The sequence below is a fragment of the Pongo abelii genome, chromosome 6 (genome assembly GCF_028885655.2).
Source record: "Pongo abelii isolate AG06213 chromosome 6, NHGRI_mPonAbe1-v2.0_pri, whole genome shotgun sequence".
Lineage (NCBI taxonomy): Eukaryota > Metazoa > Chordata > Mammalia > Primates > Hominidae > Pongo > Pongo abelii.
The window spans coordinates 155,082,629-155,154,717 of record NC_071991.2 but is presented as its reverse complement, the minus strand read 5'-3'; the positions used below and the strand labels follow the sequence as shown (position 1 = coordinate 155,154,717).

General features: G+C 51.2%; 2 long non-coding RNA genes across 2 annotated transcripts; one reads left to right on the top strand and one right to left on the bottom strand.

Annotated features, from left to right (window-relative positions):
- The first annotated feature begins 33,991 nt into the window (after positions 1-33,991).
- On the top strand, positions 33,992-42,675 carry LOC129060543 (uncharacterized). The gene is made up of 3 exons (XR_008527360.2): positions 33,992-35,250; positions 39,500-39,618; positions 40,312-42,675. It is a non-coding gene; the product is annotated as an uncharacterized LOC129060543 (long non-coding RNA).
- On the bottom strand, positions 42,206-68,995 carry LOC129060542 (uncharacterized). Its single transcript, XR_008527359.2, has 5 exons — positions 65,756-68,995; positions 65,384-65,508; positions 64,959-65,148; positions 44,459-44,665; positions 42,206-42,357 (listed from the first exon to the last, which is right to left on the bottom strand). It is a non-coding gene; the product is annotated as an uncharacterized LOC129060542 (long non-coding RNA).
- Between the last annotated feature and the right edge of the window lie 3,094 nt (positions 68,996-72,089).

Below are 72,089 nucleotides of genomic sequence, written 5' to 3'. Positions count from 1 at the left end.
AAGATTGAAACTTGACCTCTTCTTTATACCACATACAAAAATTAACTCGAGATGGATCAAAGACCTAAATGTAAAACCTAAAATTATAAAAACCCTGGAAGATAACCTAGGAAATACCATTTTGAACATAGAAACTGGCAAAGATTTCATGACAAAAATGCTAAAAGCAATTGCAACAAAGGCAAAAATTGACAAATGGGACCTAATTAAACTAAAGAGCTTCTACACAGCAAAAGAAACCATCAACAGAGTAAACAGACAACCTACGGAAGGGGAGAAAATATTTACAAAATATGCATCTGACAAAGGTCTAATATCCAGAATCTACAAGGCTCTTAAACAAACATACAAGCAAAAAATAACTCCATTAAAAAGTGGGCAAAGGACATGAGCAGACACTTTTCAAAAGGAGACATACATGTGGCCAACAGGCATATGAAAAAATGCTCAATATCACTAATCAGAGAAATGCAAATCAAAACCACAATGAGACACCATCTCACACCAGTCAGAATGGTTATTATTAAAAACTCAAAAAACAACAGATGCTGGCGAGGCTGTGGAGAAAAGGGAACACTTACACATTGCTGGTAAGAGTGTAAATTAGGTTCAACAATTGTAGAAAGCAATATGGAGATTCCTCAAAGACCTAAAAACAGAACTACCATTTGACCCAGCAATCCCACTACTGTTAAATACCCAAAAGAATAAAAATTGTTCAACCATAAAGACACATGCACACATATGTTCATTACAGAACTATTCACAGTAGCAGAGCCATGGAATCAACCTAAATGCCCATCGACGGTAGACTGAATAAAGAAAGTGTGCACATATACACCACGGAATACGGTGCAGCCATAAAAAAGAATGAAGTCATGTCCTTTGCAGGAATATGGATAGAACTGGAGGCCATTATCTTTAGCAAACTAATACAGGAACAAAAAACCAAATACCACATGTTCTCACTTATAAGTGGGAGCTAAATAATGAGAACACGTGGACAGAAAGAGAGGAGCATCAGACACTGGGGCCTACTTGAGGGTAGAGGGTGGGAGGACAGACCCAGGGCAAAAAAAAAAAAAGAAAAAAAAACTGTTGGGTACTATGCTTAGTACCAGGAGACGAAATCATCCGTATACCAAACCCCCGAGTCAAGAGTTTACCTATACAACAAACCTGTACATATACCTCTGATCCTAAAATAAAAGTTAAAATATTCTTTAAAATAAAAATAAATAAAGTCGGGCCAAGCGAAGGGTCTTTGTCAGTGTCCACCAACATGCTGTTGTTCCTTTCTTAAGAAGCCCAATTCTCAATCTCAGTGGATTGACTCCCAGCTGCACTCCTGTGGGTGCAGTTTCTCAGGCTTTCCTTCCTGAGTGTGAGCCATGTCGGAACCCTGCCTGCACCTCCGGGAAGCTTCTGCTTTCCGTGTGTCGTGAGAGGTTGCTGAGACCCGGCCACCGAACATCTTATGTGAGCATGTATGACAATATGAAAGCTTCTCATGATGAATGCATTTCAGAATTTAGGTCCAAGGGCAATAGGGCAGGCTGAAATGCCATGTAAATATTCCACTCCTGATACAATTATTTAGAAATGCTGGACAGAGTGTACTAAAATAACTTTTAAAATATGTAGCCAAGCTCTAAAGAAAGAGAACTCCTCAAGGTCTTATTCCAAAGAGGGAGCTGGAGGTCAGTGTGGGAAGGATGGTCAGGACTGAGCCCTACAAGGGCAGGCGGCCGGGTGCCAAACACGTCCACTTGGCGTCTGCATAAATGGCTTCGGGGAATGTTTAACAACCAGCTCCCCCAAACAGCAGACTCACAGAGATCATGCGATCTACAGATAGAAGATATGTAGCACAAAGCTTACAAATAACAGCACACACGGTGCTCTATTTTCAATTTCATGTAGCCCACGGGTTCTCATAGTATGCTCGCTCCGATTTTCATGGAACTCTTGTATCCGTATCCAACGTATGATTGCAACTGGGGAATGAGTGTCGTTCTGACATGGTGTTGGTTAACATCATTTACCTGAACAGGCAAGAAGAGAAAATAGAATATGTCAGAACTTATTCCACGTCACTCACGAATGGCCCAAGCACTTTTTTTGCCAAATGGGATGATAGTTGCCAAATCCTGAGGGAAGATGGTCTCTATTTCCTCATGCTGTTCACAATGGAAGGGCTACAGACACCACACGCTTAAGTTTAATCAGCATTAGAAGTGTCTTCTTCATCACTTATTAAAGTCTAGACAATCAGCAAAGCAAAAGCAATGCCCCCGTCTGTCGTGGCTGCCGACTTCTGTGATGCCAACGCGCCCACTGTGAATGATTTCGGCGAGATGGGACAGGCAGCCGGCAGCCTGCCATTAGCATTTCCACCGCACAGGCTCAAGAGCTGGAAATAACCAGAGGCTATACAACCACTAGGGACGATGACAAGTGTAAACAAAAAAAATCATATTTATTATCTGTGTTTTAATATAATTTGTCGGTTAATATAATTAAATGTTTAATAATGGCTGTATTTAACAAGCTGCCTACAAGATTCCTATAAACTTAACAATCTGCCCTGCAAGTCGGTCCGAGCCGGCTGCCACACACTCTGTCTCAGGACCCCGTGATAAAGAGCAGACTTTGGAGGACAGCCCCGTCCCGCCATACAGGAAAAAATAAGTCCTACATACCACAGGAGGGTGTGGCGTCTAGCTTACCCTCCCCACGTGGCACAGGAAAGCCAAGACGAACTATCAAGGTTGAAACTGATCCAAGCCCCGTGAAACCCTTGGGTCCCCAAGATAAGTAAAGGCAAAATCGCTCAGTGCCCTTCTGCAACCCCCAGAAAAGACACCCCCTGAAGATGAGCTCCTAATAAACAATCACAAAGCCCACGGAGGATGGACTCTGTCAGGGACAGTCGTCCAATGTGAAAAAGGTGAGAAAACCGGTTTTACCATTTTAAATGGTATATAAAAAGAATAGCTGCATTTAAAAAGAGAACTAGACTTGAAAAAGAACCAAACAAAACTTCTAGAAATGAAACCAAAAAGGAACAATTATTTTAAAATTAGAGGATACGTGTTCACATGATACAAGCTGACCATAAAAATTCAATGTCTGGGTAAAATAGAAGATTGGCTAGGGCTGGAAACTCAGTGAAATGGAAGACAGGGCTGAGAAACCCACTCATAAAACGAAAATATGCAAGAGAGGTTGGGGAAATACAAAGGGCAGGAGCGGGCGCCAAAAGAGGAGGGCCGTCGGTGCCGAGGCCCTTTAGGAGTCCCTCTCACAGCACAGGCGGGCTCTGTGGACCTCCTGTGCCTCTCTCCACAGTGGGTCCTAGCCAGGGACAGCTCTTATTTCAGCATCAGTCCGCATGTCCAGCTCCAGTTCCAAGTGGGCGGAGGAGACTTGCCGGAAATTTCTATTACCCAGACAAGGCTTCCTTCCTGGCTGGTGCGTGTGGCCTGGGACGTGCACCCTGTCCCGGGTCGAGAGGGCATTGAGACAGCATCGAGACCCCAGCCACAAGGGGGGCTTTCTTCCACCGACACAGCTCTACACTTGGATTTCTAGCATGGCCTTGACCGGGAGGCCACAGACGCAGAGGTGCCTCGAGGGGCTTCGGGATTAGAAAATGCAGACACCCAGGAGGCAATGGGCTAACCAAGGAGTGGGGAGGGCGCAACCTTGTCACCCCACTTTACAGTGTGCAGGCCCTGAGCTGCAAACTTTGGCCATGCAGCTTGTGTGGACGCATCACAGGCAGGGCAGGCTGGCGCCCTGAGTTCACAGCGGGACACTCCGCAAGGTGCCAAGATGATGGTCTCGTCCCTCCCATGTGTCACCAGGGCCTGGGGCTTGTGTTAGGGGCTCATAACCATTCACTGTTTCAACATAATGGGGCTGCTCAGCAAGCGATTCAGTGATGATTTTTACAAAGTTGTTGCTTAAGATATTTTTTTTAATGTGGTGAGACGTGATCTTACAAAAAGAAAACGAAAGATCTGTGTATTGTAATTCCGTGCATAAGAAATGCACCAGGCCAGACACAGTGGCTCACACTTTGCGAGGCTGAGGAGGGAGGATCACTTGAGCCCAGGAGTTCAAAATCAGCTTGGGCAACATGGTGAAACCCTGTCTCTACAAAAAAATAATAATAATAATACAAAAGTTAGCCAGGCATGGTGGCACACACCTGTAGTCCCAGCTACTGGGTGGCAGGTGGTGCTGAGATGGGAAGATTGCTAGAGCCTGGGAGGGAGTTTGAGGCTGCGGTGAGCTAAAAGATGGTGCCACTGCCCTCCAGGCTGGGGAACAAGGCCCTGTCTCAAAACAAAAACGCAAAAAAAGAAATGCACCAACTTAATAATGAGACCATAAATCTGTTTTCCTCGGGGTCTTGGAATGGGGTTTGTTGGAATTTCTTGGAAATGCACATACATGCACAGAGGCCCACACGCCTTGTGGGTAGATGAAGTCTCATTAAAGATGCCCACCTCTCCTGGGTATTCTGAGCCCTCATGTGTGAGGTTCCGGGCCTAACTCTGAATCTGGCCCCTTTGGGGCCATACTCGCCTCTGCTGTCACTCTTTCAACCCCACTGCCGGCACCACCAGCTGCAAACTACCTTGGGAAGGAATCACTTCCCGACACCGCACACCTGCTCTCTGCTGGAATCGGTGCGAGTAAGGAATTTTCCATCCTCCTCTGAAAGCCCACGGTCACACTCCTGACCTGGGAGCTGCCGCAGCCCTGCTGGTGGGTGAGTGGACTGTCCGGAGCCTGTCTGCCTCTGTGGCCAGGGTCCTGCACACATTGCTTCGGGGCAGCTGGGTGTGGTGGCCCTGAGCACCCTGCTGCTGGGTGGCTGGAAAGCATCTAAAGTGAATGCGGCAGGTCAGAGCATTGGTCCTCAGACTCCGCAGAGACCAACATGTCCACCATTGCGTAGGTGTGGGGTTTTTCCTGCTGAGACCTGGGACTGAAATGGATGCTGTGAATATATGTTACTGGGCTGTGTAAACTAATAGGACAGCTCCCGGAAGTTTTATTCTTTTTCTACAAAATTAACTGAATACTTCTTAACAGCAGACCTGCACGCCCACTGTTTCTCTCCACTCCCCTCCCCACTATCTCCGTCTCTGCTGGGTTCCTCCCGCTCTGGCTGCTCAGCGCACGCAGGAAGCCAGCCCAGGGCGCTCCCTGGGGAAGCACCAGCCACGTTAGACGGAGCCTGTGTCTTGTGCGTTAGTAATCAAGGAGAGCACTAATAAAAAAGACCCTCATAATGAGCGGAATAGACATTGATTCAAAGAGTTTATTGGAATAGAAAATGAGGATTTGATTATACCTTTGTTCCTAAACAATGGCTGGGTTTCATTTTGTAAAGGCATTTGTTTAGAAACTGGTCTTAGCCATTTACGTCGCTCCATTTATTAGGCACACTTGACGGTTTAGGGAATTTGCTTTTTTTTAATTGAGTGCAGTTGGTAAATATCACGGTGGGTTTTCTGGCCATCAGGTCATTTCTCTGTGGTCACCTCCACAGGCCAGTGCTCAGGGGAGCCGGGAGCGTTTGGCCTGCACCACACAGCCCAGCCCTGGGGGCGTCTGTCCTGCAGCCCAAGACGTGCGCTCTTCAGTCTGAAGGGGACGTGTTCCACACGTGAGGGGCCAGGCGAGGTGGAGAAGCTCCCGTGCTCTCTGCGGCTCTCCTGCTGCCACCTCTCTGGGTGCAGAAAGCCTGCGGCTGTGCGCACCCCACTAGCGGCCGAGTGGTCTGCAGAGGCAACGCTGGCTGGTGGCCTGGTCGGCGCAGAAGTGTGAAGCGGTCCTGGGAGGCCTCCAGCAACCAGAGGTGCCCGGGATGTGGCCATCGCCAACCCCACCACGCAGCTCCTGAGGGCACGCAGGGGCTCTGAAGGAAGGCTGAGACTGGCACGGGAGTGACGTCAGGCCTCAGCATCAAAGGAGACAGGAGGAAAGGCCGGCCGCATCAGCTCCGAGTCGGATTCCACTTCCACAGCCCAGCTCGCCCTCCCTCTCTTCTCGCTCTCTGTTTTTTAATTGGCACACAATAATTGCACCTGTTTCTGGAATACAGGGTGGTGTTTCGACGCCCGTGTATGATGTGGGATAGTCAGATCAGGGCGGTTCACGTGCCTGTCACCTCAAACCTTTGTCAGTTCTTTGTGCTGGGAACATTCCAAAGCCTCTCTTCCAGCTCTCTGAAAACATACAATAAATTGTTGTCGACCACAGTTGTGTGGAGCGCCAGGAACACTAGAGCTTATTCTCCTGTCTGGCTCTAACTCTTAGCCCCTCCTCAGACTCTGGCAACCACCAGTCCATCACCACCGCCTCGAGGTCAGCTTTTTTAGCTCCCACATATGAGTGAGATCCTGGAGTGTTTGTCTTCCTGCACCTGGCTGATTTCCCCAATTCCTCCAGGCTCATCCATGCGGCTGAAATGACACGATTCCTTTCTTCTCTGGCTGAATAGTATCCACTGTGCCTGCACACCACATTCTTCTTATCCGTTCGTCTGTTGATGGGCACTGAGGTTGATTCCAAATCTTGGCCATTATGAATAGTGCTGCAATGAATAGGGATGTGCAGATACGTCTTTGATATACGGATTTCCTTTCTTTGGGGCGTATGCTCAGCAGTGGGACTGCTGGATCCCAAGGTGGCTCTATTTTTAGTGTTTTCAGGAAACTCCAGCTGCTCTCCGTAGCAGGCATCCCCACTTAACATTCCCTCCGACAGTGCACAAGGCCCTCTTTTCCCTCCGACAGTGCGCACAGCCCTCTTTTCCCCGCGACAGTGCACACGGCCCTCTTTTCCCTCCGACAGTGCACACGGCCCTCTTTTCCCTGCGACAGTGCACACGGCCCTCTTTTCCCTCCGATAGTGCACACGACCCTCTTTTCCCTGCGACAGTGCACACGGCCCTCTTTTCTCCACCTCCCGGCCTTTGTGATCTTCTGCCTTTTTGATAAAAACCATTCTAGCAGATGTGGGGTGGTATCTCATTATGGTTTTAAATTAGCATTTCCCTGAGTGATGCTGGGTCTTTTCTCGTATACTTTCTGGCCACTGGTAGGTCTTCTTTTGAGAAACATCTACTCGGATCGTTTGCCCATTTTTCTTATTTTTTATTTTTTTAGTCCATGACCTGCTGAAATTTGCCCATTTTTAAATCAGATTATTTTTGTTGCTGTTGAGTTGGGTGAGTTCCTTGTAGATTCTGGGTATTAGTCCCTTGTTGGATGAAGAGTTTGCAAATATTTTTTCCGATTCCTTTTGCTTCTCTTTCAAGGGAGAGTGTGTTACACACACAGTCTCTGCCTCCTCTCTGTCTCCATCTATCTCTTCTTCTCTCTCTGTCTCTCTCTGCCTCCCTGTCTCTTCTTCTCTCTCTCTCTGCGTTCATCTCTCTCTCTCTGCGTTCCTCTCTCTCTGTGCCTCTCTGCCTCCCTCTTTGTCTCTTCTTCTCTCCCTGTCTCTTTCTGCATTCCTCTCTCTCTCTTCTCTCTGTCCCTCTCTACCTCCCCCTCTGTCTGTCTCTTCTCTGTCTCTGCCTCCCTCTCTGTCTCCATCTGTCTTTTCTTCTCTCTCTGTCTCTCTCTGCCTCCCTCTCTGTCTCTGTCTCTTTTTCTGTCTCTCTCTGCCTCCTTCTCTGTCTCCATCTATCTCTTCTTCTCTGTCTCTCGCTGCCTCCCTCTCTGTTTCTTCCCTCTCTGTCTGTCTCTGGCTTCCTCTCTGTCTCTGTCTCTTCTTCTGTCTCTGTCTGCCTCCCTTTCTGTCTCCATCTATCTCTTCTTCTCTCTCCATCTCTCTCTGCCTCCCTCTCTGTCTCTGTCTCCTCTTCTCTCTCTGTCTCTCTCTGCCTCCTTCTCTGTGTCTGTCTTCTCCCGGCAGCCCTGAGCCTCTCTCTCTATTCTCTGGGGTATCTACTTTGAAGGAAGCCATTGATACATAACTATTGTGGTCTCGATTTTCTTAAAAAAAAAAAGTAATCTCACTACTTTGCAGTCATCCTTCTGTTTTTTAGGATTAGACGTTCTCTGTGAAAAGGTGGCTGTGAACGAAGGGAAGTCGGGGAAATCATAGACTCTGCAGCCTTGGGCCACGCATCAGAGGCCAGGAGCCCCACAGGGACATTGGGGCTCCCAATGGCTGGCAGCTAGGCTGCTGAGGGTTCACAGCCAGGCCCCTCTCCATGAACGGCGCTCAGCCAGATGCCCCCTGGCCCATGTCAATGCCCTTCCCAGGGACATGGCCCACCCCATGACTGGTCTAAGAGGAGCACGAGGCCCTCCCACTGGACCCTTTTGGGACCACCCTGTGGAGCCCTCCAGTCCCAGAGCTGCCTCGGGGTTCCACGGAGGCATTGCTTGCAACTGTGTGGCATCTGGACACACGACATCTGGACTTTGCCACCCTGGCATCGTGCTCCCTCCCTCACCCCCTGCCCCGAACCCCCGCGGCTGTCACAGCCAGATGGCAGGAGTCGGGGCTCCTCAGGCCAGGCCTGGGGACCCTCCCACTCACTCTCAGAAGAGGGCCCCTGAGCCAGAGCTGCTCCCATGGGGCGGAGCAGAGGAAGGTGTAGCTGCACACACTGAAGGGTGAAGAGAGAGGAGCGTCTGGCTGGCCAGTCCTGGAGACGCCAGGGTGGAGGCCAGGGCAGAGCCCGGAGGGACTGCAAGGGGACCCTTCCCAGTCTCTCCGCACCAAGGTGGCATCCAGCCTTCTCACCCTGAGCTCCTGAGCCCTCTAGGAGGCGGCTCTGCACACTCCAGGCTCACTCTCTGACCCCTGTAGCCAGGTGCTGGCCCATTATCCAGAACAGGAGCCAGAGACAGAGGCAAAGTCCAGGCAAGGCTGCTGTCCCCAGGCCCAGGCTCGGCACCCACACAAGTCCCCAGGGCCCCTCACTCCCCTGCAGGGTCCTGACCAGACCCTGGCGTGATGCATGTCCTTCAGGCTCTAGGCATAGACTTTGGGTACAAACCCAGCCCAGCCTAGGCACAGACTTGGGGTGCAAACCCAGCCCAGGCATCTGTCTGGGAGCCCCGACAGCCTCCTCAGCTCTGTGTAGCCCCCAGCACCTGCACATCCCAGCACAGGCTGGGGCGGGCCGAAGTCGGTTCAAATGGTCCGTCCAGCCATGTGGCCACAGGGACCTTCCTTCCCCTCTTGGAGCCCGAGTTTCCTCTGCTGGAAAGTGGGACGGTGGCCGCATGAGGAGCAGCACCTCGCGGTGCACCGGGGCTGGAACCACTCCACGCCCTCACCTTCACTCCTGTGCAGCCTGAGAGGCAGCCGGAATTCTCAGGGCAGCAGTGAGGCTCCACCAGGAAGTGCACTGTTGTCTCTACTCTTTTTAAGCAGCCAGTGTTTGCAGAATGCTGGTGCCGGGCAGGGGGCCAGTAAGGGGATGCCAAGCCTCCTGCTTCGGCACAGCTTCCAGCTCTGGGACCCCACGTCCCTCCCCTCCCCAGCCCCCCACCGTCCCTGCTGCCCATCTCACAGCCTCCCACACCTGCAGCCTTAAGCCCTCGCCCTCATAGAGGAGGCCAGGCCCTGTGCTTCTGTGGACAGACAGCAGCCTCGAGGCCTCTCTCCTCCCCTGTGTGTCCATCAGGCCTGACCTGGACTTTTCCAGCAGAGCAGGAGCTGCCGGAGGCTGTGGGTTTCTGAGTGTGCCTCAGGGCAGTGTTTCCTGGAGCAATGCAGCTCTCAGCAACCTGCTGACATTTTTCTTACCTCTGGTCTTTTACCTGTTTTGCAAACTTTGTCTCCAAAGTTTTTGTCAAAAGAAGAGAAAGAAGAGAGTGAGATGTTCAGCAGACATCTGAACACCTTGGAGTGGCAAGAGGGAGGGAGGATGAAATCAACAGATTCTCTTTTGGCCGGATCTTGATGGTGCTGAGCTATTGCTTTCCTTGGAAGAACCTAAGTCCTTGGGAGTCTCTTTGAGACTCTTCTGGGGCCATATGGGGTTGTATTTAATTGACACTTTCAAATCCTGGATAGATCTACACATGTGTCTGTAGACGTTGTGGTACATGCATGCACACACAGTGCACACGCCCACACACGCATCTCCATTCACGTCATATGTCTGTGTAGACACATGAATGCATGCACACACATGCACGTGCAGAATGACCAGTCTCTTGCACGCCACTGTGCACGGTTCCCAGTTCCACGTGTCTGGATCTAGTGGTCACGTGATTTTCAACATCCTCAGCCTAAAGCCAGTTCAAACTCTGGGCTCCCAACCACATCCAAGGTCGGCTGCACCAGTGAGGCCACGCTCAGCCCCTCCATGGCTGCTCCCTGGGACCCAGTTCCAAAAGCCCCATGGGTGGGTGCAGGGCATCCTCTGGGCTGGGACTGAGGGCGTCTTTCCAAGCCCCAGCCCCACCCCGTAGGTGCTAAGGGGCACCAAGCTGGCCCTCGCATCTGAGACCCTGTGAAGAGCTGAGTCGCTGGTGGAGATTTCTGCTTATTTCTCTCTCATGGGTTATGAGACTTAAATGAGGTGAAGGATTTGATGTTCATTTTTATTTACAAAAGGCCAGGGAATAAAGAAGAAAAGGGGGGGTGAGGACATTCAGGTGCCCAGGGACCACTCTGCCCGTCACGCCAAGTCCCTCCCATCTCAGGAAGGTTCTGCAGGCGCCCGGGGCCTCCTCTCACTCCTGAGCAGGAATCGCGTCTGAAGAGGTCGGCGCTGTGGCTCCATTCACCGCGAACTGTGGCGTTCGAAACGCCCAACCCCTCATTCAAAACCGTCTTTTTTGTACGTGCACTCTCATCTCTATTTTATTTCCCGACATAATTACAATTGTGATATAGGAATAACTTGTTTAATTCATCAAGCCTCTGGAAACAGCTTCTTCCGGATACAGGCACTGCCTTTGCCCCCAACCCCCTGCTTCCCTATTAATAAATCCAGCTGCATGATCATTGGAGCTCTTTTTCTTTCCACTCCTGCTGTATTACCCTGGGAGATGAATCGCCGTCTCTGAAGGCGTGGGAATGGCTCGTGGGGAGGCAGGCACCACCTTCCGGCCCGCGGCTCCCACCAGCCCTCACCACACTCAGCCGGGAGAGAAGTGCCACTGTGCAGACCCAGACCGTGGCCTGTGGCCCGGCCCACACCTCAGGGCCCTCCTCCCACTCACTGCCTCTTCGACTCCCGCGCGCCACTCCACATCGTCCTTCTGCCCTGTGGAGTGGGGGCGGTATGGGACCAGGTGCTCAGGGTCGCTGGGAAGGTCGGAGCAAGCTGTTCTGTTTGGGGTGAGAACCAGGCCTGCCCTCGGTGTGGTGTTGACGCACTAGTGACGTCCCCCCTGCCATCAAGCCATGTCTGCCTGAGCATGTCTTGGCTGACAACGCTGAGCCCTCCAGCTCCACAGAGATGGGGTCACTGTGTTGCACCTCCTGGGTCCAAGGCTGCCGCACAACGTCACAGACACGGGGGCTGACCCAGCAGGTGGACCCAACACTGGCTCCACCGAACCCTCGCCAGGCGCCCACTCACCTGTACCTCTCACATCTGCACGGCCAGGCCCGCCTCCATCCCAAGAAGGAAGGGGCAGCAGGTCCAGCCACGTGCATGTGGGAGAAACTGTAACTCATTGTTGTCTCAGCAGTGCAGACCCTTCAGAAATTCCACCCGCTCCCCCTCCTCCTCGCCCCTTCACCTTCCCCTCATCAGCCCCTCCCTCTTTCCACCCTCCTCCTCCCCAGTCTCCTTCCCTCTCCTTCTCTTCCTCCCCCTCATGGCTGTTGGGGTATCTGAGGAAGCCCCCAGTAGATAACACTCCTTTTGTCCACCCAGGTTGACCAAGTTAAGACGTAAATCAAGGCCAGTTGTGGTGGCTCACACCTGTAGCCCCAGCACTTTGGGAGGTGGACGTGGGAAGATTGCTTCAGCCCAGGAGTTCAAGAACAGCCTGAACAATATAGGGAGGCCCCTTCTCTACAAAAAAAAAAAAAAAAAAAATTAAAAATTAGCCAGGCATGGCAGCATGTGCCTGTGGTCCCAGCTACTCAGGAGGCTGAGGTGGGACGATCACCCTAGCCCCGCGGTTGAGGCTGCAGCGAGCCAGGATCTCACCACTGCACTCCAGCCTGAGCAACAGAGCGAGACATTGTCTCAAAACAAACAAAAAGGAACAGAAAAAAGAAACCAAGAGCAAATACTGCAGCCAGGATATCTCCCCAGGTGCTGATTCAGCTCAGGGGGCTCGGGGCCTCAGTGCAGCCCCAGCACAGGGAGGGGGACAGCGAGCTCCAGACGGTGGGAGCTGTCTGCCCTGCGGCAGCCACCAGCCTGGAGCAGGTGCACCCACCTTTTGACCTTTGTTGCCCCAGGGGTGACTTGGAGTCAGCTCTTGAGCTGCTTCCTCCTAGAGGCGCCTGGGGCCCTCTCCCCCAGGAGAAAACTCCCATTTCCTCACCTATGGCACAGGTGATTTCTTCCCCACCACCCCTCCCCCACCAACAACCTGCCTCATGTGCACTCATTTTCTTTTCCTTTTCATGGAAATCCAAAAAATTAATCTGGGAGCAATAAGACCAGCCAGTTCCTGCAGATTCAAGGCCCAGCCCGCAGTCCAGCCCGTCATCTCCCTGGGGACCAGGTGCCGACACCTAGCTCTGGAGGCAGAAGGCCCCAGGGTAATGGGATCTGATACAAGAGCTGGGTTCGGGCTCCTGATACGACCCCCAAAAAAAGATGGCTGGAAAGCAGCTCGCTGCCTTAGGTGACAGGGGATGGGGGCAGAACTGTAAACCGTGAGCTCAGCCTGCGGCCTCTGCAGCAGTCACCACCAACCCCTGGCCCCCTGCCCCACACAGGAGGCAGGGATCTCTCACTGTCCCCCACCTCAGGATCCTGAAGCAGGAGCCCTCTCAGGGCCGCTGATCATTTTCAGGAGGAACCTAAACAGAGCTGTCTTTAGTCCAAAGGAAGGGGGTGCTGACAGTGGGAATTCAGGCTTCATGGAGGGTGAGGCTGGAGCAGATAACTATTATCTTCTTCTAATTCTCAGAAAATAAACAGAATACAGAAAGCAACAGAGCAGTCGGCCAGAGATCATGTCGGGTTTGAAGATGGTGGCGGCCATTGCCACTTGAATGGGCCAAGGCCAGGGAGACCCAGGCCCCAGCACTCACAGTGTCCTCATGCCACACCCCACCCAGGGGAGGGCCCAGGCCCCAGCACTCACAGTGTCCTCACGCCACACCCCACCCAGGGGAGGGCCCAGGCCCCAGCACTCAGTGTCCTCACGCCACGCCCCACCCAGGGGAGGGCCCAGGCCCCAGCACTCACAGTGTCCTCATGCCACGCCCCACCCAGGGGAGGGCCCAGGCCCCAGCACTCAGTGTCCTCACGCCACGCCCCACCCAGGGGAGGGCCCAGGCCCCAGCACTCACAGTGTCCTCATGCCACGCCCCACCCAGGGAAGGGCCCAGGCCCCAGCACTCACAGTGTCCTCATGCCACGCCCCACCCAGGGGAGGGCCCAGGCCCCAGCACTCACAGTGTCCTCATGCCACGCCCCACCCAGGGGAGGGCCCAGGCCTGCACTGGGCTCGTCCAGCCACCCCGGTGTCCCTCGCTGCAGAGCATCACATCATCCCAGTTTTCCCACAGAGGAGCCTGGACATCAGGGAGGCCCAGGGGCTATGGGGTCCCAGCCAGTAACGTCGCGACCCTCACACCTTGGGAAAGACGGCTGGGGTGGGAGGTTGTGGAATAGTATTCGTGTAAACTTATTTTTATAAGTTCAGGTGTATACTGTTTATTATTTTAAAACAAAATAGAAATTTTGGAAATACTGAGAAATAAGTCCATGTTGGTAAACTCCAAAGTTCTGAAATCAAGATTTAATTTAGGGATGATACTGTCTCATGTCAAATGGGTCCCAATCAAACGTGTCTGGGTCCTGACCCACCTCCCCAGCTCCGCAGGCTCCCCAGAACCAGATCTGCACACTGCAGGGCTGAGGGCTGCTGGTCCTGAATGCTCTGCCGGAGAGGGGACAGTCCTGGAACAAGGCTTCCAGAGGGGCTGAGAGACCCCCACTCCTTCAAGGAGTGGCTGACTTCACAGGACCCCTTTCTGTGTCCAGGCAGGGCAGTTGGGAGACCTGGGGAGGGTGGTGTCAGGGGCTAAGAGAAGCAGGCACAGCAGGGACAGCAGACGAGGCTTGGGGTGTGCAGGGTGTGTGTGTCTGTGTGCACATGCTGTAGCATGTGTGTGTGCATGTCTGTGTGTATATGTGTGCATCTCTGTGCATGTATATGCATGTGTGTGTGTGCGTCTGTGCACGTGCATGTGTGTGTGTGTGCATGTCTTTGTGTGCATGTGTGTGTGCGTGTGTGTGTGCATATGTGTGTGTGCATGTGTGTGTGTGCATGTGTGTCTGTGTCTGTGTGCATGCATGTGTGCATCTGTGCACACATTTGTGTCAATGTGAGGGGTGGCAGGGTAGAGAAGTCCCAGAGATGAGGCCCTGGGGGACAGCAACGGGACGGTGGAGGGAGGTACCAGCAGTCTCTGACCATCTGGAAGGCTGAGACTGCACAGAAGAAAGTGATGAAGCCACCTTGCACTCTGAGCGGCGAGGGCCCGACAGGGCAAACCAGCCCACAGCAGTGTCCGAGGGACCAGCTGACAGCAGCTTCTGGGTGTTGGGCTCGGCTGCACAGTGCATGGCGCTGGGAGCTTGCAGGGCCCTCCTCTGTTCAAATTCCTTAGCAACTCCCAAGGAGGTGTCCTCTTTGTGTCAAGAGAGAATTCAGACCCAGAGACGCCACATGGGGCTCCAGGATCTCTTTCAGGCTGAGTAGCTGCTGACCAGTGCAGCCTCCATATGCTGTATGCAGCCCACATATGCTGTGTGCAGCCCACAGGACCATGCCACAGCTGGATTTCAGCTCCAACTTGGCCCTCTGCCAGGGCCCTTGTGCAGTGCACAACATGTACAACTGGACTGGGGTAGGAGGAAGTGAGGACGTCTGGCCTGCATGAAGAAGCACAGGGAGACACCAGTATAGACTCCTTGCTCCCCCTGGCTTGGGGATGCTGAAGCCCTGCTAGCTGTAAGGGGGTGGGGAGGCCTCCACCCTTTCCAGGGGATGTGGAAGGAACACACTCCCCAGCTCCACGCCTCAGATGCTGTTCCCTGGAGCCAGCCCTGTCCTGATCGTCCGAGAGGCCTCATCCTGCTCTCTTCCTGCCCCAAAGCTTCTGGGCAACCCCTGCCCAGACCCCGAGGCAGTACCAGGCTCCACTCAGAGGCAGTGCCAGGGCTCAGGGGCTGACACTCGGTTCCTTGTTAGGGTGGGTATGGTAAGCAGGACCACACCCCAGGGAGGAAGCCTGGGTCCTCTGGGACGTCAGGTGCTGGCACCCAACAGGGCTGGGCTCAGAGTTGCTGGAGGAGTGAGAGAGTGGCTGGGGCCAACCACAAGCCCTGCCCCAGGCACTGGCTGACCATCACCTTTTCCCAGGGAGGCCCCTAGCAGCCACCCTGCCTTTGCACCACCTGCCTGGGGCAAAACACCAGCCAGGCCCTGCAGAGGGCACGACCCAAACAGCCTGGACCACCCGGTCTCCTGGGCCTGCCTTCTCCATGTCGGCAGCTCCCCCGACCCAGTCACCTTCCAGGAAAGCCCCAGGAGGCAGGCAAAGCCCCTGAGCAGGTGAGGAAGTTCAGACACCTGAGGTTGTCGTGGGAGACCCAGGTCCTTGTAAAGAGCCCCCACCCTCCCCAGCTTGGAGGTCCTCGCCTCTGCCTGCCAGCTCTCCGATACCCAGGCCCACAGCAGGAGCCCAGGCGTCCCAGACTGGCAGCACCCTGGGTGTCAGAGACACCCGCCCTGCCTGCAGCCTCAGGACACGTGGCTGGCATCGTTCCCGCAACTCCCATCACAGGACCCGCCTGGGGCACTTGCTGGAAACCCAGGTTCCGGGGCCCAGCCCAAGCCCACTGCATCCAGGTCTCTGTGAGCAGAGCTGAAAATCAGGGTTTTTAACGGGTGCTGTGAGGCTCGGGGCCAGCAGTTTCGGGAGATGGACTCACCCTCCGCCCCACCGCGGCCACAGCAGCACAGCCAGCACAATCGGAAACGACCATGCGGCCGCTGACCTTGCCACATGCTCCACTCTGTCCTATGGGTTTTTTCTTAATTTTCCCTTCCCTGACTCCCTGGACTTTGTTAACCTTTGTAAACTACTCCAAATCCTATTGTGAACAAGACAAAAACCAGAAGTAACACCACCGATGGGATCACATCACACCAAGAGCTCGGCTCAGGAAGTCATCGGACTTCCCAGTGACTGCTGGGATTTTCTAGGAAGTTACTCTTTGCCCAGGACAGACCACATATTCAAGCCTGTTCCCAAGCCAGGTGGGGTGGGCGTTAGCCAGCAATGCTGTCCAGATGTGGACACAGGCGTCTGCTGCAACCCTCAGGCCTCACACCCCTGCACAGCTTCATCCCCCAAACCCAAACGCCACAGAAACCCACCCTCCCCGTCAGCACCCTGCCCAGACACACATCTGCGACGGCTTCATGGACGTCCCGTGCACACCCCAGATCTCACGAGGCTGATGTCGCCTCGTGTCCTCAGACAGCCCTCTCAGGTGGCTGCTGCACCCGCCCAGGCAGCCAAGGAAAGCGTGTGGGGCCATCCTGGCTCCTCTCCCTCGCATCCCACACCGACAGGGGCTGTAGCCTGTGGGGCCGTTCCAGCTGCTCTCTGTATGAGTTAAAGAAAGAGGAAAGAAACACGAAAGCAGCTCCACAGTCAAGGACAGGTTTATTTCAGAGAATAAACCTGAGAGGGCCTTCTGGCCGATTTTTGGTCAAGAGTGTTCTTTCTTACAGATAAGGACATTTAAGGGTTTGGAAGCAGGGAGCTTATCATAGGTTTGGAATGTTTCTATGTCCCAGCTGCTCTCCCCTCCCATCCCACACCAATAGCTGCCGCTGCCGCTGCCTCTAGTCTGGAAATACAGAGAACCCAGCCTCCTGCGCCCACCTCCGCAGCTGTCTCCAAATCCCAGCCACCGCGCCTCCTCCCTGGGTGGCTGGAAAGCCTCTGGGTGTGTCTTTCCACTCCAGGGCCCCCGAGGGCCCCTCCCAACACTGCTCCAGGAGCTTGCAAGTCGCTTCTTCTACCCCTTCACTTCCTAAAAATCTCAGAGCTGTTGGGTATGGCAGAGCAAGGCAGATACTTGTGCCAGGTGTGGCAGAGCTGCAGACACCCAGAGCAGGGCAACCAGAGACCACAGGGCAGGGCGGGCGGAACACAGGAGGGGAGGGGAGACACCAGAGATGCAGCCCTGTGGGAGGGATATGTCAGGGGCCTCAGATCTCCAGTGGTTTAGGAAGCCCGTCCCGTTACCCCCTTGGGTGGGTGTCCACTCCCTCGTCCTCCCCCACACTGAGGGTGGCGCACCTGCTCAGGAGCCAGGGTCCCAGGCCCTGGAGCCACCCCCAGTGCCGCAGCCCCCAGTCTCCATGCCATTGTCGGCAAGCGAGGAGGTGCCTCGAGCTGACGCTGGCCGAGAGGGTCTTGTGTCCCCAGCAGTATCAGCGTCTGTCACGGTCAGGAATTCCTCAGATTCTTCTAAACAGTGCCAGTCACCACCAGAGGGAAACAAACAGATCCTACTCTGTAAATAAAACTAATCCAACTGTCTAAATTTCCAATTTCTACTTCTGTTCTTACTAAATCGCATAAAAATTATTTGATTTGTTTGCCTTGTATTGAAATAAAAGCTTATTAAACATACTGAAGCTTGTGACCATTTTAGGTGGTTGCCTAAGATGTGCTGTGGTAGTAAACACCCCATTACCACTCAGCAGGCTCCCGTCCTTCCAAAGTGGTGAACGCCAGCGTATGCTGGGACCTACCCTGCTTCCACCCCCTGCCCTGCTCTCTGGGCAGGGAGAGGCCATAGCCTCCACCCTCCTTTAACCTGAGGGTCTCTGTGTGGCTCCATTCCCTGATTTCTGTAGGAATGACGTTTTCTCCTGCTTGTCTGCATGTCTCCAGGCCCGAATGTTGGTGTTCCCCTGAGTCCATCTGCGGCAGCCCTGATCCCCAGGGCAGACTCCAAGGTCACAGATGCGGCCTCTAAGGGACTCACTAAGGTTAGATGAGGTCGCGAGGGTGAGACCCATGGTGGGATCAGTGTCCTTATCAAAGGAGACACCAGAACTCTCTCCCGCACATGAGGGCGCAGCAAGAAGACGGCTGTGCAGAAGGGCCCCCACTAGAAACTGAATCAGCCACACCATGACTTTGGGCCTCCCACCCCCACAGCTGGGAGATAAAAGTCTGCTGTGGTGTCCGCCCAAGCAGACTAAGACAGTGTCTGCTTTGGGGAAGCTTGGTCAGGTCCATCTCGGGATTAGGATGTTACAAGCCTGCCCACGCACCTGCCCCTTTTCCCTCACTGGAGGGGCTGCCCGCCGGGCTACCCCAGGGAGGCCGCAGTGCTCCCGTCTGCGGCATTCATAGTGAAAGCCACCCCTGTCGAGGCTGCCACAGAGCCCAGGGGCTGCACGACTCAGATGGTTACAGATCAAAATCATCTGAAACAGAAAGTCAGGAAGGCAGAGCCCCAAAGAACAGGGCGGCTGTGGGAGGAGACCCCGCCTGGCCGAGCCCACTGGCCTGGGAGCTGGCCCAGCTGGGAGCTGAAAATCAAAAATTGCCTCTTGTAATCTCAACACTTTGGGAGGCAGAGGTGGGTGGATCACCTGAGGTCAGGAGTTTGAGACCAGCCTGGCCAACATGGTGAAACCCTGTCTCAACTAAAAATACAATAATTTACGGGGTTAAATCTCAGCTACTCAGGAGGCTGAGGCAGGAGAATCGCTTGAACCCGGGAGGCAGAGGTTGAAGTGAGCCGAGATCGCGCCACTGCACTCCAGACTCCAGCCTGGACCAGAGGGCGAGACTCGATCTCAAAAAAAGAAAAGAAAAGAAAATTGCCTCTTGTGCTGTTGGTTTCCAGGCTCCCAGCTCCCACGAAAGTTGGAAAGAGGTCCTCAGGGCATCCGAATCCTTCAGAAACAGCACGAAGGGAAGTGAGGTGCGATCCACAATAACGAAACCGTTCTTCCCAGAGTGCGCGTCAGGCGGAAGCCAAAACGACGGAGGCCTTTGGTGCAACCGCATCAACTTTGATTTCAGCACAAAACCGAAATGGGCAAAAAGCGTTTGAGCGGGAGACAAAAGTCGCTTTAAAGGTCACACCGTCAAATGTCGTTGTAACAAAAACATGAAATCGAAATCATTTTCTCTGATCTGGAAATAAAGGTCGAATCCACAAGCCTTTGAGTGAGTTTGGAAAACAGTGATCTTTTCATTGTTTGCCAGCCCTGGCCTCCCAACAGGTATTGGGCCCCACCTCCATGAGGCACAGGTCTTTATTCTCCGACAAAAGGAAGGAAAGGTCGAGAGAGAGCGGAGCGGGAGGAGAGGGGCGTTCACAGGAATGAGAGGGGCGTTCACCGGCAGGAGAGGGACGTTCACGGGCAGGAGGCGACGTTCACAGGCAGGAGGAGAGTCTGGGACGTTCACAGGCAGGAGGAGAGGGACGTTCACAGGCAGGAGAGGGACGTTCACAGGCAGGAGGAGAGTCTGGGATGTTCACAGGCAGGATGAGAGGGACGTTCACAGGAAGGAGGAGAGGGACGTTCACAGGAAGGAGGAGAGTCTGGGATGTTCACAGGCAGGAGGAGAGGGACGTTCACAGGAAGGAGGAGAGTCTGGGACGTTCACAGGCAGGAGGAGAGTCTGGGATGTTCACAGGCAGGAGGAGAGGGACGTTCACAGGAAGGAGGACAGTCTGGGACGTTCACAGGCAGGAGGAGAGGGACGTTCACAGGCAGGAGGAGAGTCTGGGACGTTCACAGGAAGGAGGAGAGGGATGTTCAAAGGCAGGAGAGGGGCGTTCACAGGAAGGAGGAGAGTCTGGGGCGTTCACAGGAAGGAGGAGAGGGACGTTCACAGGAAGGGGAGGGGCGTTCACAGGAAGGAGAGGGACGTTCACAGGCAGGAGGAGAGGGACGTTCACAGGAAGGAGAGGGATGTTCGTTCACAGGAAGGAGGAGAGCAGCGTTCACAGGCCAGAGAGGGGCGTTCACAGGAACAAGAAGGACGCTCACAGGAAGAAGAGGGATGTTCACAGGAAGGAGCGGGACATTCACAGGAAGGAGAGGAACGTTCACAGGAAGGAGAGGAGCGTTCACAGGAAGGAGGAGAGGGACGTTCACAGGAAGGAGGAGAGGGACATTCACAGGAAGGAGGAGAGCAGCATTCACAGGCCAGAGACGGGCGTTCACAGGAACGAGAAGGACATTCACAGGAAGAAGGGGGATGTTCCCAGGAAGGAGAGGGACGTTCACAGGAAGGAGAGGGACGTTCACAGGAAGGAGGAGAGCAGCGTTCACAGGCCAGAGAGGGGCGTTCACAGGAACGAGAAGGACATTCACAGGAAGAAGAGGCATGTTCACAGGAAGGAGAGGGACATTCACAGGAAGGAGGAGAGCAGCATTCACAGGCCAGAGACGGGCGTTCACAGGAACGAGAAGGACATTCACAGGAAGAAGAGGGATGTTCACAGGAAGGAGAGGGACGTTCACAGGAAGGAGAGGGACGTTCACAGGAAGGAGGAGAGCAGCGTTCACAGGCCAGAGAGGGGCGTTCACAGGAACGAGAAGGACATTCACAGGAAGAAGAGGCATGTTCACAGGAAGGAGCGGGACATTCACAGGAAGGAGAGGAACGTTCACAGGAAGGAGAGGAGCATTCACAGGAGGAGAGGGGCGTTCACAGGCAGGAGGCACCAAGGCTGCCAAGCCCAAGGGCAAGCTCACAGGCAGGAGAGCAGCGGGGATCCCTCTGCAAGCTCAGATGAAGCTTAAGAGTTGAGCCAAAGTCTGCTCTGGGACTTCCTCCTAAGAAGGCCAGACTCCTCCCCAACCAGCATCTCCAACAGCCCCAGGCACATGTGTGGCCACCGTGATGTCATCTGCAGGTCAACATCCCCTCCTCGGCCTGATGACACAGATGAGACAGGCCTTTGTTGTGACACTGCGGACATCGGATCATTCACTTTCCAACGATGAATGTGACGAATACCAAATCCTTTTGTAGTCAACATTTATAAAAATATGAATTTATTTTATTTTTTTTAAATTATACTTTAAGTTCTAGGGTACATGTGCACAACCAGCAGGTTTGTTACATATGTATACATATGCCATGTTGGTGTGCTGCACCCATCAACTCGTCATTTACCTTAGGCATATTTCCTAATGCTATCCCTCCCCCTCCTCCCACCCCACAACAGGCCCTGGTGTGTGATGTTCCCCTTCCTGTGTCCATGTGTTCTCATTGTTCAATTCCCACCTATGAGTGAGAACATGTGTTTGCTTTTCTGTCCTTGCGATCATTTGCTCAGAACGATGGTTTCCAGCTTCATCCATGTCCCTACAAAGGACATGAACTCATCATTTTTTATGGCTGCATAGTATTCCATGGTGTATATGTGCCACATTTTCTTAATCCAATCTATCATTGAAGGACATTCGGGTTGGTTCCAAGTCTTTGCTATTGTGAATAGTGCTGCAATAAACGTGTGCATGTGTCTTTATAGCAGCATGATTTATAATCGTTTGGGTATATACTCAGTAATGGGATGGCTGGGTCAAATGGTATTTCTAGTTCTAGATCCTTGAGGAATTGCCACACTGTCTTCCACAATGGTTGAACTAGTTTACAGTCCTACCAACCGTGTAAAAGTGTTCCTATTTCTCCACATCCTTTCCAACACCTGTTGTTTCCTGACTTTTTAAATGATCACCATTCTAACTGGTGTGAGATGGTATCTCATTGTGGTTTTGATTTGCATTTCTCTGATGGCCAGTGATGATGAGCATTTTTTCATGTGTCTGTTGGCTGCATAAATGTCTTCTTTTGAGAAGTGTCTGTTCATATCCTTCGCCCACTTTTTGATGGGGTTGTTTATTTTTTTCTTGTAAATTTGTTTGAGTTCATTGTAGATTCTGGATATTAGCCCTTTGTCAGATGAGTAGATTGCAAAAATTTTCTCCCATTCTGTAGGTTGCCTGTTCACTCTAATGGTAGTTTCTTTTGCTGTGCAGAAGCGCTTTAGTTTAATTAGATCCCATTTGTCAATTTTGGCTTTTGTTGCCATTGCTTTTGGTGTTTTAGACATGAAGTCCTTGCCCATGCTTATGTCCTGAATGGTATTGCCTAGGTTTTCTTCTAGGGTTTTTATGGCTTTAGGTCTAACATTTAAGTCTTTAATCCATCTTGAATTAATTTTTATATAAGGTGTAAGGAAGGGATCCAGTTTCAGCTTTCTACATATAGCTAGCCAGTTTTCCCAGCACCATTTATTAAATAGGGAATCTTTTCCCCACTTCTTGTTTTTGTCAGGTTTGTCAAAGATCAGATGGTTGTAGATGTGTGGTATTATTTCTGAGGGCTCTGTTCTGTTCCACTGGTCTATATCTCTGTTTTGGTACCAGTACCATGCTGTTTTGGTTACTGTAGCCTTGTAGTATAGTTTGAAGTCAGGTAGCATGATGCCTCCAGCTTTGTTCTTTTGGCTTAGGATTGACTTGGCAATGCGGGCCCTTTTTTGGTTCCATATGAACTTTAAAGTAGTTTTTTCCAATTCTGTGAAGAAAGTCATTGGTCTTGATGGGGATGGCATTGAATCTATAAATTACCTCGGGCAGTATGGCCATTTTCATGATATTGATTCTTCCTATCCATGAGCATGGAATGTTTTTCCATTTGTTTGTATCCTCTTTTATTTCGTTGAGCAATGGTTTGTAGTTCTCCTTGAAGAGGTCCTTCACTTCCCTTGTAAGTTGGATTCCTAGGTATTTTATTTTCTTTGAAGCAATTGTGAATGGGAGTTCACTCATGATTTGGCTCTGTTTGTCTGTTACTGGTGTACAGGAATGCTTGTGATTTTTGCACATTGATTTTGTATCCTGAGACTTTGCTAAAGTTGCTTATCAGCTTAAGGAGATTTTGGGCTGAGACAATGGGGTTTTCTAGATATACAATCATGTCATCTGCAAACAGGGACAATTTGACTTCCTCTTTTCCTAATTGAATGCCCTTTATTTCTTTCTCCTGCCTGATTGCCCTGGCCAGAACTTCCAACACTATGTTGAATAGGAGTGGTGAGAGAGGGCATCCCTGTCTTGTGCTAGTTTTCAAAGGGAATGCTTCCAGTTTTTGCCCATTCAGTATGATTTTGGCTGTGGGTTTGTCATAAATAGCTCTTATTATTTTGAGATACATCCCATCAATACCTAATTTATTGAGAGGTTTTAGCATGAAGGGCTGTTGAATTTTGTCAAAGGCCTTTTCTGCATCTATTGAGATAATCATGTGGTTTTTGTCGTTGGTTCTGTTTATATGCTGGATTACGTTTATTGATTTGTGTATGTTGAACCAGCCTTGCATCCCAGGGATGAAGCCCACTTGATCATGGTGGATAAGCTTTTTGATGTGTTGCTGGATTTGGTTTTCCAGTATTTTATTGAGGATTTTTGCATGTATGTTCATCAGGGATATTGGTCTAAAATTCTCTTTTTTTGTTGTGTCTCTGCCAGGCTTTGTATCAGGATGATGCTGGCCTCATAAAATGAGTTAGGGAGGATTCCCTCTTTTTCTATTGATTGGAATAGTTTCAGAAGGAATGGTACCAGCTCCTCCTTGTACCTCTGGTAGAATTTGGCTGTGAATCCATCTGGTCCTGGACTTTTTTTGATTGGTAGGCTCTTAATTATTGCCTCAATTTCAGAGCCTGTTATTGGTCTATTCAGGGATTTAACCTCTTCCTGGTTTAGTCTTGGGTGGGTGTATGTGTCCAGGAATTTATCCATTTCTTCTAGATTTTCTAGTTTATTTGCGTAGCGATGTTTATAGTATTCTCTGATGGTAGTTTGTATTTCTGTGGGATCGGTGGTGATATCCCCTTTATCATTTTTTATTGCGTCTATTTGATTCTTCTCTCTTTTCTTCTTTATTAGTCTTGCTAGCGGTCTATCAATCTTGTTGATCTTTTCAAAAAACCAGCTCCTGGATTCATTGATTTTTGAAGGGTTTTTTGTGTCTCTATTTCCTTCAGTTCTGCTCTGATCTTAGTTATTTCTTGCCTTCTGCTAGCTTTTGAATGTGTTTGCTCTTGCTTCTCTAGTTCTTTTCATTGTGATGTTAGGTCATCAATGTTAGATCTTTCCTGCTTTCTCTTGTGGACATTCAGTGCTATAAATTTCCATCTACACACTGCTTAAAAATATGAATTTAATACTGAAAGGCAGAAAAATAGAGACTCTATTGTATCACAATTATAATCTCTGTAGAATCATCTGATGTAAAGCGTATTCAAACAAAATAACTTTTAAGAATTGTACATCATTTTCCTGTATTTAGACCATTGTCTTTACCAATCCTGCTTTGGGAGCACTTTTCAACATGGGGTCAAGTTAAAAGTTGATTGCTAACTTTGCTGTTTCACAATTTCCCAGATAGGAAAAAGACCAGGTTAACGTCCACTTATATCCAAGAAAACATCTTTGATTCAAATGTAAAAAATAGTGAAGAGAAACATGAGGAACCCAAAACTATCTTGCTTTTCCACCAACCTCGATTAGAAGAAAACATCTTGCTATCACCATGAGCAGTCCCTCCGCATCTCCATCGCTCTCCCCACTGTCCGTCTCCATCACTCTCCCCACTCTCTGTCTCCATCACTCTCCCCACCCACTCTCCCTCTTCCCCTCTCTCTCCCTCTCCCCTCTCTCTCCCTCCCCTCTCTCTCCCTCTCCCCTCTCTCTCCCTCTCCCCTCTCTCTCCCTCTCTCCTCTCTCTCCCTCTCCCCTCTCTCTCTCTCTCTCTCCTCTCTCTCCCTCTCCCCTCTCTCTCCCTCTCCCCTCTCTCTCCCTCCCCCCTCTCTCTCCCTCCCCCCTCTCCCTCCCCCCTCTCTCTCCCTCTCCCTTCTCTCTCCCTCTCCCCTTTCTCTCCCTCTCCCTGTCTCTCTCCTTCTCCCCATCTCTTTCCCTCTCCCCATCTCTCTCCCTCTCCCCCCTCTCTCCTCTCCCACCTCTCTCCCTGTCCCCCTCTCTCCCTCTCCCCGTCTCTCTCCCTCTCTCCCTCCTCTCCTTCTCCCCATCTCTCTCCCTCTCTCCCCCTCTCTCCCTCTTCCCCTCTCTCCTTCTCTCCCCCTCTGTCCCTCTCCCCCTCTCTCTCCCTCTCTCTCCCTCTCCCCTTTGCTCTCCCACTCTCCTCTCTCTCTTTCTCTCCCTCCCACTGTGTGTCCCCAGCCTGAGCTTGCATCCTCTGCACCATACACCTGGCTCTACCCATGGCCATTCCCAACAGAAGGAAGCAAAGCTGCCAGTGCCCTCAGCTCTGGGCTTGGAAGTCTCAAGATGTCCCTCCTGCCGCACTCTACTGGTCGAAGCTGCAGCCTGTGGGCAGGCTGCGCCTTGGAGGGGGTGCCAGGGGGTTGCCCCTGTGACCAGCCAACTCCAGCTTTAACAGAGTAGCACCCAGGAGCCCCTGCAGGCAGCACGCAGCTCAGGCCAGGCTCTAGCTCGCTCCACCTCTGTGCCAGAATGGGCGGGCAGGCACCACCACGTTGGGTTTCCCACCTTCCCAGGAGGACAGAGCAGTGTGCACATGGGGCACAGGAGGTGTGGGCCTGGGTAGGAGCCCGAGGACACTGGTCCTAGAAGGTGGTGATCAGGGCCTCCCAGGGCAGACCCCTGAGGTCCACACTGGCCCCGAGCAGGACTCACAAAGCTGCCTGTGAAACAGCCATTCTAGAAACAGCAGCAAGGGCTCTGCTGGGCTACACAGCAGCTCTCACTTGGCCATGCCTTTCTGTGGCATTTAATGGTTCCCCCTCTCTGCCTCTCTCTGTAGCCATGTCTCTCTCTCTCTCTGTCTCATACACACACACACTCACAAATCTCATAATTTAAAACCAGCCCATGCACCATCGGGACCCCTGGGGCTCCTTAATAGCGTCCTGGTCTCTGCACCTGCCTTGCCCCCCGCCCAGGCAGTCCCTGCGGTGCTCACGGGCCCTGATGATGAAAGGCCCCAGAACCTCCTCCCAGCCCACCAGGGCCAGCCTCATCCCCAGGAAACAAGCAGCGGGTGTCTGTAATGACTTTCCACACCAGTAAGTGGTCAGCTCCAGAAATAATTACCCACATAAGCAATTTCCCTTTTTATCTAAAGGAGGGAGGGTGTCTTTTGGGTTTGGGGAACAAAAAAATTGCTTTTCGTAAGTACTCAATTTAGAATTGTTTGCTAAAATTAAGCACTTGTTCACCAGACATTTTTAGACTGAGTAATTTTTAACCCATGCCATCTGATAAGTAATCTGTTTGATTAGTTAAAAAAAAATACTTGCCATATTTCTGCATGGAATAAATTAAACTTTCTCTGGTCACTGCTCTTGTAGGGAAAGTCAGTGTGCACAGCTTCTAGTGCTGTGTTAGACAATGAACAGGGCTGGTCCTTGGATAGACAAAGCCACCACACCCTGCAGGATCAGCAGGCATGAGGACTGCAGCTCTGCTCTCAGGATTACAACCCAATTGTGGAGGTGAGACCTGTGCACTTACACAAAACCATTAGGAATGGAGGGTGTCAAGAAGAGGGAAACTTTAGAACTGTTAGTGGGAATGTAAATTGGTACAGCCATTATGGAAAACAGTATGGAGATGCCTCAAAAAATTAAAAACACAGCCACCATATGATCCAGCAATCCCACTTCTGTGGATATACCCAAAGAAAATGAAATCCAAATCTCAAAGAGATGCCTCCACTCCCGTGTTCACTGGCGTATTATTCACAATAGCCAGGATATGGAAACAGCCTAATATCCATGGACAGATAAACGGGTAAAGAGGATGTGGTATATACCTATCCCCAATGGAATTTTACTCAGTCTTTCAAAAGAAGGAAATCCTGCCATTTGCAACAACATGGATGAACCTGAAGGACATCATGCTAAGTGAAACAAGCTGATCACAGAGGACAAATACTGCAATATCTCACTTATCTGTGGAATCTAAAATAGTGCCACTCATAGGAGCAGAGAGTAGGATGGTGGCAGCCAGGAGCTGAGAGTGGGAAAGCTGAGGAGGTGTTGGTCAAAGGGTGCAAAGTTCCAGTTATGCAGGGGGAATAAATTCTGGAGACCTCATGTCCACCATGGTGAGTATAGTTCATAATACTGTATTTTATACTTGAAATTTGCTAAAGCGTAGCTCTTAGGTGGTAACACAGAACAAGTTTCTCATTTCTATGGATTTATCCTAAGGGTGTATTGTAGTTGGTGCTGTAGGGGCAGCTAAAACCATAATAGAAGTTGTCCTTGCCTGAAGACCGATGCCAGAGTTCAGGGAAAACACAGCCTCTGGAAAGGAGGAGGAGAATTTTGAGAGAGAGAAAGGGAGAGAGAGCCATGAACTCTGCCCAGATCTCTGGCTAGCTCCTGAAACGTGCATGTGCAAGGAAGACACAAAGCACACCAGGGGAGAATTTACAAAGTGTTCTGAGATTTGAGCTGCCACCCAATAAACAGTTTGCAGTTTGAGATCGATCAGGTTAAACAAACAAATGAACAAACAGGGATAGAGCAAAATTCAGAGTCTCCAGTTAGGCAGACTCTGGGCGAACTCTAGCTGGGCAGACCCCTGAAACTTTCCCAACCAAAAGGAGATGGGGAAGTGACACTGGGGTACTCCCAGGCCAGGTCATCACAGGCAACATGACTTCTGCCTCCAACCCCCATGCTTGCCCTTCAAACCCAGCCACTATGTTGTGAGGCAGTCCTGGCTGCACGGAGAGCCCACACATGGGTGTTTGGCCAGCAGCCACACTGGGCCCTCAGCCTCCCACTTGCCAGATGTGTGGGTGAGAGCGTCCTCAGATGACTCCAACCTTCAGGCTTCAGTCTTCCAGCTGAAATGCCAGGCATCCCGGGAGAGACAATCTGTCCTCACAGTGCCCTGTGTGGATTCTGGCCCACAGAAACCGCAGACAGGTAATAAATTATGATTGTTGTTTAACCCCCAACTGTTTGGGGGGTAATTTGTTATGCAGCAATAGGTAACCAACAAGAACCTCAGGAACTTGAAAGACTTCATCAAATGTTAAACATCCATGGAACTGGAGTCCCATAAAGAGGAAAGAAGGGGGCAAAAAATATTTGAAGATATAATTGTCCGAAAAGGCCCAAATTTGCTGAAAGACATAATTTTACAACTTTAAGAAGCTCCATAAGCCTCAAGCTCAATAAATACAAAGAAAAACAAGCCAAAAAAAAATCTGGAACACAGCAAATGAAAAATGACACATTATATAGACAGAAGTAGCAACTCAAGGTACTACTGACATCTCATCAGAAACTATGGAAGCCAGAATATGGTGGAACAACCACCCAAACAAGCTAAAAGAAAAAAAAAAGTCACACAAACTTCTACAACCAGTAAAAAATGTCTTTTCAAGATAAATGTAAAATTAAAACATTTTCAGATAAAAGAAGGCTATAATAATTCATTGCCAACAGATCTGGACTACAAGAAATGCTAAAGGAGATTTTTGAGGCTAAAGAGAAATAATACCAGATGGAAACTTGCACCTTTGGGAAAGAATGAAGAAATCTGCTGGATAAATTCAAAAGACTAATTTTCCTCTTAATTTCTTTAAGATACATGTGACTGTTCAAAGCAAAAAGTAAAACATTTCCTTGTGAGTCTTATAAAGTATGTGGATGTAATACCTATGGCAACTATAGCATTAAAAAACGGAGGAAGGGGAAGCAGATGGACTTATTTTGCTGCAAGGTTTACAAATGTACATAAAATGTTACAATATTAACCCTAAGAAAACTCTAAGGATGTACATTGGAATTCCATGAGCAGCCACTTAAAAATGCAAAGAGTATGTATAGCAAAAAAGTCAATAAGTCCATTACAATGGAATTCTAAAAAATATTAACATAATTCAAACGAAGGCAGAATAGGAGGAACAGAGAACCAAAACAGAGGAAACAAACAGAAAACAAATAATAAAAGATGCTTAGCTGAGTGTGGTGGCATGTGCCAGTAATCCAGCTACTTGGGAGGCTGAGATGGGAGGATTGCTTGACCCTGGGAGAGTGAGCCTGCAGTGAGCCATGATCATGCCCCTGTACTCAGCCTGGGTGGCAGAGTGAGACTCTGTCCCCTACCTCCCAAAAAAATAGGCCTAAATCCAACCATATGCACAACTACATTGAATATGAATAGAATAAACACTCCAATTAGAAGACAGATTGTCAGTTTTTGAAAGCAAGATTCAACTATATACTATCTCTAAGAGATTTGCTGTATTTTTTGTCATTAGATTCTAGTGTTCTTAGAGATTCACTTTAAATATGAAGACATATTGATTGAAAGTAAATGAAAGGAAAAGAAAATATCATGCAAACAGTAAGCATATGAATACTAGAGAAGCTCTGTTAATATCAGATAAAATAGACATTTAGACAAAGAGTATTATTAGAAATAAAGAGGGACGCTTCATAATGCTAAAGGGATGGTTCTTCAGAAAGACATGACAGTCGTAGAGTTGACACAGTTTCTAAACAACATGATGCAAATATCCACAGAGTTAAAGGGAGAAATAAATGATTCCACGATCATAATTAGGGACTTCAACATCCCTTAACAAAAATATCAGTAAAGACAAATATCTGAACAACACTATCCATCACCTTGACCCAAATGATGAACACTGCACCCACCGCCTGGAGAATACACATTCTTCTCCATTGCACGTGGCACATTCAACAAGAGAGAGCAGATGCTGGGCCAAAAACGAAATCCAGTGACATTAACAGCATTAAAATAAGGGTGTTGGGACTGGGCACAGTGGCTCATGCCTGTAATCCCAGCACTTTGGGAGGCCAAGCGGGGGCGGATGACCTGAGGTTGGGAGTTCAAGACCAGCCTGACCAACATCGAGAAAACCCATCTCTACTAAAAATACAAAATTAGGCGGGCATGGTGGCACATGCCTGTAATCCCAGCTACTCGGGAGGCTGAGGCAAAAAAATCGTTTGAACCTGGGAGGCGGAGGCTGCAGTGAGCTGAGATCGTGCCATTGCATTCCAGCCTGGGCAACAAGAGCAAAACTCCATCTCAGAAAAAAAAATAAAATAAGGGTGTTGGACTTGGATGGTCTCTAAGATTTACCATGTTAAACTTCAAATGAAGTGGCGTAACTCTAAGTACTAAAAGAGCTTGAGAGAGAGAGAGCAAGAGAACAAGAGCGGGAGAACCCATTTCTTTACAGGTGCCATTGAGGAGAAGTTGCACAATTGAAGCATCTCATGGGAGGAGCAAATCAGATAAAACTTCAAGGCCTCCTCTGGCCCCATGATTCTGTGATTGTGTGTGATTTCCAGGCATGATGCTGGGCACCTCATGCACGTGGGCTGTTTCATGCCCACAGCAGCTTTGGGAGGTAGAAAGCATGATTTCTGTCTTGCAAGCTGTTTGGAAAGATTAATTTTTCCTTCACCAGCAGTAAGTGGCAGAACCAAGGCAGGATTACAGTCTCACAGGATCTCAAAGCTCAGATGATTAACCACAGTCTGTATTTTTTGTATTAGACCGATTGAGGCTCACAGGCAAAACTTTGATGCCCTGAAGATCCTAGAATGACTTAAAAATGATCGAAGGATGCTTTCACTTTAGCACGATTCCCCCCAGCACGCCATTGCCTCATTGTCTCGCTGTCCTTGCAGCCTCTGCTCCTGGAGATGGGGGGCTGGGTTTACCTGGTTCAGCAGCACCCTGGAACAAACTATGTCTGGCCCACAGAAAAGGCAGTTAATCCATGTGAGTTAAATAAGTAAATAGAATTAACAAATAAATTGCATTTTAATGTAAGGCAAATCCTGAAATGCAAACCACCAACTGCTACATGCCCTCCAAAAACAGCCTTCTGCAGACCCTGGTTTTCCCATGTAGACGCTTCCGGGTTTCCTCTCCTTTTTCCCATTCTGATTTTTAATGCTGGACTCACCCAAGCTGTCCTAAAACAGCAACGGGAAGTACACGACGCACCACCTCTTCCTCACCGCTTCCTCTGGCAGGCAGAGGCTCCGTGTGCTGTCGGCATTAGTCAGGATACGTCACACTAGCCATGGTACTAAAAAAAAAAACCCTGAACCTCAGGGGCTCACAGAAGAGGTTTCCTGCTTGCTCGTGCAATGTCCACTGGGAACTGGAGTCCTCTTGAGGCTTGTCTCCACGTGGTGACTCAGGGCCATGCTGCCTGCATGTTGTGATGTATCATCTCCCCCACGTGGCCTTTGCTTCTGCTGCAGAGGGAAGAGAGGGCTGAGAGGCTGGTGGGATATTTTAGGGCCGCGTCTGGACACAGGTCACACAGGAGGCCCCAGTGGACTCCAGAGAAGGTGGGACAGTTCAGTCTTCCTGTGCTCAGGAGAGGACCCAGCATGGTGAACTAAGGTGCCCCTGACACACCAGCTGGCTCAATGCTCAGCTGAGAAAACTCTTCCTTCTTATAGGGGTTTCCTGAGCAAGTCCTCAGCAACCACTCCACACCCTCCCTCTTCTGCCGCTGGCCTCTGCTCTCCAGGGAAGTCTCCGCAGACACCTGTCTCTCTCCCTTCCTCTGTTTTCCTGTTTCCCCTCCTTGTAAAGTAAAAACTTCTCTGATTGCTTCTGAAAATCATAAGAATAAAGCTAATATTCAATTTTTACAAAACAAAATTAAGCCATAAATCTCCAAGTACAACTAGACATACTAATGAAACAGCACCTTTTATCTCGAAAGCCCTTGGACGGATCCTGGCTTCCCTTCGGAATATTGACGGCTCACCTTCCATGGCCTCCCATGATCATGTTTTTCATTTGACCACCAGGGATCAAAATAACTTTTAAAAAAGCAATTGTATTCTGTTCTGTCGAATTACTGGTGTTTCCTCCTATTGTTTTCTACTATTAAGGGTTTCTAGGAGCCGGCCTGGGAATCTCAACAGCATTTATGACGTTGTCATTGTGGAAAACACGTTCTGAACTTGAAACAACCAGTGCACCCACACACTTCATATTTGGAAGTAAGCCCCCTTCTGTATTTTAACTCTTTGGAAACTTGTAAAGTATGTATGGTAAATGGAGTAACTTGTAACTATCTAAAATGTTAACTAGAGCGATGGTTTTCTGACCATTTCGCTCAATAGAAGCTGCTGGCATAAAGAAACTCACACCCCTCACGTGTTCAGAAATCACGTCCCTTCCAGCAAGAGCTGGAACGTTTTCAGACCTGTCTTCAATGCCCCGCCAACTGCGAAACGATCTGGCTGGGTGTCTCAGACGCCACGGCTCACCCTGAAGCCACAAAAGCTAATAAGCGACTGAAACACGTGGAAATCCCCATACAACACTGGAAACTGGAAACGCTGGAAACGTGCGGGCTGTTAGTGATCAGAGAAACAAACGTGCACAATGGCCCTGAGCGAACGGCAATGCACTCGGTAATTCTCCAAACGACGACAAAGGCTGTGCCAGCTTCCACCGGTAAATTTGGAGGTTTAGCAGTTGCAAGGTGTCTTCCCATCACCTCGCAAACCTGCCTTCCTTAACCTTAAAAGCCATTTTTTCCTTGGCTTCCAAGACCTGTATCTCTAAATATTTTCATGTGGAAAATGAAATCGAAATAATGACTGAAAGTGCAGCCTCCCGCAAGCAGAGCGCCTGCGCAGGGCCACCATCTGCTCCTCATGCCCCGAGCCCCGGAGGGTGGAGTTCGCGCCAGCCGAGGTGCCCGTCATGCCCCGAGCCCCGGAGGGTGGAGTACGTGCCAGCCGAGGTGCCCGTCATGCCCCGAGCCCCGGAGGGTGGAGTTCGTGCCAGCCGAGGTGCCTGAGCTCAAGTCGCCTCTGGTCACCCTCATGTGAGGATTGGCTGCGTGGGCGTGGGGCCTTGAGCCGGTGCTGGCCACTGGCCGGTGGCTGGAGGCGGGCGGTTCCCGACAATCCAAGTGCTTCAAGTCCCTGGGGCTGGCGGGGAGAACAAGGGGAGGGAGGAGGCAATGGTGGAGTTAAGAGAAGGAGAAAGTGTGGGAGCGGGTGGAGAAGGGGGCAGCTCCTGGCTCCTAGAACAGCGCCTGGTACAGAGGCACTCAAGTATTTGCTTATTTTAAATTAACATAATAATAGGCCGGGCGCAGTGGCTCAAGCCTGTAATCCCAACACTTTGGGAGGCTAGGTGGGTGGATCACTTGAGCCCAGGAGTTAAAGACCAGCCTGGACAACATGGTGAAAAGCCATCTCTACAAAAAATACAAAAATTACCCAGGTGTGGTGGCCTGCGCCTGTAATTCCAGCTACTCAGGAGGCTGAGGCTGGAGAATCGCTTGAGCCCAGTAGGCAGAGGTTGCAGTGAGCCGAGCGCGTGCCACCGCACTCCAGTCTGGGTGACGTGAGTAAAACCCTGTCTCAAAATAAATAAATAAAAATAAATGTTACATAATAAAAAAGAATTTTAAGTCTGGGAGATCTTTTAAAGATTATCAATTTCCAGCCCCACACACATTCCCCCCTCCACTGTATGCACACACACACACGTGCACATTTGCACTCTCACAGATGCACACATGAGGCACACACACGTGCACAGGCACACACATACACACACACAGATGCGTGCACAGACAGGGATGAGGAAGCCGTGGCCCAAAAAGCCCACCTAATTCTCCTAAGCGGAAGCGCAGGCGGTATCCAGGAGAAGAGGGGAACGCCCACCCAGAACCGGTCAGAGCCCCACACACCATGGATGTGTGAGGAGACTCCGCTGGCCAGCGGGCATCTTTCCCAGAACAGCAGTTCCCCTGGTAGAGTTCTGGTCAGCCAGTGACATGCTCAGAAGAGAGAATTCAGCCATAAATCTGGAGGCCACGCAAACCACATTAAGGAGCCAGTGCGAGGTCCTTGCAGAACTGCCAGCTGCACCAGCCCAGGGGAGCCCTCCTCTGCTCACCTGTGCTTCTCCCAGGGACCCAACAGTGCCCAGGGATAAGAGAAGCCCCCCCAACCCAGAAGGAAGTTGCTTCCCACACGTGACAGTGCTTAACAAACGAGAGTCTGTCACTCGTGTGACAGGAAGCTATTGCCACCCCACTTTACAGACGAGGACGCTGGGGCTCAGAGAGGTGGGTGGCTGTTCGGGTCACAGGGTCAGCAAAGCACAAAGCTTCCAGTGAGCCCTGTGTGGCTGGCTCGGAAGCCCCGCTCGACCCCGCCGCCTTGCTGGCTGAGGCCTCAACCTCAGAGGAGCAGGATGACAGCCCTCGTCCTCTGCAAACAGCAGATCAGGGCGGAAGTGTTCCTTCTGCGAGGTCACCTCCTGTGCGGCGAGCAGGCCATACCTCTGTGCTCACAGATAAACCAGAGTCAGCCCCCCACACGCGCTCTGTCGTGGGAAAAGCATTTTTATCCATGCCCCTCCAGCTCATGGACCCTGTGGACAGAGCCAGCCACGAGGCTATGAGACACCTGGACTGACCAGGGCTCCCCGCTCCTCTAGACAGAGCACAGACGTGCTCGGCTCACTCATGTCCTCAGAACAGGACTTATTTTTGTGCAGGAGCAAAACTCCACTATTTCCAAGGGACTCCCGCCATACCCCCACTCTCCTATGAAATGTAAAACTCACTTCCAACCTGATACACTCTTTTGTTGGCAGGAAGACTGGGCACGATGGCACCACAAATTCTGCCTCATTTCCAGAGGCACACAGGGCACTGCCCGGCGCGGAGGCCTCTTGAGAGCCTCCCTCCCTGCCCGGCGCGGGTCACGCATGCATTGCCGCCTCCTGATCGTCCTTTGTGCAGCGTTAAAGCTCGCACAATGACGCCCCATCCTTCTTTGTCTCCCGAAGGGCCTCCTCCATTGAATTCTGCAGGTCATTTCCAGCTGAGGCCCCAGGACTGAGTGGTGACTAATTCTATTCACTTTGTGTTTAACCGCTGCTGTTTTGTGCCCGTCTTCACCAGGCCCAGAGCTGGAGGCCGAGCGCCGGGAAGAAGGTACTTTTCATCTTCCTGTCCAGGGTTATGTGGCTGGAGAATCCGAAGTGATGGGTTTTCAATGGCCGCTTAGCTTTCCTAATTTTACAGGCTGTTCCCAGATGTAGATGCCAAGCGCTTGTTGACATAGTCAATGAGATGCAAGTCAATACCATAAACGTTGCTGATGAGGGATTCTCCCTGCCTCCCGCCTCCTGGCGTTTCGATTTTTCCAACAGCATAAAGAGGGTGTCGGTGCAAGATTAATGGAGAGTGGGAGGGGACAGGCCGCGCGGGGAGCTGCAGCCAATGTCTCCAGCCCGAGAGTGTTTCCAAGCGTGGGCCGGGGCCTCAGGTGCTTCCGAGTGTGGGCCGGGGCCTCGGCTCCTCTGGCTTTTACACCCCCCAGAAGCCAGGACTCTGAGGGTGGGAGGACAGACGTGGTCCACTCTCGGGCCACCAAAAACCAGGTCAGGTTCAAGGGGAGATGCAGCAGTTTGTTGAGTGGATGAGGGTCGTGCGGGGTCAGGGGGCAAGGGTCGTGTGGGGTCAGGGGTGAGGGGGAAACTGCCTCCCAGCCTGTGGCCAGCAAGCCAACACTCATTAACACTCCATTTCTCACCTGAGAACCTGGATGTGGGAAAGAATGAGGTTTAGTGAGTTGAGTGAGGGAGAGGGAGTTTGGAAATGGCACCACAGATGATTGATGCTCCTAATAAGCCCTGAGCCAGGAGGCCCCGTGTGGACCCAGCACCCCCATCGTTGGCACACCTGCCCCAACCAAGCCCTGCTTTCATTCACAAAATGCCAGGCTGGAGGGGTGGGTGGCAAGGCCCAGAGACAGACAGTGTCGCCTCTTATGGGTGCCACCCCCAGCCCTGGCACAGCCTGGGTGATGGGCACCAGGCTGCATGCGGTGAGCCGGTGCTCAAATAGGGGTACCAATGGGAGGGTTTCAGGCCTGGCCAGGAGTGGGTCCACCTCAGTCCTCCCTCCCCAGCCCCCAAAATACACACATACCCCCTACATCAAAGCAAAAAGAATATGGCTGGCGCCCCTCATCCGTCAGGAAGGTCTAGATGTGGCAGCAGGACCCGGCCTCTGTCTGCAGGGGGTTTCTCCATGTTTCCTTTAATCTCCTTCAAACCACAGAACGCACATCCTTTAGGGTGTGGGCCTGGCGGCTTCGGGACAGCCCCAGCTAGAGGTGATCCGAGGTGCCAAACATGCCTCTGCACTGTGGTGACAGTTGGACACAGCCTCCCTGTCACCCTCCTCCTGTGAGCATCTGTAAAATAAATCCACTTTCAGACCTGTTCCCATTAAAACAGAGCTCCTTCTGGGAGAAAAAAATTTCAAACAGCTGAGGGGTTTTTCTTTTAATAAATAATTATGTAAATACCTTCATGGAACAAAATTCTCTATTCCACATTCAGAAATGCAAAATAAACAGCTCCCTGCCCTTCAGAAACAGAGGTCAGACAGCAAATCACCCCAAAGCGTCTTAGAAATGAAGGCAGCAAACGCATTGCTGAAGCTACAGGAATCCAGACAAGGGGACGTCCACGCTGGTGGGAAGGTGCGGGGAGAGCAGAGGGAGGGTTGGGTCTCGGGCAGTGCCTGTGAGCGAGGAGGAGGAGAGAACTCGGGGCTCTCCGGAGTGGACAGGGAGGGGCAGGAGCTTGGCCTCACAAACCTGCCCCCAGACGGGGCAGGGACCACGAGCTCTGAAGTGGAGCTTGAACCCAGGTGTAGACGGGTTTGGATGTCGGGCCAAGGATTTGGAGTTTTTCCTGGAGGCCACTGGGAGCTGTTAAATGGATTTAAACAGAGACTGGGACAGAAATAAATCAAACGTGGTGGGACTGAAACGTCTTGGCAAACAAGAGCCTGAGCCAGTGCCCAGCAGGCTGGACGGCCGGGGGTGCTCCTCTTGGCAGCCTCCGGCCCACCCCAAGCATCGCGGTATTGCCCCAACTGCCCTGCTACGGACCAATATGCCCCAGGCCTTAAACCTTTTCACCACAATTGGGGCTGCCCTGAACCTGTGGTAATGGGCCTGGAGACTTCTATTCCTCAACTTTCATACAGTTAAAGGCGACAAGGGCTGAATTCTTCCAGTGCCAACAAGCACTGCCGTCACTCATACAGCGGGGAGGGTTGTTGAGCGCGTGCGTTGTCTATTTCACCCATCCTGTAAGTTCACAGTTCTGCCTCAGTGCACATGCTTGGCTTTGGGAAGGACAAACAAGTTCCTGGTGACAGTGGCTGAGTCCTAGGAAGATGTATGAGCGCCTGGGCTGGGAAGGAGACGCCCCCTTCCCCCTTCCCCTGTTGGAAGCCCTCTGGTGTGCACGTGCCATACCTTAATACAAGAAGAAGAGTTCATTAAAACGTAGTGAACTACACTGTGAGAAGGACAAACACATCTGTCTATTGCATTAGAAATAACATGCAAGGAAGCCCCTAGGAAAAGTGTGATATAAATGTAAAGGGTTGGCCAGGCACAGTGGCTCATGCCTGTAATCCCAGCACTTCGGGAGGCCGAGGTGGGTGGATCACTTGAGGTCAGGAGTTGGAGACCAGCCTGACCAACATAGTGAAACCCTGTCTCTAATAAAAACACAGAATTAGCTGGGCATGGTGGTGCACCTGTAATCCCAGCTACTTGGGAAGCTGAGGCAGGAGAATCGCTTGAACCTGGGAGGCGGAGGTTGCAGTGAACTGAGATCACGCCACCGCAGTGAACTGAGATCACGCCACCGCACTCCAGCCTGGGCAACAGAGCAAGACTCCATCTCAAATAAATACATAAATACATAAATACATAAATATAAGAGGCTATGCTCATGTGGCCGGAGATTCTTGGACTTACCCAAGGGGTTTCTTACCTGCCACATTTTTTCCCTTTTTCAATCTACCGCACTAAAAACCCAGTCACAGCACAGCGTCCTGACAGTATGTTCACACCCTCTCTCCTCCACTCAGCTGGGAATGATTTTACGGCAGGGATTCACTCCTCGTCCCCCTTGGCCTCCCGCAGCTATGTCCGTAGCAGGTAGTGGCCGGGCGCCTGCTGAATGTGGGAAACGGCACTTCCCTTCCTTACCCGGCACTGGTGGCCCACCTTTAAAATTATTATTATTTCTATCCATCCTTGTTCCAGAGGGATCTAAGGCCTCTTTGATCAAAACTTCACAGAGACTGATTTCCCCAGATTCCTGGATTAGCTAAGAGAGCCAGAGGCTTAAAATTATAAATTTATCCACTCAATCAACAAATATTTATTCAGCTCTAAGTGCTGAGAATGGATTCAGTTCCATGAAGGTCGTGAGTTTCTACATCCAACTTCACCCTTGACTTTCTGAGGAAGCCCAAATTTTGATCATCGATCACAGGTGGTTTTGATATGAGCAAAAGCCACCCACTGGTTTCTGTATGATCAGAGGAGGAGGGTGATCAAGAAACCTTTTACTCATTCTTTGGAAAAGAGCTGCTGAAAATGCAAGTTGTATTTATCTCATCTTATCATCTCCCCAGTGCTAACCCCAATAACATTTTTCAAAGGAGATATTCCATCCTAGACTTTCAGCTTCTCCATAGTATTTAAGAAAATCCATCCAACCCACCAGGGAATGCTGAAGGGGCATGCTCTACCTCCCACCGGCGGTGTGTCCTGGCAGGTCAGTTTCCAGCCCCGGGACTCAGATTGGTCAGCATTAAAATGAAGAGGTGGATGTGGCCAAAGCCCCTCCCAGCTCTGGAGCTCTGGAGCTCTGATTGTCTGTTTCACAGGAGAGGGCAGAGTGAAGCCATTTGGCCTAGGCAAATGCCCTTCTCAGTGATGCCTCTTAAAGAAACTCCCCAAGAGTGATGGGTTAGGGATTCAGTGCCACGGCCCCCAGGCCTCATCGGGCCGCTCTTCAGAGGTGGGAGGTAGACAGGACCACCTAGGCAAGGCCACGCCCCAACATGCCAGCCATGCGGGAGCTGCATGAGTGGACAGGCTCAGGTGGCTGCTGTGGTCTGGGTATTTGGCCCTCCAAGCCTCGTGTTGAAATTGACTCCCAGGGCTGGAGGTGGGGCCCGGTGGGAGGTGTTTGGGTCATGGCAGCAGATCCCTCATGCATGGCTCGGTGCTGGCCTGGCCCTCATGGTAATGAGTCAGTGAGTCTCACTCTAGTCGTCCCTGTGAAACCTGTTTATTAAAGAAACCTGGTGCCTCCCTGACTGTTGCTTCCCTCTCACCATGAGAACTCTGCACACGCAGGCTCCCCTTCACCTTCCGCCAAGAGCGAAGCTTCCCAAGGCCTTCATCAGAAGCCAGTGCTGGCACCATGCTTCCTGTACAGTCTGCAGTACCGTGAGCCACATAAACCTCTTTTCTGTGTAAGTTACCCAGCCTCAGGTGTTCCTTCATAGCAACACAAATGGACTAAGACAATGCCCTTGTCAACAGTTTTTCCTTCTAGTATTATTAATCTATTCATTCAGCAATTGCCTATTGGAATATGCAAGACTCTTTTATAAATTATGGGGATACACCAGTTATGATCAGGATGAACAAAATTCCTACCCACATCCATCATAGTATAGAGAGAGAAAACAGGTCATGTATAAGGTCACATTGTGAAAAGGCAATGGAGAAAAATGAAGCAGGATGAGGATATGCGGGTGCAGGGGGCAGAGAAGGCCTCTCTGAGATGGAAGGATTTGGGGAGGACTGGCCATGGAGACAGGAACACCTTCCCAGTCAAGGAGCCCGCGAGCATGAGGTCTGAGACATGGATGAGAGACAGTTCCTGGAGCGCAAGGGGCCTGGGCTGGGGAGGAAGTAGTCAAGATGCTGAAAAGAGATCATGCTCTGAGCAGCTTTGGGCATGAAGCAGACCGCAGCTACTGCTGATTTGGCAAGCAAAAGTGTGGTTTGGATGTGGGAGAGGGAAGAAAGGAGAGGAGTCAAGGATGATTCTTAATATTTGGGCTCAAGCAGCTCCATGAATGGCAATGTCACTGAGATGGAATTCTAGCATATATGCCTTGTTCTAGAACAGTCTATAATTCTATTTTTTTTTTTTTCAGAGCCAGAAAGCTTCCTTGGGCTCTTTCCCACTAAGTGGCTGTCGTTGGCACCCCCAGCTTTGACTGCTTCCCACAGGATTGGCCCTCGAGAAGGAAATGGAGGCCACTTCTGTCTGTGGTGTCTGCCTCCTCCCTCCCTCTAGGAGATGTTCTCCTCCCTGGTTTACAGACGGCACAAACGGAAGAAGAAGAAGATAAAAAGCCCAAAGGTGGGAACAAGGTGAGTGTGGCCTGACCCCACTTGCCTTTCTCTTGTCCTCAGCTTGCACTGTGGCTCCTGAATGTTTGCTTCTTTCCTTCATCGTCAGTAGCTTTGAGGCTTCAGGCTCCAATTTGTCCCTGGAGATGTTCAGCATCTTCCTAGAAGGGATATGGTAATGTCTAGAAGCGTGTCTTGGACTGGCCCTCACAGGAAAGACACAGCAGAAACGTGAATTTCAGCACCAGCAAGAAGACAGCACCTCACACTGTGTGCCCAAGACAAGCCTTTAGGAACTCTCAGTGCCAGGCAGAATCCAAGCTCCCACACCGGATGTCTGCCTGTCTGACTGGTTCTACCCGAGATGCCAATGCTGACATCAGTGCTGAGGGCAGCTGATCGTTGTCTTAACACACTTAAAGGGCACCTCCCAGCTATCTGCTGCCCCTGTTCCTCTGGACTGGAGATTTTAGTAACTTCAAGAGTATCAAATTTTATGTTGATCCCTGGAAAAATGTATTAAATGACAGCTTGGGGGTTTGTTTTTTGTAAAGAATGTGCAGCATTTAATAAGACCAGTATTATACAATTCCAAAACAAGACAAAGATGTCACAAGAAAACAAAACTACAAAGCAATATCTCTTATTAATATGGATGCAAAAATCCTCAACAAAATACTAGCAGATTGAATTTAGCAGCTATAATAAGAATTACATTCTATGACCAAGAGGGATTTATCTTAGGAATACAAGATTGGTTGAGCATTTGAAAACCAATTAAGGTAATACCTCATATCCACAGAACAAAAATCACATGATCATCTCAATACATGCAGAAAAAAAAGCATCTGACAAAATCCTAACCTCATTCCATGATAGAAATGCTCAACAAACTACTAATAGGAAGTTCTCAACTAGAGAAAGGGCATCTATGGAAAACCCACAGCTAAAATTATACTTCATGGTGAAATACTGGATACTTCCCCACAAAGGTCACAAAAAAAGACAGAGATGTCCACTCTCACCTTGCTGTTCACCAATGGATTGGAGTTTCCAGGGCAATTAGGCAAGAAAAAGAAATAAAAGGCATTCGGTTTGAAAAGGAAGACATAAAACTATCTCTGTTTGCAAATAACATGATCATATACACAGAAAATCCTAAGGAATTCACTTAAAAACTATTAGAACTAGCAAATGAGTTTGGAAATATAGCATAATACAAGATGGATATTGTAAAAACCAATTTTATTGCTATATACTTGCAATGAGTGATCCAAAAACTAAATTAAGAAAATAATTCCATTTGCAATGGCATCAAAATGAATAAAATACTTGGGAATACACATAACAAAAGAAATGTAAAACTTATACTCGGAACCCTACAAAACATTGTTGAAAAACATTAAAGAAGTTTTAAATAAATTGAAAGACATCTCATGTTCATGGATTGAAAGACTTGACATTGTTACAATGGCAGTGCTCCCCAAAATGATCTACCAATTCAACACAATTCCTTTCCGAATCCCAACTGATGTCTTTGTAGAAATCGAGAAGCTGATTCTGAAAGTCATATGGAATTGCAGGAAACCCAGAATAGCCAAAACAATCTTGGAAAAGGAGAACAGAGTTGAAAGACCCACACTTCCTGATTTCAAAACTTACCAAAAAGCAACAGTAATCAAAATAGTGTGGTACTGGCTTCATTATGGATTAGAACTGAAAGTCTAGAAATAAACCGCCACATCTATGGTCAACTTATTTCCAACAAGGGTGTCAAGACTTCTCAGTGGGGAAACAATAGTCTTTCAACAAATTATGTGGGGACAGCTGGATCCCAGTGGAGCCGCCTATAAAACAAGAGAAAAAAATAAAACTGAACCCTTACCTCACACCATATAAAAAAATTAACTCAAAATAGATGAAAGACATAAATGTAAAAGTTAAAGCTATAACATCTTAGAAGAAAACAGGGGGAATCTTCATGACCTTAGATTTGACAAAGAATTCTTTGATATGACACCAATTGCAAAAGCAACAAAAGAAAATACTGAAACACAATATTTCAAAAAAATTAAAAACTTTTATGCTTCAAGGGATATCATTAAGAAAGTGAAAAGACAGCCCAAAGAATGAAATAAAATATTTTCAAATCTTGTATCTGAAAAGGGACTCATTTCTGGAATATATAAGAATTCTTACAACTCAATAATAAAAGAGATAAATAATCCAACTTTTTAAATGACCAATGAATCTGAATAGACATTTCTCCAAGAAAGATATTCATATGGCCAATAAGCACATACAAAGATGCTCCACATCACTAGTCATCAGGGAAATGCAAATCAAAACCACAATGAGATACCACTTCCCACTTCCTACCCACTAGGATGGCTAGAGTCAAAAAAGTCAGATAACAGAAAGTATTGGTGAGGATGTGAGGAAATCAGAACCCTCACGCCTTGCTGATGGGAATGTAAACTGGTGTTGCTGCTTTGGAGAACAGTTTGACAGTTCCTCAAATGATTAAACATAGAGATACCATGACTCAGCATGTCAGCTCCTAAGCACACACCCAGAGAAACGCAAAACCTATGTCCACACAAAAATTTAAACATGGCTGGGCGCAGTGACTCATGCCTGTAATCCCAGCACTTTGGGAGGGCAAGGCGGGTGGATCACGAGGGCAGGAGTTCAAGACCAGCCTGACCAACATGGTGAAACCCCCTCTCTACTAAAAATACAAAAATTAGCCAGGCACAGCGGCAGGCGCCTATAATCCCAGCTACTCAGGAGGCTGAGGCAAGAAAATCGCTTGAACCTGGGAGGCGGAGTTTGTATTGAGCCGAGATCACACCACTGCACTTTAGCCTGGGCAACAGAGCGAAGCTCTGTCTCAAAAAACAATTAAATAAAATGTAAACATGAATGTTAACAGCAGCATTACTCATAATAGTCAAAATGTGGAAACAACCCATATGTCCATTGACAGATCAATAAAATGTGGTAGCTTCATACACTGGAATAGTATCAAACCATGAAAAGGAATGACACACGCTATAATGTGGATGAAGCTTGGAAACATGGTGCTACCTGAAGGATGCCAGACATGAAGGGCCACATATTAAAAACCATCTAATTGTACACTTTTCTTTTTTCTTTTTTTTGAGATGGAGTCTCACTCTGCTGCCCAGGTTGAGTGCAGTGGCGCAATCTCAGCTCACTGCAGCCTCCACCTCCCAGGTTCAAGCAATTCTTCTGCCTCAACCTCCCTAATAGCTGGTATTACAGGCACCCGCCACCACACCCGCCTAATTTTTGTATTTTTAGTAGAGCCGGGTTTTGCCATGTTGGCCAGGCTGGTCTCAAACTCCTGACCTCATGTGATCCGCCTGCCTCAGCCTCCCAAAATGCTGGGATTACAGGCGTGAGCCACCATGCCAGGCCTAATTATACACTTTAAATGTGTGAATTGCCTGCATGAGAATTATATCTCAATAAAGCTGTTTTTTAATGTTAAATACAAACTTTTTTTTTTTTGAGACGGAATCTCACTCTGTCGCCAGGCTGGGGTGCAGTGGCACCATCTTGGCTCCCTGCAACCTCTGCCTTCTGGGTTCAAGCGATTCTCCTGCCTCAGCCTCCCAAGTAGCTGGGACTACAGGTGTGTGCCACTACACCCAGCTAATTTTTGTATTTTTAGTACAGACGGGGTTTCACCATGTTGGCCAGGATGGTCTCGACCTCTTGACCTCGTGATCTGCCCGCCTCGGCCTCCCAAAGTGCTGGGATTACAGGCATGAGCCACCATGCCTGGCCCTAAATACAAACTTTTAGCATGTTAAAATCCACCAAAACAGCCCAATCGGGCTATGTATCAATTTCCCAAGGCTGCCATAACAAATTGCCACAAACTGGATGGCTTAAAATGATAGAAATTTACTGTCTCACCGTTCTGGAGGCTGGAAGTCTAAAACCAAGGCCCCGGGAAGGCCAGGCCCCTGCTGGAGGCGCTGAGGGAGGATAATTCCCGCCTCTCCCAGCCTCTGCTGCTGCAGGCCGGCCCTGGTGTCCCCTGGCTCGCAGATGTGTCGCTCCAGCCCCTGGCTCCTTTGTCTCCTGGTGCTCTCCCCTCCTGGGTCTGTGTCTTCATGTGACCTTCAAATAAGGACACCAGTCATTGAGGCAGGGCCCACCCTCACCTAGTATCACCTCATCTTAACCTGAGCACATCTTGTAAAGACCCTATTTCCAAATAAGGTCACACTCACAGGTACTGGGGGTTAGGCCTTGATTATACCTTTTTTTTTTTTTTTTAGTCTAGAGTGCAGTGGTGCTCTCTACACCCTCAGGCACAAGCCACCACACCCAGCGTTTTTATTTATTTATTTATTTATTTATTTATTTATTATTTATTTATTTATTTTGGTAGAGAAGGGGGTCTCGCTGTGTTTCCCAGGCTGGTCTTGAACTCCTGGGCTCAAGTGATCCTCCCGCCTTGGCCTCCCAGTGAACATATCTTTTAGGAGTACATGATTCAACCCACCACAGGCCGCGAGAATTTGACTGCACGGGTTTCGTCAGAGCCTCCCTCTTTGGCTGGAGGAGCGCCTGTGCTGGAGCACGACCCTCGTAACGGGGCCTGGAGTGAGGTGACGCGGGGAACAAAGAGCCGCCGGAGGGGCTTTGGCGTGCCCAGTGCACAGGCTGCCTCCCTCGCGGGGCCACTGATTGCGAGCTGAGTCATGTGCCTCTCTGCATTATTTTCTTTGTTTTCATTGATGTGTTTTATGTTCAACGTCAGGCTTGTTTGTTTGCTTGCTTGCTTGAATTAAGGCTTTGGCTCCATAAACACTGAGCATTCCCAGTGCATTTTCCAAGAACCGTTGAAGGGACTCGACTTTACTTTCTGTTCTCATAACTTAGACTTGGGAATTGGCCCTAGAAAGGATCATTTTGGAATGAAGCACTATCCTATCATAGGGGGAAGATTCCATTTCTCAAACCGTGGCCTGAGAGACGTGGGCATGGAAATTGCTGCTGTTCATACAAACTCTGGCTTCAGATTCCGCGGGTGCAGCCCCTCCTCTAGGGAAATCTTCATACAGAATCCACACCCCCGAGCAGGGTCACTGTGTGTATTACCTTCATCTGCTCTCCTGTGTGCTGTCCCCGGCCCGGCTCTCCCGTGTGCTGTCGCCGGCTCTCCCGTGTGCTGTCCCCGGCTCTCCCGTGTGCTGTCGCCGGCTCTCCCGTGTGCTGTCCCCGGCTCTCCCGTGTGCTGTCGCCGGCTCTCCCGTGTGCTGTCCCCGGCTCTCCCGTGTGCTGTCGCCGGCTCTCCCGTGTACTCTCCCTGGCTCTCCCGTGTACTGTCCCCGGCTCTCCCGTGTACTGTCCCCGGCTCTCCCGTGTGCTGTCCCCGGCCCGGCTCTCCTGTGTGCTGTCCCCGGCTCTCCCGTGTGCTGTCCCCGGCTCTCCCGTGTGCTGTCCCCGGCTCTCCCGTGTGCCTTCCCTGGCTCTCCCCTATGCCGTTCCTGGCTCAAGTCCTCAAGGCAGGAACAGGGCTGAGCCATCTTTGCATCTCAGCACATGATGGGAACTTTTTTGGATGCTCCGTGAAAGTATCTGTTGGATGAAAGACTCAGCTCACGAACACGTGATGGGGACAGCCGAGTCCACGCCTCATCACGGCCGCATAGACACTCTGGTTAACGACTGTGGGTCACTCTCATCCGCCATGATATCCGAGAAGCACCCCTTGCTTCTCCGGAACCTGGGCCAGGCCCCTGCCCGCCCTGGTCTTCATCTCCCCTGCATGGGAACTCGGGCTCCCTCTTTGACCTCTCTTCTTTTCGTGGGTAGCCATGGGCTGCAGGCTCCCTGGGCTGCATCGAGAATGGCCCTCCCCGGCCCCTCTCCCAAGGCTCTGGGGCCACTGCTGACCTCAAACTTCCCCCCTCCTAAAAGGCCAGGTGTCTCGTGCCTGGTCTGAGGCCAAACGGACCCCAGGGGTGAGGACTGGACCTGGCGCTGCAAACCTCCTGATCAGCCTTCCCAGCCCCACCAGTGCAGCCTGGTCCTAAAGGAGGTGCTGGGCCACACGGGAAAAGGGGACTTTGACAAAGGACAGAACAACGGCCCAGTGGCGGAGGACACGTCAGCCCCCCAGCTTGACGCGGTGCGGGGAATAACAGGGGTTCTAACAGTGGAGAGGGTTGAGAAGGTCAGGAGGCATCATCAGGAGAAAAGCAATATGAATTTCTAAGCAGCAACATCTGGAAGATCAAAAAAATCCTACTTCAATCACCACGAAAATCTCTGCTCATTACACACAATCATATTTAGTTATTAATAGACAGCGGCTAGACACTGACATTTTGCACACTCCACCCGAGATGTGCTGAGGACGCTTCTGGCATGAGGTTTGTCATTTTCATCAGTGTCTTCCACGGATTGACCGATCCGACCCCAAAATCTCACACTGTCACTCATCATAAGTGAATTTATCAACACGTACGTAATCAGAATACACATGAGAGTTTTAACTGTTTGCATACGAAATTACTTCATTCTTCACGCTTCAAAAAAATTCAATTTTGCATAATAAATAATGATAAGGGCCAGTTGACAATTACATAGGTGGGAATAGTACTTGGAAATGACTGGAATTTCAATGGGCTGTGTGGATCTATCTGGAGGTTGCCTAAGTAATCAGCCGCCGAGACGGCTTCTCTCCATTGTTGGGGGTTAATACAAAGCTCTCAACTCCTATTAGAGGCAGCCTTACTTAAACTGCAAATTGGCACATATCCTATTAGTATTTTCCTCCTGTGACACATCCTCCAACTGACTTAGATGCACAGTCAGGCGAATATTAAAATTAATTAGGCTATTATATTAATGCAGAGAAACAGCAGCTTGTCTCAAAAAAATCTTATGGGGACACCACACACACACACACACACACACACCCCTCCGAACAAATGCCACAACCAGGCCTGCCCCACACAAAGGAACCCATCACCCACTGACCAGCCAATTCTGAGGCAGTGTTTCCCCAGCCCAGAATGCTGTGAGTGACCCCAGTGTGGATAATCACACCCAAGAGCGAATGAGGGCGAAGCTTGTCCTCGCTTCTTCCAAGGACAGCCGTCTCCACAACAGCATGATATGATTTCACTTCTGATTACAATGGTTTAATAGGGGTGTTGTCATTTGGTTCATTAATTAGCTGCATCCCTGCGTATTCTAGCCTGGTTATTGCACCCGTGGTTACTGCACAAAAATGACCCTGTCCCCTGCAGCTCTGCAACTCCCTCTGACCATGAGGACGGGGGAGGTCCCACGGCATCCACACGATTTTAAAGGGGCAAGGAGTCAGAGGGCTTTGGAAAAAATTAACCTTATTAGTAATTAAAAGACAAACCCACACACTTTTAAGTCGTGGTAAGAGCTCTTGTCTGCTGAAGGTGTATTATCTGCAAAATTTCCCCACGGATGTGTTTTCACATTGCTGCCCCCTGAAAATGTGAGACACTTTCTAGCCTGTGATGTGGTGGCCCCTGAGCCCACCCATGGTCAGCGAGCTCGTCCATCTGGGGGTCACGTGCTGCATTCTGGACACTGTTCACTGCCCACCACTTTGAGCCCTCCTGTGCATGCTGCTTGGAGGCTGCTGCCGCTCTCCACTGATGGGGGGAAGGAAATCAAGACCCTGAGAGAGTAAGATCACCACGGCTTCTGCTGGGTAGAGCTGCCCGAGTGCACCGTCCCAGCACAGGACCTCATGCCTCCTTTAACCCTCCCATCTCAGGACACCACAGCATCCTGACAGAGGCTCGTCACCAAAAAGGCATACCCACGTGGGGTCTACACCCCACACTGGGTTCAAAAAGGAAAAACAGGACTCAGCACCCGGGTTTCCACAGATGTGTGCAGAAGTGAATGTTGCCTGCTCCAGACCTCTGCCGGGGGCAGGAGAGGAACGTGCCTGCCTTCAAAACCCGGCCCACGCTCAACAAAAAGGGAGATGCAACCAATTAACCCCAAAGAACAAACTGGCAGTCAGTGGAAATATGAATGACCTCATACGAACTGGGCTGTTCATCCAGGAGCGACAGAGGAGGCAGTGGGAAGACACAACAGAACATGGTTTCTTAGCACGTTCACTAAAATCCGGCCTGAGATGGGACGGCCCTCGAGTAGCCATGACCCTGGGTGCTAAGACACTCCGGGCTGACCCTCAGCGGCTTCTTCTCTTCCCACACACTTGCCCAGGAGAGGGAGAGGCCTGGCTGCACGTGTGGACTCAGCAGAGAGCCCCCGGTGAACCCACCCTTCTGCTCAGAGGGAGGCTATACCCCAGCAGGGCTGGGTCAGCTGCACACCCACAGGCACAGGTCTCACGTCCAGGGACTGCGTCTCCAACACGACAGCCACAATCACAGCTCACAAGCACTCAAGTCACAACAACAGGATGCTGCTGGAGACGTCGCGGTGACAGACAGAGAGCTCCACCTTTCTGCTGGGCGATGCTGCTCTGGTGTTTTGCAGAGCCTGCCACACTCAGCTACCTGGGGTGAACTTCAGTGAAACGTGGTGCCCTGGTCCACGGCTCCAAAACATCACTAATGTGACCACAAGGGAGAAACCTGATGGGGAGAAGATGGCAGGTGCCGGAGGTCAAAACAGCTCGGGCTGGTAGAAAGCTGAGCAGCTCATCGTGGCAGTGACACTCCCCGGGGAGCTGCCGTGGGGGGTGCAGTGAGGCACACCATGGGTGCTGCGGGGATGCAGAGGTGCATAGGGGGTGCAGTGGGAACAAGGATGCCCTGGAGGTCAAAGCGGGGACGCAGTGGTGATGTGGGAAGGGTGCGGTAAGGGGTGCAGTGGGGATATGGGGGTGCAGTGGGGCTGTCAAGGACCAGTGAGGTGGCCCCCCAGCCACCCACCCCACCTAGAGGGGTGTTCCGTGGGTGTTTTCAGTTCACCCATGCTGGAGAAGCCTCAGGCCGAAAGGCAGGGCGTGGGGAGGGATGAAAGCCTGGGGTGTGAGTGAGGCTGCAGCCCCTGGGAAGCCAACTTGGCTGGAGGTGAGCAGGAGGGCGCTGCTGCCCTGGCTGTGGGATGGGCACCTCCACAGTGGATCTCACTGAAGCCCCCGCCAGCTCAGCAGAAAGCCCCAAGGTCAGGTGACTCTTCAGAGCTGCCTGGGTGGGGCCTGGACATGGTGTGCCCACAGTCACAGGACCAGAGGGGGTGGCCCCAACGGGCAGGTCTCTGGAGTTGAGACAATTCCCAAAAGGGGTCAGTAAGTCCTTTACCCTGGGGGGTCTGGGCCTGTAGCACAGCAAGAGATGGGGCCAACCCCTGGACCCTGAGACCCCAAGGACAGCTGTGGGCAGGGAGAGAAGCCTCATGACCAGGGCCACCAGCAAAAGTACAGGGGGCCAGGAGCCCCCCTCGCCTGCACAAGGGGCCGGGAAAACCCCTCACCTGCACGCGAGGCCGGGAGCCCCCCTCACCTGCACACGGGGCCAGGAGCCCCCTCACCTGCACGCGGGGCTGGGAAAACCCCTCTCCTGCAGACGGGGCAGGGAAAATCCCTCACCTGCACGTGGGGCCGGCCGGGAGCCCCCCTCGCCTGCACACATGGCTGGGAAAACTCCTCGCCTGCACACGGGGCGGGAGCCCCCCTCACCTGCACACGGGGCCGGGAGCCCCCTCACCTGCACACCGGGCCGGTAGCCTCCCCTTGGCTGCACAGGGTTCCACGCAGGAAGCTGGGAGCCCTCGCCATTGCGTGCAGACGGCTGTGCCCAGGCGGCACAGGGCATCGCAGGCCTCTGCAAGGACGCTGGACTCCCGGGGAGCAGGTCCCTGGATCTGAACCGTGAGGTTCCCAAGTGGGTGGCCGCAAGGGGCCCACGAGCCCTGCCCACGGACTTCAGAGAGCCCCGACCTCAAACTCCAGGAGATGCCTGGGTGCCTGAGCTTCAGGACACAGATCAGTGTATTATTTGTTCTGTGGAACAAAACCACGGGGAGAGGGAAACTAATGGAAAATATCAGCAGAATGTTCAGAGAAATCAGAGAAAATGTGGCATTCATGAAACGAAGGCAAGATGCCACCTCACACAAAAGAACGTTCGGGAATTAAAAACAGCCCCATGGCAGTAGAAGCAAAATCTTTCGGTGGGGGGAGTGGGGAGGGATAGCATTAGGAGAAATACCTACTGTAAATGACGAGTTAACGGGTGCAGCACACCGACATGGCACATGTATACATATGTAACAAACCTGCACGTTGTGCACATGTACCCTAGAACTTAAAGTATAATAAAAAATAATTAAAAAATTAAAAATTAAAAAAAAGAAAAAAATAAAGTTTGGAAGACAAAGCTGAGGAAATCTCCAAGTACCAAGAAGAACTGAAAACAGGAGAAAAGGGGTAAGAAAAGTGCACAAATCCGTCGAGGCAGCCCCACGAGTTAAATTAGGAGATCAGAAACAGAGGAAGGGACCAGAGGTGCTCAGAGAAACACCCCGAGAAACTCCCCAAGCCAGGGGAGAGCAGCAGTCCCAAAGGGAGAGAGAGGCTCAATATCCATCCAATGAATGAAACACGCACCACACACACACCACACACACCACACGACACACACCACACACACCACACACACGACACCACACACGACACCACACACACCACACACACGACACCACACACGACACCACACACACCACACACACGACACCACACACGACACCACACACACCACACACCACACACACGACACCACACACACCACACACACCACACACCACACACACCACACACACCACACGACACACACCACACACGACACACCACACACCACATACCACACACACCACACACACCACACACACCACACACCACACACACCACACATATGACACACACCACACACACACCACACATATGACACACACCACACACACCACACACCACACACACCACACATGACACACACCACACACACCACACATATGACACACACCACACACACACCACACACACCACACCACATACACCACACACACACCACACACACCACACACGCCACACACACCACAAGACACACACCACACACACCACACACACGACACCACACACACCACACACACCACACACCACACATATGACACACACCACACACACACCACACACACCACACACCACACATATGACACACACCACACACACACCACACACACCACATGACACACACCACACACACCACACGATACACACCACACACACCACACACATGACACCACACACACCACACACCACACACACCACACACACAACACCACACACACCACACACACGACATACACCACACACACCACACACACACCACGCACCAGACGACACACACCACACACACCACACACACACCACACACACACCACACACACGACACACACCACACATATGACACACACCACACACACCACATGACACATACCACACACAACATACACCACGCACACACCACACACACCACACACACCACACACACCACACACACGAAACCACACACACCACATGACACACACCACACACCACACATATGACACACACCACACACAGCACATGACACACCACACACACCACACACCACATGACACACCACACATATGACACCACACACACCACATGACACACATCACACATATGACACCACACATATGACACACATCACAAGACACCACACACACCACACGACACACACCACACATGACACACACCACACATACGACACACACATGACCACACAACACACACACATATGACACACACCACACACAACGCACAACACATCACACATGACACACACCACACGACACACATCAGACATGACACACAGCACACGACACACAGCACACATGACACACACCACACACACCACACGACAATCACACATACGACACACACTACCCACAGCACACAACACACAACACACACACGACACACATCACACATGACACACACCACACACCACACGACACACATCACACATATGACACACACGACACAAATCACACATACAACACACACCACACACCCCACACACACGACATACACCACACATACCACACACACACCACACACCACACGACACACACCACACACACCCCACACACACCACACACATGACACACACCACACACAACATACACCACACACACACACCACACACCACACACACCACACACCACACACCACACACACGAAACCACACACACCACACAACACACATATGACACACACCACACACAGCACACGACATACACCGCACACACCACACACCACACGACACACCACACATACCACACCACACACACACCATACATCACACATATGACACCACACACCACATGACACACATCACACGACACCACACACACCACACGACACACACCACATATGACACACACCACACATATGACACACACATGACCACACAACACACACACATACGACACACACCACACACAACGCACAACACACACCACACGACACACATCAGACGTATGACACACACCACACAGCACATATGACACACACCACACAACAATCACAAATATGACACACACCACCCACAGCACATGACACCACACACATGACACACATCACACATGACACACACCACACGACACACACCACACACCACACGACACACATCACACATACGACACACACGACACAAATCACACGTACAACACACACCACACACACCACATGACACACACCACACATACAAAACCACACATATGACACATACCACACATATGACACACCACACGACACACACCACACACACCACACGACACACATCACACATGACACACGACACACAACACACGACACACACCACACACATCACGACACACACCACACATATGACAACACACACCACATGACACACATCACACATGACACACAACACAAAATACAATACACATAACAGGCACACCACACATACTACATGACACACATAACACGCTACACACAACACAACACATGACACACATCACACACACCACACAGAGGAGTGCTCACACACACAGGCATGCTCACACAGAGAGAGTGCTCAAATACTGCTGATGTATGAATAAAGTGAGAACAGTTCCCAGAAGTATGGCCGGGCATGGTGGCTCTGAGTCAGGCAGATCGCTTACGGTCAGGAGTTGGAGACCAGCCTGGCCAACATGGTGAAACCCCGTCTCTACTAAAAATACAAAGAAATAAAAATAAAAATTAGCCAGGCGTGGTGGCGGGTACCTGTAGTCCCAACTACTCAGGGAGGCTGAGATACAAGAATTGCTTAAACCTGGGAGGTGGAGGTTGCCATGAGCCTAGATCGCACCACTGCACTCCAGCCCGAGTGACAGAGCAAGCCCTGTCTCAAAAAAAAAAAAAAAGAAAAGAAAAGAAAAGAAAAAGAAAAAAGAAAAGTTCCCCAAAGTGGAGAGAGAGAGAGAAGCTAAAAGCCACAGTGTTCCTGGACACTGCACTTGCCGAGCACTGCAGGGCTCCCTGCCAGAGCCACGGATCTTGCTGACCTGTCCAGGAGCAGAGAACGAGGCCTTGGGGCCCTGCAAAGATGAGGAGGCTGAATGTCAGCGCGGTCAGACAAACCCGAGCGGAGGGGCCACCCTGCAAAACAATGAACTCAGACTCTTCAAAAATGTCACCGTCACGAAAGGCAGAAAATAAAAGGCTAAGGAATTGTCCTAGAAAAAGAAAGGACACTGGGAAAGCTAAATGCAGGTGGACTGAATGTTTGATTTTTAAAAAGAGCTACGAGGGAAATTATGGAAATAGTGAAGAATGTTGAATGTGGCTGATATCAAATCGTACACATGTAGCAGCGGAAAATTTCCGGCACATGGAGCCTGTCTTTGTTCTCAGGAGAAACAGCTCAAGTGCAGTTGGCCTGTGAACAGCACAGGTGTGAGCTGGGCAGGTCCACTAATACACGGGTTTTCTTCCACTTCTGCCACCAAGACAGCACGGCCAGCCTCTCCTCCTCTTCCCCTTCCTCATACTGCTCCACCAGCAGACAGCCAGGATGAAGACCTTTATGAGGATCCACTCCCACTTTAAGAACCGTAAATGTGTCTTCTCTTCCTTACGATTTGCTTAATAGCATTTGCTTTCCTCTAGCTTACTTGTAAGAACACAGCATACGATACATATAACATAAAAAACGGCCAGGTGCGGTGGCTCAGGCCGGGCACAGTGGTTCACGCCCGTAATCCCAGCACTTTGGGAGGCCGAGGTGGGCGGATCACTTAAGGTCAGGAGTTTGAGACCAACCTGGCCAACATGGTGAAACCCTGTCTCCACTAAAAATACAAAAATTAGCCGCATGTGATGGCACATGCCTATAATCCCAGCTACTCAGGAGGCTGAGGCAGGAGAATCGCTTGAACCCAGGAAGCAGAGGTTGCAGTGAGTTGAGATTGAGCTGCTGCACTCCAACCTGGGCAACAGAGTAAAACTGTCTCAAAAAAAAAAGAGAGAAAGAAAGAAAAATAAATATCAGGTATGTAAGGACGTGTGGCCTCTTTTTCATCTTTATTTCAAAGTCCTTGAACAGGTATTTTCTTCATGTCGAACTGCCCCACAGAAAAGCTGTTAACTCCAATTCCTGATCATTTCTTCGTCAACCCCTCTCTGAAAGTAAAAGTGAGATTGCTCAAAACAACAAAAGTTATGCAGGAAAGAAACTAAGTTGTTCACCACCAGCAAATGCCTCAACGTCACAGCATCCCTGTTGTGAGGAAAACCAGTTAACTCGAAGTCTCTGGTCCCCGTGAGACGGTCCGGGCTTCACGGGGTGTGCGGAGCTCATGGCAGACGGGACAGGATGAGTGTGACTCATGCCCCAAGGCCTACCCGTCAGGGGCGGTCCTGCAAGGCTCCTCTGCTCAGGTCCTGTGAAGGCACTGATGGAGCTGCCCCAAGTTTGCAGCGTCCCCGGAGGCCCAGCCTCTGCCACCCACTTCCACCAGGATGCAGCTCTGCCTCTCGCCAAGCTCCGCGTGGTCTGCACTCCTGCCTCCCCTCCTTTCCCACGCCTCTCTCCAAGGCTTTCTCGGTCGGGGGCATGGGCGGGGGAGAGAGCTGAGAGCTGAGCCTCTGGGAAACCCGGTGTCTGTCAGGGGTACATGAGTTGTGAATATGGCCCCAAGGCCATGTGGGGGGTCCCAGAATTAACAAAGGCTTCCCAGCCCCTCCAGCAGCTGGGTGTGGAGGACTCAGTTCTACCAGCAGGAACAGAAATGAACAAAATGTCAACAGAAGCCTTGCTGCTTTCAGTTCTGGGGGCTTTCCCCGAGGGGTAGTGGACTCCTGGCTTCTCCATCTTCTTCTTCCTCTCTCCAGTCTGCTGCTGGGACACAGGAGCCCTGTCCCACACTGTGAGCACAAGGCCACACCACGCCTTCTCCTCCACCCTCCACATGCCACGGCCCTTCTTTCTATTTGTTTGGAAAGGAGAACTGTGGAGGCCATCCTGACAGGCTGGGATGTGTAGCCTCCGACCAGAAGCCAGAAACAGGCAGGTCCAGGGAGGGGTAAAGGGAAGGGAACTGATGCTGAGCCAGTGGCTGAGTATACATTCTCAACATGCTACAGGAGGAGTCACCAATATTCACGAGAGGAGACACACGTGTGTGCAAAACAGCTGCTTGCCCCTCATGGGTCCCATGTGCAAAAGTGGTGGTGTTATCACGGCCCGAGGGTGGAGTTTCCGGCCCTCTGAGGTCTAAAGGTGAAGCAGCAGACACAAAAACTCTCCCTGCGCATCCTCCGCAGCCTGTCCAGAACCAGCCTGTGGTCATCCGGAACCAGCCTGTGGTCAGTGGTCTCTTACCAGGCAGGAAAGGAGGGGTGGCATCAGGCAGGTGGTTGGTGCCAGCGGTGGAGTCTTTTGGAGGAGCCAGTTTCTGTTAGGCCCCAGGAAGAAATCCTAATGGCATTAGCAGAAGCGGGGGTATAACAAGGTGCTTCTGACCTCCTATCCTATCAAGGTCAAGAACTCAGATTTCAAAGTTAGCCCGGGCATCCCTGGCCTTCTTGCCCTGCGCTCTGCCCCCAAAGCCCAGGCCAAGGACAGCTTTGACCAGCTCCATGCCTGCTCACCTTTGGTTGAGTTTGGCTGAAGCAGAGCCCTGGGAGAAGAGGGGAGGAAGGGAGACAGAGGCCAGGTTGGAGAGGTCCTCTTGGGCTGGCCATGTCTTCAGCAGAAGGCCTCTGATGCTCCCTCTCTCCCCAGCCCACTGTGCAGGACGCTCCCTCTCTCCCCAGCCCACTGTGCAGGACGCTGTCACTCTGACTTCCAGACACTTTCTCATCCTCTGTCCCCGGGACCCCGGCCCCCCCACTAGCTCTACTCCTCAAATTCCACTGCCTTCAAGCTGCTGTCTGTCCCTGCAGGCGCCTGACCGGTGCCCTAAGGGTGGTAGAGGGGGAGCGGGAGGGGCGTGGGTCAGAGGACACTAAGGCAAAGCCAGCACCCAAGCCTGGACATCCACCTCCTGCCAGGCATTCATTGGCTGGTGTGAGGAGCCATCAAATTAACCTTGGGCAAACGATTTTGTTTTGGGGGCTTCTGCTAGTCACAGCCAAATGTAATCCTAACAAACACCTTCAACAAGATGACAGTTTCTAAATTATGCCATCCTGTTTCTCATTCTCTAGGGTAACAGGCACTATACGGAGCCTGTGGATTCACAATGGCCAAAAAAATTACTTTCAGGTGTAATATAAGCAATAAGTATAAAATGCTTCTGTATAACATGGCTGGTAGAAATGAGTCTCCTCTGAGCCCTGGAGACACCTCCCTACCACGCTGCATTTCTCAGCACTCTCTCTGTGGGTTCCAGAGACGTGGAGGAAACCAGGGGCCCTTGGCCTTGGCACCACAGTGGACCAAGCTGACAGGGAATCCCAATCTGCTAAAACCATCAAACATGCTGTCGACCCGAGCACACAGCCAACCACATGCTGCAAGGACCATCGTGCAAAAGGTGAAGCTCACAGCCAAGCCCAAATAGATGAGAAGAAAAGGGAAATGGTGAGATGTCAGAAACAAAGACAGAACTTAAAACCTGAGCAGTGGCTGGGCGTGGTGGCTCACGCCTGTAATCCCAACACTTTGGGAGACTGAGGCGGGTGAATCACCTGAGGTCAGGAGTTTGAGACCAGCCTGGACAACAGGGCAAAACCCCGACTCTACTAAAAATACAAAAAAATTAGCTGGGCATGGCAGTGCACACCTGTAATCCCAGCTACTAGGGACGCTGAGGCAGGCGAATCGCCTGAACCTGGGAGCCGGAGCTTGTAGTAAGCCGAGATTGCACCACTGCACTCCAGCCTGGGGAAGAGAGTGAGACCTTGTCTCAAAAAAAACAAACAAAAAACCAAAACGAAACAAAACCCAGGCAGTGAGGGGGATTTTCAGTAAGAAGGAGTGAGCATACCCAGTCTCTCCCCACAGACACAGCCATCAAACTTCTGTGGAATGCATGGGTCTCTAGAAAACAAGGCACATGGATTCAGGAGGAAGACTACATTTCTGAATAACCCCTGACTAGTAATGAGTTCACCATGTTTTTCCAACAAGCCCAGAACCCACAAATAGGTATTGGTGTGGAAGAAAGAGTTTCTGTTGTGGACAAGCACCAGGAGAGGGTCTGCTAACCCTCCGAGACTAGACGAGCTTCTTGCTTCAGTCACAGGAGCTGTCATCCTAAGAAGGTGGTGCAAACCCTACTGTTGTCTCTGCATCCTCCTGCCATGTGGCCCCAGACACCTGCAGGTGTGTGACAGGCACAACAGAGCCGACCAAGCTCCAGCTTTCTGGAAGGAGACTGAGAAGGGGAGGTCCAATGGGAAGAGCAGAGAGGCATAGGACGTGCCCCAGTGAAGTTGCTTGTGAACGCCTGGGCCACCCTGAGCTGCACGTGTGTGGGTCTGACCCTGAGCAACATGCCACAAATGTAGAACTATGGAACAGACCCCACCCAGAGCCCAGACTGTCCACCAGGTGGCACACACACGTAACTGACCCATATAGCACTGCAAAGGCTTTTAAAAATGGAGCCGACTGGGCCGGGCTAGGTAATCCCAGCACTTTGGGAAGCCAAGGTGGGTGGATCACGAGGTCAAGCGATTGAGACCATCCTGGCCAACATGGTGAAACTCCGTCTCTATGAAAAATACAAAAATTAGCTGGGCGTGGTGATGCATGCCCGTAGTCCCAGCTACTCCAGAGGCTGAGGCAGGAGAATCGCTTGAAGCCGGAAGGTGAAGGTTGCAGTGAGACAAGAGATCTGCATCACTATGCCACTGCACTCCAGCCTGGACAACAGAGCGAGACTCCATCTCAAAAAAAAAATGGAGCTGACTTTTGAAACTATAACAACAGAAGGTTGGTAGGAACTTGCGTTCTGAACCCAGTTGGTTTGGTTGTAGAGTCAATTGGTTGCTAAATCAAAAATATTCACATTCTTCATAAGATAGAAAAAAAACTCACAGTTTTATAATATAATATTCAAATGCCCAGCATACAATCCAAAATTATTTGCCATACAAAGACCTGGGAAACAGGAAAATCTCCATGCACATGGGAAAACAGACATCAGCCCTGAGATGGCGCAGATATTGGGATTCTCTGATAAAAACTTCCAAGCAGTTATTGCAAAAATATTCCAAGAAGTAGGAGTGAACACTTTTGAGAAATATGGAAATAAAAAGTCTCAGCAAAGAAATACGTGATATAAAAAAGAAAACAAATAAAAATTTTAGAACCAAAAAAATACAGAAACCAAAATTTTAAAGCTCAATGGATGGGTTCCCTAGCAAAATAAAGGTGACAGAGGAAAGATCTATGAACTTAAAGATCAGTAGAAAGTATTCAATCCGAATGACAAAGAAGAAAAGATTGAAGAAATAAATAAACAGAGCCTCAGGGACCTGTGGGACCATAGCAAAATGTCTAAGATTTGTGTCACTGGAATCCAAGTAGGGGAGCATGATGGTGAATTTTAGGTGTCAGTTTGGCTTGGCTGTGACACCCAGATATTTGGCCAAACATGCCTGAATTTTTCTGGGAAGGTGTTTTTTAATGAGATTAACATTTAAGTGAACAGATTTCGAGTAAAACAGATGACACTCCATAATGTGGGTGTGCTTCATTTAATTCGTTGAAGGCCTTAAGGAAAAGACTGCCCTCCCTCAAAGAAGGGGGAGTTCTGCCAGCTATCAGCCTTTGAACATGAACCAAGATGCCAGTTCTTTCCCGGGCCTGCCAGCCTCCTCTGCAGATTTGGACTTGCCGACCTCCACAGTGAAAAACAGTGCAATAAAGAAAACAATATTTGAAGAAATAACAGCAAAAAACATTCCAAATCTGGCAAAAGACATAAACCCACAAATTCAAGAATATGAGCAAACACCCCAAGCAAGATAAAACCAAAGAAATCCTTACCCAGACACATCATAATGAAGACTAAAACTTGAGGGCAAAGGAAAATTCTTTAAAGTAGTTTGAGAAAATGGAGGCATTACTCATTAGGTAACAACTATTCAAAAGACTGCAGATTTCTCCTCAGAAACAATGAAGTCCAGAAGGAAGTGGAACAACATTTTTAAACTGCTAAAATAAAATAACTGTCAACCCAGAATTCTATCTCCAATGAAAAGAGCCTTCAGTAATGAAGTGAAATGAGGATAGTCTCAGCTGAAGGAAAAGAGCATTGTTTTCCAGCAGACTTCTTCTAAAAATATTGCTAAGGGAAGTTCTTCAGACAGAGGCAAAATGAAACCAGAAGAAAACACAGAGTGTCAGGAATGATAAAGGAGCAACAGAAATGGAAACTGTCTGGGTAAAAAGAATAGACCCCTCTTCCTCTCTTGCACGCTTGTACGCTTTAAAACACGTTTTACAATTTAAGCAAAAATGATGACATCATCACTGAGGGTTTTGGTGAATGTGGATTTGGTCCAGAGACAACAGAAAGGGAGTCCCTCTTCTAGACCAGCAGCTGGGGGAGACTCACTCCCCAGTGAAGCAAGCATAACTGGTGAAATTTATTTTTCAAACAAATTTTAAAGTTCCAGAACTTAAGGGCATACAGCTTGTGAAGAAACAGGCATTCCAGGAAATCATGACAGTCCCAGCACTGAGCCCCAGCCTGCGGCCTCACTCCCCTCTGCAGCTCAGTGTGATAGAAACCCTGCTCCCAGCCTAGAGGGCCAGCCCAGGCTCGGGCTCCCTCTCCCCAGGCACCAGGCATGGGCTCCCTCTCCCCAGGCACGGGCTCCCTCTCCCCAGGCATGGGCTCCCTCTCCCCAGGCATGGGCTCCCTCTCCCCAGGCACAGGCTCCCTCTCCCTGGGCACCAGGCACAGGCTCCCTCTCCCCAAGCACAGGCTCCCTCTCCCCAGGCACCAGGCACGGGCTCCCTCTCCCCAGGCACTAGGCACGGGCTCCCTCTCCCCAGGCACGGGCTCCCTCTCCCCAGGCACAGGCTCCCTCTCTCCAGACATGGGCTCCCTCTCCCCAGGCACCAGGCACGAGCTCCCTCTCCCCAGGCACAGGCTCCCTCTCCCCGGGCACCAGGCAGGGGCTCCCTCTCCCCAGGCACCAGGCTCGGGCTCCCTCTCCCCAGGCACGGGCTCCCTCTCCTGCAGAGGCTGCCATCTCCCAGGAAGGACGTTGCCAGCACTTCCCATCCCTCCCAGCCACGTGTTGCAGAGGTTCCCAGATCCAGCAAGTGCCTATGAAGCACCCTTGAGAGAGGGCAGAGGGACATTCCCCTGCTTTGTCCTCGGGGCAGCCTGGGAGCCTCTGCAACCCAGGTGAGAGGACAGACACATTCAAGGCTTGCTTCCTCTCTCCTCAGTAAACTTTGTCCCTACAAATCAGCTGGTGCCCACAGCCTCTCCTCCTGGACTTTCCTCCCAGTTGCCACCAGTATATGTACTGTTTGTGCACACCCTTGCTGGTGGAGACACAGAAGGTTGTAGCCACCCAGAGCCTCAAAGAATGAACTCCAGTAGCACAAACACAGGGCAATTTTGTCTGTGAGAGAAATGTATTAGGCCTGTTTGCTCTTGAGAAAGACATATCTAATCTCTCTGCTGCTGCAGAAATGCTTCTCAGTCAACAGCAACCCAGCCCATCCTGGAAGTGGAAAAGTTCTTCCCAAAATGCTTGCTTGGCAGGAAATGCCTAGAGTTGTTGTTTTTGAGGGTTTTTTAATGTATAAAGCAAGTAGCATGGGAGATACCACAGAAGGCAGAAACAAAACGGGAAATTGAGAAGAGGGCCAAGCAGTAGCATGAGCTCTGAGGTGCAGACAGCAGCCATCGCGGGGTGGCGGCCAGGCAAGGCCAGGACCTCAGAAGTGGTAAAGAGAGAGCCAGGCTCGAAAAGACAGAAGTCAGAGCAGACCTGCAGTTTGTCTGCAATAGAATGCACTCCTGTTGCCCCTCAGCAGTGGGGTCCCCCGTGGTCCGGGGATGGATGCACTCCCTGGATGCACAGCCACCCTCCCAGCTGAAGCTCCTCCCACTCCGGGTCCAAGTCCTGGCCCTGGAGCAATGGGGACGGAGGCGGCATCATCACCACACTCTGTGCCGCACCCTCAACAACACTGCACCACTGACACACGGGCAGCCTCAGCGATACTCGGCTTGTTGAGAACGGCAGGTTCCTTCCCAACCAGGATGGGTGGGCACAGCGGGTTGGCAGCAGTTGCTTGAAGGAGCCACGTTAAAAGCTGACTGAATTGGAGCATCAGCTGCACCCACCCTCCTTCAACCACCTGGTCTAATTTTGGTCCTCCTGAAAAGGCTTGCGGAAAGATGGTTTAAAAACCCGGCTTCCCTCTGGTCTGAGGTCTGCAGTGCTTTCTGACGCTCTGCACGGCATCTGCCCTTTGCTTCCAGATCTGAGTTTGTGTTCTGCACAGCCAGAAGCAGCGAGAAGATTCCAGATCTGAGTTTGTGTTCTGCATAGTCAGAAGCAGCGAGAAGATTCCAGATCTGAGTTTGTGTTCTGCACAGCCAGAAGCAGCAAGAAGATTCCAGATTTGAGTTTGTGTTCTGCACAGCCAGAAGCAGCGAGAAGAGTACATGACTTCCCCAACTAACGAACTGCATGTAAATACTCACACAGAGGCACCAGCACAGCTCCACAGCTTTGCCTGTAAAATACTGACTAACCCCCCACTGGCTGAGCCGCTCCACAGGCACCTCCAAGGCCCTGTGCCTCAATATCCGTCCCAGACCCCTGCTGCTCCGAGAGGCAGCAGGCTTTGGGCCGCTGCGTGTGAGCCCGTCCCCAGCGTCTGGCAGGGTACCTCAGGCGAGTGCCTTCTCCTCTCTGTGTTTTCCTTTCCTCGTCTGTTAAATGGAAATGGGATGTTGGATGTTGGGAGATTCAGTAAAATACAGAAGTGTCAGGCCCAGCCTGTCGCTTGCCCGCAGGCCCTGCTCCCAGCACCTCAGCAACATGACCACCACGGACTCCCCGCTGGAGCACCGGACACACAGACACACCCAACCCAGGCCAGCTTCAGACACACGGACACACCCAACCCAGGCCAGCTTCAGACACACGGACACACCCAACCCAGGCCAGCGCCAGGGGCAGGTGTGTCCAGGGAGTGGAGCCAGCACCGGGTGTGTGTCTCTGCAGGGAGCAGACCCAGCGCCGGGCACAGATCTGTCCAGGGAGTGGAGCCAGGGCCGGTGTCCCCAGGAGAGCTGCGCATGGATCCACAGGCACACACAGCGCTCGGCCAGGCCTTGCTGAGGGCGTGTGCCCAGAGCAGAGTCGCCTCGGGAATCAGAGTGTGCAGGTAACTGGCAGATGACAGTGTGAAGAGAGTGACCTGGGCCGAGAGAAGCCAGCGTGGGGGACCCGGGCTGGGCACTGGGGTCCACTGTGGTGGCTGGCAGGTGGGCCTGGAGAGGGAAGCAGAGGCAGCCGGCAGTAGAGGGGCCTGGGCGCCCACTCAGGAGTCCCGGGTTCACCCTGGAGTCAACACACAGGGGCCTTCCAGAGTTGACCCCACCCAGGGCGACTGCTGGGCTATGAACTGCACTGGCACAGAAGGTGGAATTAGGCGCCGCTGGCCCCTTGCGCAGGAAACGTTTCGACTTTGCGCTTCCCCTTTGCCTGGACACAGCTTCAACCTGAGCCCCTCCCATCCGCAGACTCTACACCTGGAGGGAGCTGACAGCTCGGGGGGACACTGCGGACTGGCCAGCAGCCCCTTGCCCTTCCCCCAGGACAGCAAGTCCTTTCCAGACAAGCAGAGACCAGCGCCGACACCCGGCCTCATTCTTGCACCCTGGGGGCCGGGAGAAGTGTAGACACAAACCCTCCGATGCCAGCATGTCCTTGGTCAGGGGTGGAGGGGGAATAGGCAGGCGGGAGCCGGGTCTGCGCCCCCTACTCAGCACATGTTAGCTCCGTGCCTTGTGGCTCCATCACCGGCAGCAAGAACCTCTCAGGTCGGCGACCTTCCCGGGGACCCCAAAAGCTGCCGTGCTTGGTGCAGGGCGTCAGGGGATGGTAGGAACCCGGACAGCATCAGAGATTTCACCTCAGAGGGTCGCTCCCTGTGCACTGCCAACCAGGCTCAGGTGTGTGAGTGGCCAGGCCCGAGGGTCCCGCCCCTCCTGCATTTGCCCCTCTCCTTCGATCAGAAATGCCAACAGGCGGTGAGGTTCCTGAAAGGCGCCAGCTGATGCTGCAGCATCTGCGGTGACATTTCTGGGACATCGGCAGCCCCTCCTTCGTTAAAGAAAACAACCCACTACCCTAGAAAGCCCCCAGGCTTTGCTGAGGTCACAGGAAGGACACAGTCACTCTTCCTGGAATCCAAGCACCAAAGCCCGTGTTCTTATGGAGCTGCGCCAAGCTGCCAGCTCAGCAGCGGCCCCTAGGTCATTTCTCTCCCTGCCCACCGGGGTTACCTCTGCAGAGCCTGAATCCGGGGTGAGTGAGGCCGAGCTGCAGGAGGACCCCAAATCAAGGCCCAGGGGTCTCTGCACTGAGTGGTTTGACTCAGGCACCGTCCCCATCGTCCAAGTCCCCAGGTCACCCCATCCGGCCACCCCCCAACCGGTGTCCGAGAAGCCCCTCACCCATGGCAGCCCCTCCCCACTCCAGCACCAAAACCCTCACAGGTGTCTCCTGAGGGCCACCAGCAGGGCTGCCAGATCCAGTCCAGAAGCCCAGCTGACGGTGCACTTCCAGCCCACCCCCAGACAGCATGGGTGTCTTGTGCTGTCCCCAAAGGGTGTGGGGTTAGACAGCTGCCCCCGTGTGAGAACACGGGCACACCAAACATGAAGGATGGTCCCCACTCACCAGGGGATCAGCTCCAGGGTGGACCTGCCTCTCCTGTGACGGTGACGGTGGCATCCACACGCTGCCTGTTGAGGCACGAGCCCGCGGGAGACGACGAGGCAGGCTGGCCAGGCGGGCAGATGGGTCCGAGGTGTGGACCCAGGGGGTGTGAGGAGGTTGCTGAGCCTCGGAGCCAACGTTCCAGGAGAAGCTGCGGAGAGACATTCTCCATGAGGACCCCGAAAAACGCTCCTGCTGCTGACACCTGCCCGGGCCGTCCCTGGCCTCACATGGGCCCAGAACAGAAGGGAGGTCGGAGCCCAGGTCTCAAACCCTCATTGTTTTATTTCCAATCAATCATGGACCAATGTTTTTGTCAAATGCAATCAAAGGCAGTTAGTTTTAAATGAACACAGACTTGGATGTTGCAGCTGTGCCAAACTTACCCCAGTTTCTGTCCTGTTCCCCAGAGAAGCGGCCGCATGTGGTCACCTCCCACGCAAGGAGCAGCCGTGGGTGGCCCCAGGTGGCTTATTCAGGGATCTTCCCCCTCTGGCTCCAGTAACACAGTCTGTGGACATGAGGTTTACATACTTCATTAGGACTCCAAATTTGAGTATTATCTGAGTCTTTTAAATTTTTGCAAAGCTAGTGATTTTTCCAGTCATTGGCAAGATTGTGTTACATTGGCTTGAATAAAAACTTGCCTTGACTCAGGGAGAGAAGTTACAAGTGCGGTTAGTGTGGGCCTGAGTAACCCACTTGCTCCCGTGCCCCCAGCCTTGGAGGTCCCCCGGGGCGCGGGCCCCATTACTCACGTTGACCAGCTCTGCGGTCTCTGTCAGTCCACAGCGTCATGGACGTGTTTGTTACTGGGCTGGGAATCAAAGCTGCCACACGGCAGCAAGTCGAGGCACCCTGGGAGGAAGATTCTGCAAAGTACCCAAGTCAAGATGCTTCCTGGCGTGGTCACCCATCGCCCAGCTCCCAGGAGCCCTTGGAACAAAATAAACTTTCTTGCGCCTTCAGGGCTGCCTGCATTGAGGCCTTCCATGATTCTGCTTTGGTTTGAGTTAAGTGGAAAATGGGGGTCCCATTATGCAAAAACCAAAGCCTCCAACTACTCGGGCCTCACCCAGACACTGCCCCCACTCAGCAGATACCAGAGGTCATTCATGACACCCACTTTATAGACCGATAACATGAGATGGGAGAAGGGCGAGGCAATGGTGGTAAACACGTGCATAGCACTGGGTATGGCCAGACCCCGTTTTTGCACAGAGCACGACGTTCAACCCGCCGGCCACCCTATGGGTGGGGCACTGTTTCAATCACGCTGTATCCTTGCGTTAGTGGAAACAGTGCTGTCTTTGAAGACAGCGCAGGGTCTCCTGCAGCAGGTCCGATTTCCCGTGTTAAAGCAACTGGAATCCACAGGCAGTGAGAAACTCAAGAAGTTCAGGCAAATCAGACCAAGTCAATAGTCCTGTCTCCTCCTTAAAGCAGGCAGGGCAGGCTCGTGCTGCTGGGTGGCAGGACCTTCAGTGCCTGCAGCCGGGGCCTCACAAACCGCCCCTTCTCACAAGTCCCGCTTGTTTCCTTGACACGGAAGCAATCTGCTCAGCTCTGCAGGTACCTCCAGGTTCCCAGGGCTCAAAAGATCCCGGGAACAGCCTCTGGGCCATTGACAAACCATTTCAGCCTTTATGTGGATGTTTGCTTTCATACATTTAACCAAAAATGGCCCAAAATGCAGGTTACCCTGCAGCCAGCCAGCCGAAGTATCAGTATGAAACTTTCCTCTTCCAATCTCTGTCTCATCAGCTTGGCCAAAAATATCCCTGGCCATTTTGGCCACAGACAGAAACGGACACTGCCTTACACGGCTGCCTCCATTGCTCTGCATGGCTTCTCTCCGCTTCGTTCCACCTAGACCGAGCGAGCAGCGTGACACACGTTCTGACTCCCCTCCCTCGGCAATTACTCCCCCGGTTAATGGATCTGACAAGCAGGCACTTATATAGAATTAATAATGCATTAATAACGGCTATGATCTGGCAAACCAAACAGGCTGTGTTTTCATAACAGAATCAATAGTTCCTCCAAGTGTTGCTTGTTTATTTTACCACGCATAGAAACAGAGGCACGCGTGGCTTTATTTCTATCTCAGCTGGGACTGTGATCCTTCCTCTCACAGATGAGCCGATGCACGCATGCTTTATTTCTATCTTAGCTGGAAGTGTGATCCTTCCCCTCACAGATGGGCCGATTCCATGTCCCGGTCGCATTTTCCTTGGCTTTTCTTGTTTGTTTGTCCAATTGCTTTCAGTAAAAGAAATGATATGGCATAAAACATATTTCTTAAAACATCATTTTCTTACACGCCTCGTCTGTGTTCGATGTTCCAAAATAGAACACTTTCACGTTAATCTAACACTTCACATTGTCAGCCCGGCGCGCAATCATTCCGAGAGCTACAGAATTCCCTGGTGAGCTCTGCGGCTGTGGTTTTTCCATTTTACAGTGGGGGAAGTCAAGGTTGTGTCGACACACACAGCAGAGAGAAAGAAACTGGCTAAATAACTCCAGAAAGGAAAAGTCACCCTGTAGCACCCGGCCTCAATTATCGGGGATTTTGCCTGCTTCGTCCAGGTAATTGTCTCCATCTTCGTCTCACTCTCTACAGGTAGATGCTGGCGGGAAAGCCGCTCCTCCAGGACTCTCCTTCTCTATTTTGCTATCTGCTCAATTCAAAGACAAGTGCTATTTCCAACGACTGTTGTCTGTACATGACCCTGAATAGAAGTGGTGACCCACGGCTCTTCATTAAAATGGTCCTGAGACAAAAAACAAAACATCCAAGGCATTCCCTCAGTAAAAAGAAACAAAGCGAGAATGAAACTGTAGACAGATACACAGTGTTCTGGAAGGAGTTTTAGTGGAGGATTCCACTCATCCATCGCTTCGTGTCCTGCATCTCTTTGAAATTCCTTGAGCTGACCCAGCTGCCGTTCAATAAACACTCCAGTGTGGGGGTAACAAATCTAATTTTCACCTAAACTGCGTTTCCGTCATTCTAATATAAAGGCTTGCCTCTTTGAAATACAGTTCTTTTCCATCCCTTTCTTTCTGTCTTTGACTCGCGTGGTTCCCTCTGTGGTGGTGGGAGGCAACTCGCGACGAGGCAGAGGCAACAGCAGGTATTTTTCAGCCCCGCCCAGGCCGAGCTGGCGTCTTTCCAGAACCCCAGCTCACTGTTTTCGTGCCCTCTGAGTCTCAAAGCCAGCATATTTTGCTTCATTGCATTGTAAAGTTAAAGCCGCTTGTGTCTGCATCTCATCGGGGTCCTGGGTGGCATCTCTGTGTTCCCACCAGCACTGTTGACATTTCTCCCGTGAGAGGGGGAACCGTGGGGCAATGGGGATGCTGGGTGACAGGCACGAAGCTGGGAGCCTAAGGGACCAGTCGCTTAGGTAAGACTGCCAGGAAGGGGCCACCTTCAGGCCCACGCACACATGCCTGTTTCTCCTCTGTGCTGGCCCGTGGGAACGACTGGATGCCTTCCTACCTTACAGTCCAACCAGGCTCTGAGCATGCCCACGTGGCTGCACCTTGCACAGTTCCCAGACACCCCCACTCACACAGGAAGCACCTGCTCAGGTCATTCCCTGCCAAGGGTGGCCCAGCAAAGACCCCCTTCTGATTCCCGCTGTCCGAGGACCTCTGCCACTGGGGGGCTGGACAGGGAGCCCAGCCCTGTCGCCTATCACCTCTGTCCCCTCCATCTGGCGGTGGGGTGGCCCCAAGGCCACATGGGCACTTAGTAAACGTGAGGGCCCTCTCTGCTCAAAGCCCACAAGGGCAGCCAATGGAAGAGACCCGCCTGTGCCTACTCTCAGAACGAAGGTATAAGTCACATTTGGGCAAATGTTTCTCTGCTCTGGGGTGGAGGCTGGAGTGGGAGGGAGAGGGAGAAGGGAGAGCACTCACACCTTTGCCAGCAGAGATCTGAGCCCTCCACGCTCCTGGCACTGCCAGCCCAGAGAAGTGCCTCACGTTTAGAAAATGTCACTTCTAGTGTTTATATCCCATTTTGTCTCTGATCACAAAAAAAAAAAAGTCCCCAAAGGGTCACAAGGTCTGGTGAAAATCCTACAAGCTTTTCCAGAACAAACAACAGACCCTGACCCTGGCCCTCTCTTTGCATAAGAATCAACACCGGGCGGCGGTCACTGCAAGGGGCAGCCAGGACTACACAAATGCCAGCTTCGGATTTAAAACTGATTTTTTTTCTTAAGAAACCAGAAGAAAAGGGGGTACTTGGTGCTCATCTGCATTACAGATCAGGCCTCTCAGAGAAAATCGGACATCCATAATTCATTACATGTTTCCTGCAAGGGCTGGAGACAGCCCTGATCCTAGCAACAGTCATGGCAACGGGAGGAAGCCAATCCCAGGCCGTCCCCTCCCACTCAGCCAGTGGGGAGGGAAGGGAAGGACAGGGATGAGGTGGCTCCGGCTCCACACATGTGCACCAGGCTTCCCATGAACTGTGACATGGATGGGGTGGGGAAGAGGACGGGAGGATGGAGTGAGTGGGGATGGATGGGGATGGGGTGGGATGCGGTGGGGGTGAGGATGGGGTGAGTGTGGACAGATGGGGGTGAGGATGGGGTGGGGATGGATGGGGGTGAGGATGGGGTGAGTGGGGAAGGATGGGGGTGGGGATGGGGTGAGTGGGGACAGATGGGGTGAGGATGGGGTGGGGACGGATGGGGTGAGGATGGGGTGGGGACAGATGAGGTGAGGTAGGGATAGATGGGATGAGGATGGGGTGAATGGGGATGGATGGAGATGAGGATGGGGTGAGGATGGATGGGGATGAAGATGGGGTGAGGTGGGGACAGATGGGGTGAGGATGGGGTGGGGGCGGATGGGGACAGGAATGGGGATTGTGACGGGGATGGGATGAGGGTGAGGGGTGAGGATGGGGACGGGGGCGAGGTGGGAAAAAAGAACATGGGCTCCGGCTTGAAGAGGTGAATTTGAACTGTGGTAAAATATTAGCCAAAGTGAGAGGCCAGTCCCAGTATTTATCAAGAGCAGCGGGCGGTGCACTGGCCTGGTGTGCACAAATGAACTAAGTGCCAGGTTACTGCATTCAAATTATCATCTCTCACCAGCAAGTACTTTTTTTAACAAAAGTAGCATAACTTGGAGCAATATCCGCCTGCCGCACATCAGAACGAGGTCTGTATCGGCACTCAAGGGACCGTTGTCTAAAAAAAAGCAGCTGATTTTAACCCTCACGGCTCATCTTCCACACCACAGCCTGGCTGTGGGTGTCTGCTAGGGGGTGTTCTCAACATGCTTTAGCTAACTGATACCCTCACCACATCGAGAATCCGCCTAATTCTCACCATCTCATCCTGACCAGGTTTGCGAGCAGCGTGAGGACAATGTGCTCTCACTCCACGCTGCTGCCACACAGGACACCCTGTCAGAGCCACGTAAACCCCACTAGAAGCCACAATGCTCAGTTGAGAGGCCCCAAGTCTTGCTTTTGAAACCCTGTGTTCATTTGGTCTCTGATGAAGCCTGCTCAGTAACTGTCTCATCTCTAACTTCCTCTTGACAGCTGGAAGCTGAACCTGCACCACACACTCTATGCCAATTTTGCAGAAAGCAAAAAGGGTCTTGTTTCAGACACCACCACCGTGAGGTGTGCACCCACCACCAACAACAACCCTCTGATCCACGGAAGTTTCCAGGCACCAACTCTGCCTGCCGTTGAACTTGGCTGTTGGAGTCTTGCGGCTCTGAACCTCTAACGCAGATACCCCACTCTTTCCTCCTTTAGCCTGCAGGTGTTAAGACGAGTTCTTGTCTGCAATGGTCAGGGCACCTCAGTCTCCATGCCAAGCAGATTTCCAAACATGCCATCTCGGCCGCCATAGCGCCAATAAACAGCTGCAGTGACGGGGCCTGTGCCAGGGCTTTGCAGATAATCTCGCGCGAACCTTCTCATTCATCTTCAGGGGAAATGAGGAGTTCGTGGGTCTGCGCAGTGCTGAGGGCAGCCCAGGCCGAAACGAGCTGGGTGCTGGGTGGCAGTGCCCAGCCTCGCCCCAGACCCCGTGTCCCATGGTCATGCCTATGTGGCTCAGAGGACAAAAAGGAGAGCATTTCTTATGGACACTTCAAACTCTATTTTGGGGGCAGCTGCCCTATTTTGAGCTTTACTGAATACAATACATTAGCAAGCGCCTGGGCAAGCTGCCAAGGACGAAGAGGAAAAGGCAGCATCCTGGTCCTCTCTGTGTCCCACCGACACCCTCCCCAGCCAGCGGGCTCACCTGTGTCCCACCCACACCCTCCCCAGCCAGCAGGCTCACCTGTGTCCCACCCACACCCTCCGCAGCCAGCGGGCTCACCTGGCCAGGATGGTGCTTTCTAACCCTTCCTCAAAGTAAGTTCATGAGAGATGATCCCCTTTCTGCTATTCATACTAATGATTCCTCTTGTATTACTGGGAAAAAATTATCTTATCCCTGAGACATTGGTGCAATCTTTTGTCTTTGTTTGAAATGGACCATTTCCCTTAAAGTCAAATGAAAATGTCACTCTTGACAATAATTTAGATTTTAAAACCACTCTTAGGTTTCTGCAGGGATTAAATGGACTCCTCAAAGCTCACTGTGCTTTATCAAACACACACACACACACACACACACACACACACAGAGAGAGAGAGAGAGAGAGAGAAACATGAATACACCCAAACAGCAGCCTTGCGGTGGAAATACAAGAAGCTACAGGAGCGCCAGTCAATTGAGAACTATCTGTTTTCCCTGCAGTTAGCCACAAAGGAAGATTTTGTGCATGAGACCTATGACCTTTTGCTAAAATAATCCAACGACCTCTGAGATCCATGTGGCTGCAATGACACATCGTCTCGCAGGGTTGAGAGGTGGCCGCACCGGCTTCATTCCCTTGGCTGGATCCACCTGGCATCCTCTCAGGAAAAGCGCCCATCATGACCACAAAACTCAAGTCAGTGCATGTCTTTTCCTCTCATGTTGATAAAAGTTTATAGTAGGAGTCAAAAGATATCTGCTATTTTCGGCCGGGCGCGGGGGCTCAGCCTGGAAT